This window comes from Sminthopsis crassicaudata, chromosome 3 (assembly GCF_048593235.1).
Source record: "Sminthopsis crassicaudata isolate SCR6 chromosome 3, ASM4859323v1, whole genome shotgun sequence".
NCBI classification, from domain to species: domain Eukaryota; kingdom Metazoa; phylum Chordata; class Mammalia; order Dasyuromorphia; family Dasyuridae; genus Sminthopsis; species Sminthopsis crassicaudata.
Window position 1 is genome coordinate 198896936 of NC_133619.1, and position 72089 is coordinate 198969024.

Sequence of the window (72089 nt, forward strand, 5' to 3'; positions counted from 1 at the left end):
GGAAAGGTGATGGTATCAGCAAACGAGTAAAGGGGAAATAAAAAGAGGGAAAATACATCCCAGGAAGAGGCAAAGAAAATTTACTACATCTGAGGGAATTTAGAGAAGGGAAGGAACATTGTGTGAATCTTACTCTCATCAGAGTAGGCTCAAAGAGTTAATAACTGACATATTTGTTTTTCAGAGAATTCTCTCTCACCTCATTAAAAGGGGGGAGAGGAAAAGGGAAAAGGAAAAGAGTAATAAGGGAAGGGTACAAGAGAGGGGAAGATATTTAAAAGGAGGGAGGAGGGACACTAAAAAGGCAGAGCTGCATGACACAAGTGAAGCCCCCAAGATGAATATTGGGGCAGGGGTTCAGGGGGGACAAGGGGAAAAAAAGCATAATATAGGGATAATATGATGGCAGGAAATAAAGAATTAGCAATTTTAAGTGTAAATGTGAATGGGATGAACTCTCCTATTAAGCGGAGGCAGATAGACTGGATCAAAAGTCAGAACCCTATAATATGTTGCTTACAGGAAACACATGTAAAGCAGGGAGATATTTACAGAGTAAAGGTAAAAGGCAGGAGTAGAATCTATTATGCTTCAAGAGAAGTCAAAAAAGCAGGGGTGGGCATTCTTATCTCAGGTCAAGCAAAAGCAGAAATTGATCTAATTAAGAGAGATAAGGAAGGAAACTATATCCTGCTAAAGAGTAGCATAGGCAATGAAGCCATATCAATACTAAACATATATGTGCCAGGTGGTGTAGCATCTAATTTCCTAAAGGAAAAGTTAAGAGAGTTGCAAGAAGAAATAGACAGCAAAAATATAGTAGTGGGAGATTTCAACCTTGCATTCTCAGAATTAGATAAATCAAACCACAAAACAAATAAGAAAGAAATTAAGGAGTTAAATAGAACATTAGAAAATTTAGGTATGATAGATCTTTGGAGAAACCTGAATGGTGATAAAAAGGAGTACACTTTCTTCTCAGCAGTACATGGAACCTATTCAAAAATTGGCCATATATTTGGGCATAAAGATCTCAATATTAAATGCAGGAAGGCAGAAATAGTAAATGCTTTCTTCTTGGATCATAATGCAATAAAAACTACATTCAACAAGAAGTTAGGGGTAAAGAGACCAAAAAGTAATTGGAAACTAAATAATCTCATCTTAAAGAATGATTGGGTGAAGTAGCAAATTATATAAACTATTAATAATTCCACCTAAGATAATAACAACGATGAGACATTCTACCAAATTTTGTGGGATGTAGCTAAAGCGGTAATAAGGGGAAATTTCATATCTTTAGAGGCTTACTTGAATAAAATAAAGAGAAGATGAATGAATTGGGCCTGCAACTTAAAAAGCTAGAAAAAGACCAAATTAAAAACCCCCAACCAAATGCTAAACTTGAAATTCTAAAATAAAAAGAAGAAATCAATAATATTGAAAGTAAAAAAAACACACACACACAAAAAACCGATTGAATTAAGAAATAAAAGTAAGAGTTGGTTTTATGATAAAACCAATAAAATAGATAAACCTTTTGTAAATCTGATCAGAAAAAGGAAAGAGGAAAATCAAATTGTTAGTCTTAAAAATGAAAAGGGGGATCTTTCCACAAATGAAGAGGAAATTAGAATAATAATACAGAGTTACTTTGCCCAACTTTATGCCAATAAATTTGATAACTTAAGTGAAATGGATGACAACCTCCAAAAATATAGGCTTCCTAGATTAACAGAGGAGGAAGTAAATTGCTTAAATAGTCCCATTTCAGAAAAAGAAATAGAACAAGTTATTAACCAACTCCCCCAAAAATATACGCAGGACCAGATGGATTTACATGTGACTTCTATCAAACATTTAAAGAACAATTAGCCCCAATGGGATATACACTATTTGAAAAAATAGGGAATGAAGGAATCCTACCAAAATCTTTTTATAGTACAGACATGGTACTGATACCTAAATCAGGTAGGGTGAAAACCGAGAAATAAAACTATAGACCAATCTCCTTAATAAATATTGATGCTAAAATCTTAAATAAGATATTAGCAAAAAGAATTCAGAAAATGATCCCCACGATAATATACTATGATCAAGTAGGATTTATACCAGGAATGCAAAACTGGTTTAATATTAGGAAAACTATTAGTATAATTGACCATATGGATAATCAATTTAACAAAAACCTTATGATCGATCATCTCAATAGATGCAGAAAAAGCATTTGATAAAATACAACATCCATTCCTACATTTGAGAGTACAGGATTATTCCTTAAAAAAGTCAGGAGCATATATTTAAAACCGTCAGTAAGCTTCATATGCAATGGGGATAAACTGGAACCTTTCCCAGTAAGATCAGGAGTGAAGCAATGTTGGCCACTATCACCATTACTATTCAATATTGTATTATATGAGCAAAAAAAATAAAGTCAGCTTTAAATAATTGGAAAGACATTAAGTACTCTTGGATAGGCCAAGCAAATATAATCAAGATGACAATACTCCCCAAACTAATCTATTTATTTAGTACTATAGCAATCAGACTCCCAAGAAACTATTTTAATGACCTAGAAAAAATAACAACAAAATTCATTTGGAAGAATAAAAGGTCAAGAATTGCAAGGGAACTAATGAAAAAAAAGTCAGATGAAGGTGGTCTAGGTATGCCTGATCTAAAGCTATATTATATCACAGCAGTCACCAAAACTATTGGTATTAGCTAAGAAATAGACTAGTTGATCAGTGGAACAGGTTAGGTTCACAGGACAAAATAGTGTACAACTATAGCAATCTAGTGTTTGACAAACCCAAAGATACCAACTTTTGAGATAAGAATTCATTATTTGAAAAAAACTGTTGGGAAAACTGGAAATTAGTATGGCAGAAATTAGATATGGACCCATACTTAACACCATATACCAAAATATGATGAAGATGGGTTCATGATTTAGGCATAAAGAATGAGATCATAAATAGATTAGAGGAACAGGGGATAGTCTACCTCTCATACTTGTGGAGGAGGAAGGAATTTATGACCAAAGGAGAGATCATTATGGATCACAAAATAGAAGATTTTGATTACATCAAATTAAAAAGCTTTTATACAAACAAAATTAATGCAAACAAGATTAGAAGGGAAGTAACAAATTGGGAAAATATTTTTACAGTTAAAGGTTCTGATAAAGGCCTCATTTCTAAAATATATAGAGAACTGACTCTAATTTATAAGAAATCAAACCATTCTCCAATTGATAAATAGTCAAAGGATATGAACAGACAATTCTCAGATGATGAAATTGAAAATATATCCACTCATATGAAAGTGTTCCAAATCACTACTGATCAGAGAAATGCAAATTAAGACAACTCTGAGATACCACTACACACCTGTCAGATTGGCTAAGATGACGGGACAAATAATGATGAATGTTGGAGGGGATGTGGGAAAACTGGGACACTGATACATTGCTGGTGGAGTTGTGAAAGAATCCAGCCATTCTGAAGAGCAATTTGGAACTATGCCCCAAAAGTTATCAGACTGTGCATACCCTTTGATCCAGCATTGCTGCTATTGGGCTTAAATCCCAAAGAAATACTGAGGAGGGGAAAGGGACCTGTATGTGCCAAAATGTTTGTGGCAGCTCTTTTGTAGTGGCTATTAACTGGAAGATGAATGGATGTCCATCAATTGGAGAATGGTTGGGTAAATTATAGTATATGAGTGTTATGGAATATTATTTCTCTGTAAGAAATGACCCAGCAGGATGAATACAGAGAGGTTTGGATTGACTTACATGAAATAATGCTGAGTGAAATGAGCAGAACCAGGAGATCACTATACACTTCAACAATGATATTGTATGAAATATATTCTGGGTAAAGTGGAGTCTTCATCATCAAGCAAATCTAGTTCACTTCCAGTTGATCAATGATGGACAGAGGCAACTACACCCAGAGGACAAATGCTGGGAATTTAATGGAAACTGTTTCCACTACTGTCTTTCTACCCAGGTTACTTATAACTTAAGAATCCAATTCTTACCGTGCAACAGGAAATTTTTGCACTCATATATTGTATCTGTATTGTATTTTACAGTGTGTATATTGTAACACATTTAATATGTATGGGATTGCCTTTCATCTGGGGGAGAAGGTGGAGGGAGGGAGGGTAAAATTTGGAAAAATGAATACAAGGGTTAGTGTTGTAAAAAAAAAATATTGCTCATGCATATGTACTGTCAAAAAGAATTATAATTATAAAATTAATTTTAAAAAAAGGATAGTCAATAGTAGAGAGGAGAAACAGAGACATTATGATGCTTCTCTAAAAAGAAAAGAAAGGGGGGGAGCCTTTCTTGATTTTTGACAAAGACGAACTGGCGCCAGCAGACAGGTTTTATAACTTACTGAAAGGGCAGTGTTCAGTCTGAGCAGCTCCACTATCTTTTTTTGTTGTTTGTTTGTTTCTTCTTGTATATGGAGGCTTTATTTATTTTTTATCAATGGCTTCTTAATGGGCTTGGATATTTTAGTCATTTTATTTGCATAATTCTAAAAAGCTTGCCAGAATAGTTATACCAATACACAGTTTCACCAGCATCCATCTTATTGGATCTTCTCCAATATTGACTACAGCTATCTCTGAAAATTAGTTGAGTATAAGGATCTTGATTTGTTATTCAGTTAGTCTAGACATTTTATTCATTTGAAAGTAATCTTTTTTGTGAATTCTCATTTTTTTGCATATTACTAAACTTAATAGTTTTTATTTCTTCTGGTTTTGATGTCATTTCACTTTGTTAATTTATTTTTAAATTTGATTTTTGAATACTTGCTTAATCAGATAGGCTTAAGATTCATAATTTTAGGGGTCTATTAAAATTATTACCTTTTAAAAATTTTAATAGTTAATGTCTTTGGATTTCAATTAATTGATTTTTCTAATTCTCTTTTTAATATATTTTTTAAATTTTATGTATAATTTTTTGACAGTATATATGCATGAGTAATTTTTTTTATAATATTATGCCTTCTATTCATTTTTCCAAATTATCCCCTCCCTCCCTCTACTCCCTCCCCTTGATAACAGGCAATCCCATACATTTTACTTGTGTTACAATATAACGTAGATACAATATATGTGTGTAAATACCATTTTCTTGTTGCACATTAAGTATTAGATTCCGAAGGTATAAGTAACCTGGGTAGATAGACAGTAGTGCTAACAATTTACATTCGAATCCCAGTGTTCCTTCTCTGGGTGTAGTTATTTCTGTTCATCATTGATCAACTGGAAGTGAGTTGGATCTTCTTTATGTTGAAGATATCCACTTCCATCAGAATACATCTTCATACAGCATTGAAGTGTACAGCGATCTTCTGGTTCTATTCATTTCACTCAGCATCAGTTGATGTAAGTCTCTCCAATCCTCTCTGTATTCCTCCTGCTGGTCATTTCTTATAGAGCAATAATATTCCATAACCTTCATATACCATAATTTACCCAACCATTCTCCAATTGATGGACATCTTCCATCATCTTCATCTTCATTCATCTTCCAGTTAATAGCCACTACAAAAGAGCTGCCACAAACATTTTGGCACATACAGGTCCCTTTCCCCTCCTCAGTATTTCTTTGGGATATAAGCCCAATAACAGCAATGCTGGATCAAAAGGTATGCACAGTCTGATAACTTTTTGGGCATAGTTCCAAATTGCTCTCCAGAATGGTTGGATTCTTTCACAACTCCACCAATAATGTATTAGTGTCCCAATTTTCCCACATCCCCTTCAACATTCATCATTCTTTGTTCCTGCCATCTTAGCCAATCTGACAGGTGTGTAGTGGTATCTCAGAGTTGTCTTAATTTGCATTTCTCTGATCAGTAGTGATTTGGAACACTCTTTCATATGAGTGGATATAGTTTCAATTTCATCATCTGAGAATTATCTGTTCATATCCTTTGACCATTTATCAATTGGAGAATGGTTCAGTTTCTTATAAATTAGGGTCAGTTCTCTATATATTTTGGAAATGAGACCTTTATCAGAACATTTAACTGTAAAAATATTTTCCCAATTTGTTACTTCCCTTTAATTTTGTTTGCATTAGTATTGTTTGTACAGAAACTTTTTTGTTTGATGTAATCAAAATCTTCTATTTTGTGATTGATGTTGATCTCTAGTTATCCTATGGTCATAAATTCCTTTCTCCTCCAGAGGTCTGAGAGGCAGACTAGTCTCTGTTCCTCTAATCTATTTATGATCTCATTCTTTATGCCTAAATCATGGACCCATTCTGATCTTATCTTGGTATATAATGTTAAGTGTGGATCCATATCTAATTTCTGCCATACTAATTTCCAGTTTTCCCAATAGTTTTTTCCAAATAATGAATTTTTATACCTAATGTTGGTATCTTTGGGTTTGTCAAAGACTAGATTGCTATAGCTGTACCCTTTTTTGTCCTTTGTATCTCATCTGTTCCACTGATCGACTGGTCTATTTCTTAGCCAATACCAATTGGTTTTGGTAACTGCTATGATATAATATAGCTTTAGATCAGGTACACCTAGACCACCTTCCTCTGACTTTTTTTCATTAGTTCCCTTGCAATTCTCGACCTTTTATTCTTCCATATGAATTTTGTTGTTATTTTTTCTAGGTCATTAAAATAGTTTCTTGGGAGTCTGATTGGTATAGCACTAAATAAGTAGATTACTTTGGGGAGAATTGTCATCTTTATTATATTCTCTCAGCCTCTCCAAGAGCACTGAATGTCTTTCCAATTATTTAAATCTGACTTTATTTTTGTGGCAAATGTTTTGTAATTTTGCTCATACAATTCCTGACTATTCTTTGGTAGATGGATTCCTAAATATTTTATACTCTCAACATTTTTTGGAATGGGATTTCTCTTTGTATCTCTTGCTGTTGTATTTTGTTGGTGATATATAAAAATGCTGAGTGTTTATGTGGATTTATTTTGTATCCTGCAACTTTGCTAAAATTCTGAATTATTTCTAATGCAGCTCCACTATCTTTAGATAATTGCCAGGTGATGTGGAGAGACCCAGAATGTGGTGAATGGAAGTGACCAGATAGGTTAACTGCTTAGGGGAGAGGGTTTGCTTGTATCTCCACAGTTGGAAAAGGAATCAGATAGATGCTCATGAGCCGTAATCACCTTGTCCATTGGAGAGAGACACAGCAGACCTTTGAAATGAATGAAAAGACCCAAGAAACATCGGGTTCTTCCACTGCTGACTGTGCCCACATGTCAGTTTTGGCATTTGACTCATGGATATCAAAAATTCTTGGATTTCAAAATCCTCAGGAATCATTGGATTCTCTGAGACATGATAAGACTGTTGTAGGACTTGAAAACCCTCAGGAATCATTAGATTTTCTGAGAAATGATAAAACTCTTGCAGGAATTCAAAATATGCAGGAATCATTGGATTCCCTAATGCATAAATATACTGTTGCAGTACTTCAAAACCTTGTAGTGATCACTGGATTCCCTGAAACATGGACAATAGATTGGTTTTGGATTATTTCTTGGTTGCTGAAGAAAGTGTATTATGTGACTGTTGTTTACATACCTTCCTTCTAGGACTTCTAGTCCTTTTACAAGACCATGTTCATTTATATTACTTGTTATATCACTACTTGCATATACAATTCATGTTTGTTACACCACATTGAGCCTGCACTCTCTGTGGGAAGAGTCATCACTAATAGCCTGTGCGTTATTGCTCTGTGTTTGTGTAATACCTCCCATGTGGATGGGTTTGTGCATACCTGTTTCTAAAAAGACCCTTAAGCCTAGAGACCTGCCAGCAATCCCCATTTCCCTTTGGTTCTTTTCATCTCCCTTCCTGACATGTCAGGGAGGGTGCAATCATCTCCTTTTTAGTGCTTTCAATTCTCTTCCTGAGAAGTCAGGGTGGGCATGGTCACCTCTTTTTTGCTATTCTCACCTCCCTGAATAGTCAGGGATGGTGTGACCATCCGAGTTCTAAAACAAAAGAAAGAGGGATATGTAAAGTCCTGGAAGTCTTGAGTTAATGCACTGAGATCAGACAACCAAGCACTTAAAGGCTAATTACGATTTGGACAATACTCTATAAGAATATGCTTGGAAAATGCCCCTTCCCACTATCCTGTGCTGGCCAATTGTTTGGTATATACAGAGAATTGTAAGAGGGACTAGGGGGTGGAGTAAGACTAGCCAGAATCACTTCTGGGCAGAGAAAAGGTGAGGTCACAGAGATCCTACGGAGCCATTCCCTTCACTTCTACTGCTCAAGACCAAGAATAAAGAGTAAGGAGTTTTGCTTATCTTCACTCCTATCTAGGAATCTAGGGTGCTAACTCGATCATTACACCTGGCTATTCTTATGATTATTTTGCTGAAAAGAAGGCTACCCAAAGACCTCCAGAAAACCAATGGGAGCATTACAGTTTCAGTGGAGGAATGAAAGAGGCAGGAGACCCACTAGAGAATGGTCAAGCCTTCTCTCTCAAACTGCAGGAGGCAGGAGAACCACCATGAGGCTGATCAAAGATGGAATCTCTGTTGCAGACTTTGTCCTCAGTTTAAATATTCTATTACAATTACATCAATTGTAGAACTATTACATCACCACTTACTAAGTAAATAGATAACTATCGTCTTATCAATTCCACTGAGTTAATATCTTGTGGTAGGAATCCTTGTTTCAAGTACATTTCTCTAGAGTCCTGGCCCATCATAGCACAGCAATTATGGAAATATATTTAGATGTACGTGTTTAATATATATTAGATTTCGGTGGGCGGAGCCAAGATGGCGGAGAAGATACATGCCACTGTGTAAGCTCCTTTCTTCCCTCACAACCAACTAGATTTAATCAGCCTCAGAAATAGCGTTGGACTGATAGAATCCACAAGGACTGGAAGCAGGACTTACCAGCTGAAGAGAATCTGGAGTTTCAGCAGGAAAGGTTAGCTCCCAGGGGAGGAAGAAGAGAAGCCAGCCAGACGGTGGGTGGTGGCACACTGTGCCAGTCACGCTGGGGAGGGCTCTGGGATCAGAGAATCCACTGACATAAAAGAATCTGGCACAGGCTGTTAGCTCTTCTCTGCTTATAAAATAGCAGTTCAGAAGAGAAATATAAGCCATTTTAAAATTTAAAACCAGATTGGATTTCCGGGGTCCCGGGGGTGACTCAGCAGATCTCGGCACTGGGGGCGTGGCCGACATAGGCAACCTAGGCTTTTACCTAGGGGTAGTTAAGAGATTGAAGAGTGGGCGGGGCGGTAACTCATAGTGCCTGGCTCGGCTGGCTGGAGGCTGTGGAACGGAAGTCCCAGAGAAGCGGAACCTTTGAAGTGTTTCTGGCAAACACTTCCAGTTTGAGTGCAGGAGCTTTTCACGTCACCTGCTGCAGACATCCACGCCCCACCGGGACACATAGGCTAGGTTTGAGTCGCCTTTACTGTTCAGTCTCAACCTCAGGGAGCCACTAAAACACAGCGCCCTCAGGGCACAGCAGTGCTGGTCACCTCTGAGGCACTTCCAGGGAGGGGGTGGGGAACTCTCTCCCAGAGCTCTCTCTTAGCTCAGGCGCAGGGGCCGCTGCATCCATCCTGTCTGGGAGGAAGCTGATAAAGAAATAAATAAATAATTTCCTACCCCAGGGACAGACCCCAAAAGATTTTTTTAAGTATTAGCAAGAAGCCCCAAAAAACCATAGATTCCTTCTACACAGAGAAAGAGCAGGTATCCCACCCTGAGGAAGTTAACAGCAGAGAGTCAGCAGATAACAACATAAAGGGGAATGATTCCTGCTCCCCATCACATAACTCAATCCATGAAGAGACTATTGAAGAAAAATGGGGAAAGGAAAGGGAAGCTATGATAGAGAATAATAACGTCCTGAAATTGGAGTTGGAAAAAATAAAGAATTCACAGGAGATGCACGGAAACAAAATTAGTGAATTAGAAAAGGTTAAAAAATCACAGGAAAATAGGATTTCTGAATTTGAGAAGATTAAAAAAGTCCCAAGAAAATAGGATTTCTGAATTGGAAAAAGAAAATAGTTCTCAAAAAAAAAATTAGGGAAATGGAAAAAAAATTCAATAGAGCAAAATAATTCATTTAAAAACGAAATTGGGCATTTACAAAAAGAACTAAAAATTGTGAAAGAAGAAAATAACTCCTTAAAAGTCGGGATGTAACAAATAGAAATGAATGATTCACAGAGAACCCAAGAATAAATCAAACAAAACAAAAACAAATGAGAAGTTGGAGAACAACGTCAAACACTTACTGGGAAAATCTATAGACCTGGAAAATAGATCTAGGAGAGAGAATCTGCGGATCATTGGACTTCCAGAAAACAATGACCAAAAAAAGAGCCTAGATTCGATTTTACAGGAAATTATCAAAGAGAACTGTCCAGAGATAATAGAAACAGAGGGGAAAGTAGATGTTGAAAGAATTCATCGAACTCCTTCTGAAATAGACCCTAAAAAAAGAACACCATGGAATATTGTGGCTAAGCTGCAGAATTACCACACAAAGGAGAAAATCCTGCAAGCAGCTAGAAAAAAACAATTTAAATACCAAGGTGCCACAATAAGGGTCACTCAAGATCTGGCTGGCTCCACATTAAAAGATAGAAGGGCCTGGAACCTGATATTCCATAAGGCAAAAGATCAAGGATTGCAACCAAGAATAAACTACCCAGCTAAGTTTAGCATCTTTTTCCATGGAAGAAGATGGTCATTCAATGAAATAGAGGAATTCCATATGTTTCTAAGAAAAAAATCAGACTTAAACAAAAAATTTGATCTACATCCACAAGACTGAAGAGAAACAGAAAAAGGTACACAGAACCCTTGAGAACTATATCTCTGTTTTGAGTATATAGAAAGTACGCATGGATAATTTGATTTTACTGATATAAAAGAAAAATAAAAGGAGGTGGTGTAGTAAAGGGAAGCGGGTAGTATCAGAAAAAGGGGAGGGAGTGATAAAAAGAGGGAAACTACATCCTAGGAAGAGGCATAGAAAATACACCATATCTGAGGGAATTTAGAGAGGGGGAGAATCATTGTGTAAATCTCACTCTCATCAGAAGAGGCTCAAAGAATAAATAATTGTCATATTTGTTTTTCAGAGAATTCTCTCTCACCTCATTAAAAGGGGGGAGAGGAAAAGGGAAAAGGAAAAGGAGAATAAGTGAAGGTACTTGGAGGGGTGGGGGAGGAATACAAAAAGAAGGGGGAGGGCTGCGCATTTCAAGGGGGGTCTACAAATTGAATATTGGGGAAGGGGTTCAGGGGGGCCAAGGGAAAAAGCATAATCTGGGGATAATATGATGGCAGGAAATACAGAATTTTAACTGTAAATGTGAATGGGATGAACGCTCCCATCAAACGGAGACAGATAGCAGACTGGATCAAAAATCAGAACCCTACAATATGTTTTTTACAGGAAACACACTTAAAGCAGGGAGATACATATAGAGTAAAGGTAAAAGGTTGGAGCAGAATCTATTGTGCTTCAGGTCAAGCCAAAAAAGCAGGGGTAGCTATCCTTATCTCAGATCAAGCAAAAGCAGAAGTTGATCTAATTAAAAGAGATAAGGAAGGAAACTATATCCTGCTGAAAGGTAGCATGAATAATGAAGCCATATCGATACAAAACATATATGGAACAAGTGGTATAGCATCTAACTTTCTAAAGGAAAAGTTAAGAAAATTGCAAGAAGAAATAGACAGTAAAACTATAATAGTGGGAGATCTCAACCTTGCACTCTCAGATTTAGACAAATCAAACCACAAAACAAACAAGAAAGAAATTAAAAAAGTAAATAGAACATTAGAAAAACTAGGTATGATAGACCTTTGGAGAAAACTGTATGGCAATAGAAAGGAATATACTTTCTTCTCAGCAGTTCATCGATCCTATACAAAAATTGAAAATATATTAGGACATAAAGATCTCAAAGTTAAATGTAGGAAGGAAGAAATAATAAATGCCTTCTTCTCAGATCACAATGCAATAAAAGCTACATTCAGTTAGAAGTTAGGGGTAAATAGACCAAAAAACTGAATAGTCTCATCTTAAAGAATGACTGTGTGAAACAGCAAATTATAGAAACAATTAATAATTTCACCCAAGATAATGACAATGATGAGACATCATACCAATATCTGTGGGATACAGCTAAAGCAGTAATAAGGGGAAATTTTATATCTTTAGAGGCTTATTTGAAGAAAATAGAGAAAGAGAAGATTAATGAATTGGGCCTGGAACTTAAAAAGCTAGAAAAAGACTAAATTAAAAACCCCAAACCAAAAATTAAACTTGAAATACAAATATTAAAAGGAGAAATCAGTAATATTGAAAGTAAAAAAAACTATTGAATTAATAAATAAAACCAAGAGTTGGTTTTATGAAAAAGCCAATAAAATAGATAAACCTTTGGTAAATCTGATCAGAAAAAAGAAAGAGGAAAATCAAATTGTTAGTCTTACAAATGAAAAGGGGGATCTTTACACTAATGAAGAGGAATTAGAGAAATAATGAGTTACTTTGCCCAACTTTATGCCAATAAATTTGATAACTTAAGTGAAATGGATGACTTCCTCCAAAAATATAGGCTTCCTAGATTAACAGAGGAGGAAATAAATTGCTTAAATAGTCCCATTTCAGAAAACGAAATAGAACAAGCTATTAATCAACTCCCCAGGAAAAAATCCCCTGGACCAGATGGATTTACATGTGAATTCTACCAAACATTTAAAGAATAATTAGCCCCAATGCTATATAAACTATTTGAAAAAAATAGGGAATGAAGGAGTCCTACCAAACTCCTTTTATGACACAGATATGGTACTGATACCTAAACCAGGTCGATCGAAAACTGAGAAAGAAAATTATAGACCAATCTCCTTAATGAATATTGATGCTAAAATTTTAAATAAGATATTAACAAAAAGACTTCAGAAAATCATCCCTAGGATAATACACTAGGATCAAGTAGGATTCATACCAGGAATGCAGGGCTGGTTTAATATTAGGAAAACTATTAGTATAATTGACCATATTAATAATCAAATTAATAAAAACCATATGATCATCTCAAAAGATGCAGAAAAATCATTTGACAAAATCTAACATCCATTCCTACTAAAAACTCTTGAGAGTATAGGAATAAATGGATTATTCCTTAGAATAATCAGGAGCATATCTTTAAGACCTTCAGTAAGCATAATATGCAATAGAAATAAACTGCAACCTTTCCCAGTAAGATCAGGAGTGAAACAAGTTTGCCCACTATCACCGTTACTATTCAATATAGTACTAGAAACGCTAGCCTCGGCAATAAGAGCCGAGAAAGAGATTCAAGGAATTAGAGTTGGAAATGAGGAAATCAAACTATCACTCTTTGCAGATGACATGATGGTATACTTAGAGAACTCCAAAGACTTTGTTAAAAAGCTATTAGAAATAATTCAGAATTTTGGCAAAGTCACAGGATACAAAATAAATCCACATAAATTCTCAGCATTCTTATATATCACCAACAAAATGCAACAGCAAGAGATACAAAGAGAAATTCCATTCCAAACAAATGTTGATAGTATAAAGTATTTGGGAATCCATCTACCAAAGAATAGTCAGGAAGTATATGAGAAAAATTACAAAACACTTGCCACAAAAATAAAGTCAGATTTAAATAATTGGAAAGACATTCAGTGCTCTTGGATAAGCCAAGCGAATATAATAAAGATAACAATACTCCCCAAACTAATCTATTTATTTTGTGCTATACCAATCAGACTCCCAAGAAACTATTTTAATGACCTAGAAAAAATAACAACAAAATTCATATGGAAGAATAAAAGGTCGAGAATTGCAAGGGAACTAATGAAAAAAAGTCAGAGGAAGGTGGTCTAAGTGTACCTGATCTAAAGCTATATTATATAGCAGCAGTCACAAAAACCATTTGGTACTGGCTAAGAAATAGAACGGTAGATCAGTGGAACAGATTAGATACAAAGGACAAAAAAGGGTACATCCATAGCAATCTAATCTTTGACAAACCCAAAGATACTAACATTAGGGACAAAAATTCACTATTCGGAAGAATCTGTTGGGAAAACTGGAAATTAGTATGGCAGAAATTAGATATGGACCCACACTTAACACCATATACCAAGATAAGATCAAAATGGGACCATGATCTAGGCATATAGAATGAGATCATAAATAGATTAGAGGAACAGAGAATAGTCTACCTCTCAGACCTGTGGAGGAGGAAGGAATTTATGACCAGAGGAGAATTAGAGATCATTATTGATCACAAAATAGAAGATTTTGATTACATCAAACTAAAAAGTTTCTGTACAAACAATAGTAATGCAAACAAGATTAGAAGGGAAGTAACAAATTGGGAAAATATTTTTAAAAGTAAAGCTTCTGACAAAGGTCTCATTTCCAAAATATATAGAGAACTGACCCTGATTTATAGGAAACCAAACCATTCTCCAATTGATAAGTGGTCAAAGGATATGAACAGACAATTCTCAGATGATGAAATTGAAGCTATTTCCACTCATATGAAAGAGTGTTCCAAATCACTACTGATCAGAGAAATGCAAATTAAGACAACTCTGAGATACCACTACACACCTGTCAGATTGGCTAAAATGACAAGAACAAATGATGATGAATGTTGGAGGGGATGTGGGAAAACTGGGACACTGATACATTGTTGGTGGAGTTGTGAAAGAATCCAGCCATTCTGGAGAGCAATTTGGAACTATGCCCAAAAAGTTGTCAAACTGTGCATACCCTTTGACCCAGCATTGCTGTTATTGGGATTATATCCCAAAGAAATACTAAAGAGTGGAAAGGGACCTGTATGTGCCAAAATGTTTGTGGCAGCTCTTTTTGTTGTAGCTAGAAACTGGAAGTTGGATGGATGTCCATCAATTGGAGAATGGTTGGGTAAATTGTGGTATATGAAAGTTATGGAATATTATTGCTCAGTAAGAAATGACCAGCAGGAAGAATACAGAGAGGCTTGGAGAGACTTAAATCAACTGTTGCTGAGTGAAATGAGCAGAACCAGAAGATCACTATACACTTCAACAACAATACTGTATGAGGATGTATTCTGATGGAAGTGGAAACCTTCAACATAAAGAAGATCCAACTCACTTCCAGTTGATCAATGATGAACAGAAATAACTACACCCAGAGAAGGAACACTGGGAAGCGAATGTAAATTATTAGCACTACTGTCTATCTACCCAGGTTACTTATACCTTTGGAAGCTAATAATTAATGTGCAACAAGAAAATGGTATTTACACACATATATTGTATCTAGGTTATATTGTAACACATGTAAAATGTATGGCATTACCTGCCATCGGGGGGAGGGAGTGGAGGGAGGGAGGGGATAATTTGGAAAAATGAATTAAAAAAATATATATTGGATTTCTTACTGTCTTAAAGAGGAGGGTAGAAGAGATAAAAATTTAGAATACAAGGTTTTACAAAATCTTTACACACATTTGGGAAAAGAAAATGCTATAAAATTTACAAAAAATAAAGTTTATGTTGAAGCACTTCATGTCCAATTCAGCATTCATAGTTTTATAGACTGAGTTCCCTAGAGAGTTCACTGCTACCTTGGGTTTGTTTAGTTGGTAGGATTACACTTTTAAAACTATAGACTTTATCTATAGACAATTTAAAAGGCCATTTATATTCCTTTTCCTCTTACTCTCCTAACTCATTACAATCTGGTTTCTGACTTCATGGAAACTACTTTCTCCAAAGTTACTAATGAACTTTTAATTGCCAAGTTTCATTACCTTTTCTCAATTTTCATTCTTCTTGGCCCCTCTGAATACTTTGAAACTGTTCATTACCCTTTTCTTCTTTCCTCTTTCTCTGTTTTTTTTTTTAAACAACATTTTAATCTAGTACTTCTTCTACCTATCTGATTTTTCTTTCTCTGTTTCCTTGTCTGGATCTTAACCTAAGTCATGCTTATTAAAAGTGGGTGTACCCAGGCTCTGTTCCAGGTCTTCATTTCTTTTCCCTCTATAATATTTAATTTGATGATCTCATGAGAGATCATGTTTTCAATTAAATATCTTTGCAGGTGACTCACAGTTCCATTTTTTTCATCTTAACCTCTCCCTCCCTTTACTTCCAGTCTTGTGTCTCCAACTGCCTATTGGAATTCTCAAACTGGATGGTAAACATCTTAAATTCATTTTTTTCTAAAACTGAACTTTTTATCATTCCCCCAAATCCTTCTTGATTCCTAACTGCCTTATGACTATTTACAGGTATCTTCCTATTCACCTATGCTCACAATTATCTTACATGTTACTCTCAACTCCTCACTCCTACTTCATATAGTCATTTTTTTTTTTACCTTCCTAACATCTATGATTTATGTCCCTTTCGCCCTTCTATATTTTTACATTGCCACCACTCTGTCACAAGCCCTCATTACTTCATGCCTGGACAAGCTTGATGCCTCCCTGCTTCAAATTTCTTCCTACTGTAAAACATCCTTCACTCATGTAGCAAATTTATCTGAACACAAAGTCTGTTCAAATCAATAAGGTCCAGTGGTTATTTCATGTAGCATCAAATAAGAAAGCTGCTGCTTAAATTTTGTCTATTCATTTACCTATTAACTATTTTTAAGATTTAACAAAAATTTGAAGTCTGAATTGTCTCTACCCTTCTACCTTCCCTCCACAATATGATATCAGTTATAGTCATTAAATCATGGAAAATGCATTTCTGTGTTAGCTATGTTGCAACAAAAGAAAAAAAAAATCTAAGAAAAATAAAGTGAAGAAAATATGCATTGATCTGCATTGACTCCCATTAGTTCTTTCTTTGGAGGTAGAGAACATTTTTCATCCTAAGCTCTTCAGAGTAGTCTTAAGTCATTCACAGCTAATTGTCCTACTATAATAACAACTGTGTACAATGTTCTCCTAGTTCTGCTTAATTCACTTTGTAGTAATTCTTCTAAGTCATTCCAGGTTTTTATGAAATCAATTTGCCCACAACTAGCTGAATAGTATTTCACCAAAATCATGACCCCACAACTTATTTAGTCATTCCCCAAGTAATGGGCATCCCTTCAATTTTTGATTCTTTGCAAACAAAAACAAAAACAAAAAGCTGTTGTATATATATAAATACTTGTACATGTAAATTCCTTTTTCTTTGATCTCTTTGGAATAAGACTTAGTAGTGGTATTGCTGGGTCAAAGGGTCCATATAATTTCATACCCTTTTTGGCATAGTTCCAAATTGCTCTTCAGAATGGTTAGATCAGTTCCCAACTCCACCAACAATGCTTTAGTATCTGCTGTTTAACTTTAAATTCACTTCACAACTTGATTTTTTTTTTTACCATTGCAGTTTTCTTATACTTTATTTCTCTCACACAGTCTAATCCAGTGACACTGATGTCCTTGTTGTTCCTCCTACTAGACACTAGACGCTCTGGGTGTCTCCCATATTGGGAACTATCTTTTCCTTTGTCTTGGATTCCGTGGATTTTTTCCAGTCTTAGGTAAAATCCAGGTTTATACAAGGCTTTTCCTAATACTTCTTACTTACTTCTTCTCTCTAATATTACACCTTCATTTCTCTTGTATGTAACTTATTTGAATTGTTTGCATGTTATCAACCCTTAGAGCTCCTTGAAAGTAGATAATTTATTTATTTATTTTTGGCTTTTCTTTGCACCTAAAGTGCTCACACAGGGTTTAGCAAATGATAAGTACTTAATAAATACTAACTGACTGACTGATACTCCCACACCAGTTGATTTCCCATTAACAGTCATTTATTGATGTTACTCAAAATAAAGGGCATATACTAAGATAATGTAATAAAAATTGTACTTACAAAACATCTTTCATTTTTCTTAACCTGGTTTGCTTTCTCTGTTGCTGTATGGGCTTTTTACTTAGGCTCCTAAGGTCTGCTCCTCTTTGAAGCTTGAACTTCCACCTCTGATAATTGAAAATTGCTATGATTTCATCAATTCAGGGCTGTGTGGGAAAAGTACAAGAATCAGTTAGTAAAACTACTCCACATATATTAAATGTAACACAATAGTAAAAATGCTACCCTTCATATATATATATATATATGTATATATATATATAAATTTATATATATATATACATATATATATATATATATATATGTATATATCCCTCCCTCTTTGATCTTTCCCATATTTTCTTTTGGATATTTTAATATTATTCAAAACACTTTTCTTTTTTATCACTTTTCTCCCACCATTTTTATGTCTACAACAACTTTAACCTATAGAAACAAAACACTTATTTTAAAAATAAACATTTTGGTTATATCTAAATTTACTATTCATTCTGCATATCTCATCTATTTCTTCTCTGTCAAAAGGTGGAAACCATGTTTCATTTTTATTCTTCTGGGGGAATGAATATTATGTTTCTTTTTCCCTTTTATCATTATCATACTTGATGTCATTGGATTTATGTTGCTCAGATTATTGTTTTGTCTAGTATTTTTGCTTATGTTTATTTTACTTTATACACATGTTCCCATCTGTGGTAATATTCTAATACATTGATTTATCAAACATTATTCAATGAATATGCAATAGTGGGACAGTCATTGTATTTCTAGTTCTTTTTTATAAAAAAATTGCTCTTGAAAATATTTTTGGTACCTGAATGCTTACCTTCTGTTTTTTATTACTTTAATATATTCTGTATCAGTTTTAGTCATTTTTTGTGTTTGGTTTTAAACTATATTCCACAATAGATGGACAAATACATGGCTCTACTAAGAATGCACTGGTAACAATTATTATGCCTGTACTCCTGCAGTTCTTGTAATAATTGCTACTTCCCTCTTTGGTAATCTTTGCCAATCTAATAAGTTTGAGGTAGAACTTAGAACTTGTCGTAATTTGAATTTCTCTTCTATTTCATGATTTGGATTTTAAAAAATATTTAATTGTTGATAGTTTGCAATTCTTTTGCATTCATGTATGAGAAAATGGTTCTTCATGTATGCATATGGATTGTCTCATATCTTAAAAAATAATTAAGATTTTTATTTTAATAATTTCCTTTGAATATTTAAATTTTTGTTACAAATGCTTTTCAATTTTATGAAATAAAATTATTCATTTTCTGTTTTATATTATATCTATGTTTTATATACATAAGTATTCTTTTATACATATTTGTGAAAGGAATTTCTTTCTCATCTAATTTGTAATATTACTTTTATATCTTGGTCATATATCTATTTGAAGTTTCTGATGACTTTTAGAGTAAGATGTTGCTCTAAATCTGATTTCTTTTAGATCATTTTACAAACCTTCCAGTAGTATTTTGTGGAATAGTTAACCATTTCAGCCAATAATTGGTGCCACTGGGTTTATCAAATACTTTGTTATTGTGTTCAATTGCTTCTGGTTCTTTAATACCTTCTATATCTATCACTTCCCATTAATCAATTTTCAATTTCTAACCTGTATTTATTATTACTGTTTTGTAGAATAATTTGAGATTTGGTAATGATGGAATACCTTTCTTTTTCCCTTTTATCATTATCATACTTGATGTCATTGGATTTATGTTGCTCAGATTATTGTTTTGTCTAGTATTCCTTTGTTGGTTTAATAGTTATGCTACTTCATATTCTATAACACTTTATGCAGGATCATAATTTGTCTTGTGTTAGCACTGTCCAATTATGAAAAATTAATCCTTTATGCTTATTTATATATTTATGCAATTATGATTATATTGATGAAATTTCAATTTTTTTTTAGCATTTATTTTTCCAAATCCAGATTCACTTAAATTTTCTTTCTCTGATTTATCTTTTTTGACTTGGATATTAGAATCATGGTTATGTCTTAGAAATAATTTATTCAAATGTCTTGTTCTTATATTTCAGAAGCGAATTTATGTAACATTAAAGTTAACAGTAATTTTGATGTTTGATGAAATTTGCTTGTAAATCTACCTGTTTCTACTATTTTTTTCTCCTTTTGGAGTTCTTTGATGACTTGCTCAATTAATTTTTCTAAGACTGGATTATTGCAATTTTCTGCTTGTTATTATTTTGCTCTGAGAATTTTATGTTTTTTTAAAAAATGTTTATCCATTTCAAATAAGATATGTCAACTTTTAAATAAGCAAAATAATTTCTAATAGAGTCGGGAGTCTAATATTCTGGATTCCTCTTCATATATCTTATATGCTCTTGTTTTGGTATTTATTTTGATAGCTTGATTTTTCTTTATTTTTAAAATCACATTCACTTACATTTTCTTCAGAAGGAGCTTCTACTTTTACTTTATTATTTGATTTTATTTTCAGTTATCTTTAAGTTTATATCAGAAATTGTTCTCATTTAAAATGGAAACGTATTTGAAACCACCTTATATTGATTACATTTTCATTAGATTGTAGCTTGTAAAAGAATGTGTTTAATATTTCTGGGTCTTTTGCATTTATTCATATATTTTAATCTTTTAGCATAGTCAATATTTGTAAATGTGTCATGCAATATGAAGAATGTGTATAATTTCTTTAATTCCCAAGGCAAAAAATGCTTTATCTATTTTCCTAAAATGCTATTGAGATATTTGACTTATTTTTTTGCCTGCCATTTTGTCATATTTGTCTAATTTATGTCAAAAAAAGCTTTCAAATTTTCCCATATATTTAACATCTTTTTTTTTTTTACATACTTAGCTGGCATAACTTTTTAGCATATGTATATCTCTCTCACACAATATTAACAACACAAATATTGGAATCACAAAGATCCATATGAAATTAAAATTAAGGGATAGGTAGAATAGAATTTATGTCTCTTTATTATTTAACTACATGTGGATATGTTTGCTTTTAATGTTGTTTGTTGTTGTTATCTTTGTTGTAAATGTGAATTAAAAAAAAACACTGGTGGCAATTATCATCTTAGACAAAGAAAGATAAAAATGATCATAATTAAAAAATAAGTTCATAGGCATTGTCAATAATGAAATACCTCAATTACTACTTAGTGAATTACTACATCACTGAATGGATGTGACTTCAGTCAAACTGAGCTTATAAAGACCATTGTCTCCCATTGCACCCAGAACTGTCTCCGATTAATCTGATCCATATCTGGCCACTGGACCCAGATGATTCTGGAGAGGAAAGTGAGGCAGGTGACCTTAAACAGCCCTCCCTTACTTAAAGAATCCAACTCACTTACATGTCATGGCATTATCTCCCTGATATCATAGTACTCTTTGATAATGAAGGATATATCCATACTGACCTCATGTCTGGCTGTTGTGATCATCAGTTTTATCATTGTGTGTATGTTCTGTAGTTTCATAAAGAGATGGAATATTGTTAACATATGTCATCACCTTATAATCACTGGGGGTCTGACTTTAGGGCCCCCCCACTTATCCTGAGTATGAGGGGATTCAGAGATGGTATACTGCTTCATCCCCCTCCAGATTCTTAAGGTCCCCATACACTTGTGCAGCTTCAAGTCACATGATGACCTCCCCCAGAAGCCCCAATGTATGATTGGAAATCCATAGCAAGGACATGTCTAGAACCTGGACAAAATTTGTTATGGCTTGTGGAGTCTCATGAATTATGTAAAATCCAAGTCAGATGCAATTTGGAAATAGGAGTTAACACAAAATTCACTTTTGAGCACTTAGCTGGTGAAGGTCGGTATGGATAGAATTCAGAACAGATTAATTATACCATGACAATATATGAGCAAATTGCTAAGGCTGCAATAAAAGCTTGGGGTGTCCTCCCTGGACATAAAGATCAGGGAGAGGCTTTCACTAAAATAGATCAAGGTCCCAATGAACATTTTGCAGATTTTGTGCAACGTTTGCAAACTGCTGTCAAAAGAACTATTGGAGAAAATGCAGCTACAGAAATAATGACCAAACATCTGGCTAAGGAAAATGCCAATGAGATTTGCAAAAGAATTATATGGGGATTAGACAAAGATGCTCCTTTAGAGGAGATCATAAGATGCTATGCTACAGTGGGAATAAAAGCTTTTTACACCCGGACTGTGATGAACGTGGAAAGACAGGGTCCTTCCTGGCAAGGGACTTCTAGAGAAATTCGTTGATGTTTTCAATGTGGAAAAATTGGACATCTAAGAGGTCAGTGTAGACATGGAGATACAGTGAGAAGACAGGGTGAGAGAAGACCTAAAACTCCATGTTCAAAATGTCACAAGGGTCTCCATTGGGCCTCCGAATGTAGATTGACCCAGGGAAATGAGAGGCAGGGCCCAGCTTCAGTCCCCCAGTGGGGCATGATGGCAGCCGAGGTTACATCCAGAGAATTCTAAGACATGATCAATCAGCCAAAAGGCAATCAGATGGAAGAAAGGGATTGAAATTAGGAAAAATAGTGTTGTGTGCAGTAGAGACTACTGAGATACTCCCTGGAGAAGTGAAATCTGTTCCTATTGAGCCTATGGATCCTTTGCCTCCAGGCACAGTAGGCTCACCTTCTGAGAGACTATAAAACAGTGTCCATCATACACTGATGTGGGAAACTGGAGAACATGTAGCTAATATCCCAGTCACTAACACAGGTAGACAATGTGTGATTTATCAACCAGGAGAAGTAGTAGCATCAGGCTTATTGTTACGTACCCCTAATAAGCAACCTGGTGATAGTCGCCCAGATTCTGACTCCAATGAACAAAATCCAGGAATATATTGGACAGCAGCTGTGACAGCTGACCGACCTATGCTTACTATTTATATAAATGGAATACCATTTGAAGGATTGGTAGACACAGGTGCAGATTGTACAGTTATTAGAAGTGCCAATGGGCCCAATCACTGGCCAAAGATTAAGGCAGACACCTACATGTCTGGGGTAGGAGGATCAATAGCAGCAGAAGTTAGTGCTAGGCCTTTGAGGGGGATATTTGAGGGTGAAACAGGAGTTTTTACTCCTTTTGTGGTTGAAAAAAATCCCCATCACTCTGTGGGGAAGAGGCATTTTACAGCAGATAGCATTACAAACAAGCATTTCGGCTTTTTAGGCAGGGCTGCTGTTGAAGGCCTACCTGCACTTTCACCAGTTCCTATTCAGTGGAAGACTGATTCACCAGTGTGGGTAGAACAGTGGCCCTTAAGAAGTGATAAAATTCAGGCCTTATTAGATATGGTTCTAGAACAACTTGACCAAGGACACTTGCAGCCTTCTCTAAGTCCTTGGAATTACCCAGTATTTGTGATGAAAAAGAAATCTGGAAAATGGAGGATGTTAACTGATCTAAGAAGAGTAAATGAACAGATGGAAACTATGGGAACTCTTCAGCCTGGACTTCCGTCTCCTACTCAGTTGCCAAGAGAATGGCCTCTATGGGTTGTAGACATTAAGGATTGTTTCTGTTCTATCCCTCTAGATAAGGAGGATATGAAAAGATTTGCTTTTTAAGTGCCTAGTGTTAATTTGGCTGAGCCTTATAAAAGATATGAATGGACAGTTTTGCCACAGGGAATGAAAAACAGCCCTACTATGTGCCAAATGTATGTTGCTGCTGCTCTTGCTCCAGTAAAAAAAGCCTTTACAAAAGTAATATTGTTACATTATATGGATGATATTTTTGGATGTGCATACCTGAGGAACAAATGTTAGAAGTATGTCTACAAAAGACCATGGAAACACTAAATATAGCTACAGAAAAAATTCAAAGACATGATCCTTTTCAATATTTAGGATATGAAGTATATCCTAAGACACTCACAGTACAAAAGCTTTCTTTAAGAACAGAGAAGTTGAACACCTTAAATGATTTCCAAAAATTAATAGGAGATATCCAATGGATGCGTCCAGTGTTAGGCCTAACTACCAATCAACTGCAACATCTATATGACATTTTAAGGGGAGACAGTGCTTTAAATTCACCACGCCAGCTTACAAAAGAAGCACAAGAGGCTCTGAGAGAAGTTGAACTGGATTTATCCAATGTGGTTGAAAAAGTCACTCAAAAACCCTTGGAAATATCAGTTTTTGCTAAAAAAGAGGCACCCACAGCAGTCCTTCATCAAGGAGACAGTGTGATTGAGTGGGTGAACCTCCCAGCACAACCAGAACAAAGCCTTACTCCTTACCCAGTGCTTGTGGCTAGAATTTTATTAAAGGCTATTAAGAGAGTAATACAATTATCTGGAATGAGTCCTGAAAAAATATACACATTCTATAATAATGCACAAATTAATGTATGGTGTGAGACCATCCCAAAATGGCAAATTTTATTGGCCACAGCTCCAAATTTTGCACATGGGTCTCCATTAAAGATAACCTGGCTACTACATAATTGGCGATGGATTTTTGAAGAAAAGGTTTCTAAGGTTCCTCTTAAAGGACCATTTAACCATAAAGAGAGTAGTCAGGACTCCTTTTCAGTCAACTCAACAGAATGAATTATTTGCTATCATGCTAGCTCTTACTTATTACCCAGGAGACATACATATAATTACTGATTCAGCCTGTTCAGTAGGTGTGGTACAAAGAATTGCAACAGCCCAAATAAAATTTGCAGCCTCTAGTATTTATCAGCTCTTTAAGGAATTTCAAGAGCAAGTAAGAAAACATCCAGACAAGATTTATATCTTGCATGTCCACTCAAATAGTGGACTTCCAGGTCCTATTTTTGATGGAAATTCAAAGGCAGATAGCCTTCTAACAATGTTAGCCAGTACTCCTTTATTTCAGGAAGCACAAGAATCTCATTCAAAATATCATCAGGCTGCTCGAGCTGTACACTTAAAATTTGGAATAACAAGAAAGGAAGCTAAGAGCTTAGTAAAAAGCTGTGCAGCTTGTCTTCCTTTTCATGCTCCTACACTCCCTACAGGGAAGAATCTTCATGGTTTGAGACCCAATGAAATCTGGCAAATGGATGTGATCCATTATAAATCTTTTGGTCAAGTGTCTTTCATCCACATGGTAGTAGATACCTTTTCAGGATTCACTTTTGCAGTGCCAACAGCAAAAGAGACAGCCTGAGTGGTCACTGAATTCCTTATCCAAGTATTTGCAATTATGGGTGTGCCACAAGAAATAAAAACAGATAATGGACATGCATATACTTCTAAACATTTTGCGCACTTCTGTGCTCAGTATAAGATTTTACACACTACTGGAATACCTTTTAATCTGCAAGGTCAGGCAATAGTAGAGAGAAGAAACAGAGACATTAAGACACTCCTCCAAAAACAAAAGAAAGGGTGAGCCACAGGTAGCCCTAGAGAATTTCTAAATTTAGTTCTCTATATGATTAATTTTCTAATTTTTGACAAAGATGCACTGGCTCCAGCAGACAGGTTATAAAACCAGAAGGGCAGTGTCCAGGGCAAGCAGCTCCACTGTCCTTAGATAATCTCCAGGTGATGTGGAGAGACCCAGAAAATGGTGAATGGAAGGGACCAGATAGGTTAACTGCCTGGGGGAGAGGGTTTGCTTGTATTTCTTCAGATGGAGAAGGAATTAGATGGGTGCCAACAAGTCATATTCGCCTTGTCCTTCGGAGAAAGACAGAAAAAGAGAAAGACCTCAAAACAAAGGAGAAAATCTAAGAAACATCTGACACTGAAAGAGCATAGCTAATAAAAAGACTATTAAAGAACTTTAAAATCAGTAGGAATCATTGGTTTCCTAACACAAGATGAGACTAGTGGACAATGCACTTATGGACATTTATAAATTTTCAATTTATGATTATTTGATCATTTTATTTGTTATTTCTAGCATGTATTATGTTACTATGTTACTATGTGTTTATATAATCTATGTAATTATGTGTAATGCCTCCCATATTGATGGATTTATGTTTCAAGGTCATAACCACCCTATGTTCTAAATCAAAAGAAAGGGGGAGATGTTAAGTTCTTACTAAGTGCTAATGAGATAATGAGATATTAGGTTCTTACTAAGTGCTAAGTCAGTACTTAACAATTCTCTAGTTCCGGCCTTTATTGGGAGTTTTACTTGTGAACTCCTGGGGAGGAGCTTACATGCTTAGGAGGAGCAAGTTCATTGGTTGAAGTAATTTTTCCCAGAAGCCCTTGCATTATCTCGCACCCATTCTCTGGGAGGATAAAAGAGGGCAGCACTCAAGAGATAAAGAGTCTCTTGTCTGGGCCAGACTTGAGGCGGCTCTCCTGAGGAAGAAGACTCTCTACTCTGGACCAGAGTTAGTGGCAACTGTCTGGAGACAAGGGCTCTCTACAGGAAGAAGAATCTGTCCCAGAGATTTGAGTTGACACAGCAAATCTCCTCCCAGAGAAGCAATTGGCAGTCTCTGGAGACAACAGAACATTGCACATAACCATTCTCATCCAATAGTCATACAGTGCCTCATCCACCAACAAGTGCTGTGTAGTAAATCACTGAAGTGGGACTCTGTTATGAAAATTGTGGTATCTTGTATTAACTTCATTAGAAATAATGCAATAAATCACAGACAATTTCAGGAATTTCTGTCTGAGCTAAACATCGAGTATGAAGATGTTCTATATCACATAAAAGTCCATTGGCTGAGTCAAGGGAGAGTTTTGAAACGTTTCTATGACTTACTTCCACAAATTACAACTTTTCTGCTTTCAAAAAACAAAGAAGTACCAGCACTCAATGATGCAGAATGGAAATGACACCTTGCCTTTCTGACAGATGTAACAGAGCTCCTCAGCAATTTCAATATGCAACTTCAAGGAAAGGGGAAGCTCATCTGTGATATGCAATCACATGTCAAAGCATTTGAAGTAAAATTAGGCCTCCTTATCAAACAAGTGAAGGAGGAAAACTTCTGCCATCTCCCCACAACTCAAAATCTGTTAGCAGAAAAACCGCTGATTGTATTCCCAAACAAAACATGTGTGGATTTAGTGGAATAATTGCAAAAGGAGTTCCAATTTAGATTTAGAAAGCTTCATCTCCATAAACAGGACATACAGGTTTTCTGTAACCCATTTTCTATTGACATTGAAAATGTGGATACAATTTACCAAATGTAACTGGCTGAACTGCAGAATTGTGACTCTCTGAAAGACACATTCAAGTCAAGCAGCCTTCATAATTTCTATGCATCTCTCCCCTCTGAGACATATCTTCATCTCAGGAACCGAGCACTCAAAATGGCAACCATCTTTGGCAGCACTTATGTCTGTGAACAGACTTTTTCTAGAATGAAACATTTGAAATCTCCAACCAGTTCAAGACTAACGGATGCACACTTACATCACTTGTTACGACTAGCAGTGACAAATATGGAACCAGACATTGACCATCTCATTAGCCAAAAGTAGGCCCATAGTTCCCATTGAAATACTGGTAAGTTTGTTGATTTAACTTTACTTCATTTTAAATATTGTATTTGTTCCTGTTTTGTTTCTTCACTTCAAAATAAGATATATGCAGTGTGCATAGGAATTTGTTCATAGTTTTTTTGTTTGTTTGTTTGTTTGTTTTTTTACTATAGTCTGGTCTTCCAACAGTCTGAGAGATAGTGGACTGGCCCCCTATTTAAAAAGTTTGTGGCATTAATTTGAAATAGGGAGTTTGACCCACATGTGGGATAAGTTCTTGTCTTTTGCTGAAATCCTTCACTTTCCCCTCTGCCTCTGTACATTATTACAAGTGCTTCCTTCATCCATATTTCTGTCCCTTTCTGTCTATGTAATCCCCAACTAGAAATTTGAGCCTTGTCCATATATGCCTGACACTTTGTCTTTTGTTATAGTGATTTGCTAGAAAATCAATTGGAATTAATGGCAAGAAATGAAAAATACTGGCACAGGATCATCCAGTATGCTATATCCACATCACAAGAGGGCACTGTATTCTATGAGCAAAGCAGAATTGTGTATCTCACAAAAAACATGAAATAAACACATTTAGATACATCTCTGTTCCAATGTTCCCATGAACTATTTGTGTACAAGGTGCTATAGAACCTTTTAAGCTCATGTTGATCCATCAACAACTGTCAGACATACTGTACTTTGACCCAACATTGTGACATGATTTTGGTTCTCATAAAGAATGAAGGACAGCAATTAACAAGGAAATTGTTTTTTCCTTTGTTATAACTTCAATAGTTTTGGGCCAAAATTCAAATTTATTCAATTTAATACTGCAGGCTCCTTGTCACCTTTTTATAAAATTTTGCACTGCATGAAGGCTCTTACTAGTGTTGTTCTTTGGTTTTATTGATTACTTCTTCATTTGCTACCTTTTAAAATATTTACTTGGGGATTTCTTAGAAGAACTATCTTCAATTATAATGTTTCATGTTTCCATCTTTACCAGAGGTTTCTTTATTTTTCTTCATTTAGCCACTTCCGTTGTCAGGCTGGGTTAGTACAGTTCTGTGAAGCATAATGTATTGCATCTAAAAATGGACACTTAACTTAGCAATCTAGCCTCCTTTTTAGTAACAATTTGAAGTTTTGCAGCTTAAAGTTTTAGGAGAAATTGTCTTATCTCAAAGACAATAGTTGACTTCAAGGTTGTCTTTGAAAGAAAATGGGCTAAAATCCAGTCTGATTTCAGCAATATTTCTGGAGAAAAGTTTGAGCTGTATTTGACCCTAAAGTATGTTTGGTGGGCTTGCAAAATGTTTAGTGAAGATTTGTGTCCATGCTAGATTTTTTAAACTTAGGAGAACTGTTTTTAAATAGTCTGAATTTGTGTGGATTATACACATTTTTTTATTTATGATCAATTTTTAAGCCTAGTACAAGCCTTATGGAAGTTGTGTGAAGGTAGTTCCCTACTTTACCAATAAATTGGAGTGGTTATAAATCAAAGAAACCCATTATTTTATTTATTAAAGCAAAGCCTAAAGAAGGGTGGAGGGATCAATAATTATGAAATGATGACAATGCTCTTAATTATTGTGAATGGAGATACTTCACTATCTATCATATTACATATCTGTTTGGAGAGAATGTTATTTATTATCTGTTTGTCTTTGTATTTTTCTTTTGAAGATAGATTAAACTTTTTGGAGTGATTTGGAGTTTGCTTTAGAAGTATTTTTCATTACATGATCTCAATACTATCAGCACAATAATACTTAGTTAGGCTGGTCTCAGAAAACAGACTTAGTGCAGAAATCACACTCAAAAGATTTTTCATCATATTAGAGTCTACCAGAGCTTAATCTTCATTATCACAATTTCAAGGAACCTAAGAATAACACAATGAGTCATCAAAGTAGGAATTTTATGAAAACTTAATACACTATATTTGGGGGTATCTTTAATCTATCTTTCTATTCCCTTTACTCTCATTCTTTTCCTGTTCCCATACACCTTAAACTGATCCCAATATGGATCTAAAGTTTGTTTTTCACTATTTAAATATTTCTTGTATAATTTTATAAATCAGCAAATAAATGTAGCATATATGCTAGAGGGAAAAACTGCTTTAGTCAGTAATACAATTTTTTGTTGTTTTTAATGTTATTTTTTTTCTGCTGTTGTGGCAGCAACTACTATTTTTGACTTCTTGAGCCATTATTGATTTTCTTCTATGGGCAAATGGAGTTCAATAGGGGAAAACTAATATTCTTTACATCAATAATAAAAAGTATGTTGATAATGATTATTTAACTGAATATAAAATGTATAACATACTGCTTGTTTATTCAACTCTTTCCATCTACGTGAGTCATTTAATGAGATTAGATGATACAGGATAGAAATAACAGCAATAGGAAGTGAAGGTGAAGTAAATAAACAAATTACCTGATTCTTTCTTTACATTTTTCACAAAATTAACAAAATAACTGCTTTACCAAAAATGTGATTTTCAGCAGGAGAAAGAATCATCTGTAATAGAGCAAAAACAGCAATGAATGTCCATTTAAAATTTTGCATTTGAATCTTTTTTGTTTTTCCTGTGACTTATCCATTACATGGTTGTTTCAAAAATCAAATATGGTGGTTTTAGTAAAGCAAAAAGTACTATACAAATTCTAGCTATTATATATGTATTAGAGAATAATTGAAGCAGCCAAGTGAAGTGAAGGTTTTTTTTTTTATAAGTGTATAATTTGCTGGGTTGATCCCTTGAATCACTTTTTAATAATAACAATGTATATCAGTATGTAAAAGTTCTACTAATTCTTCCATTTCTGCTTCTAATTCATATACCATAATTTGTTTAGCCATTGCCACTAAATGGATCCTGTTTTAGTTCAAATTCTTTGCTACTATAATAAGGGCTTCCTTTCAGCCCAAACCTTAATGCCATAACTCAGGAAAGTAACCTTTATAGATATTCATTGTTAGTAACTGAATCTTCAAATGCTGCCTAAGTGTGGCTTAGAGACATACTCACCTCTTTCCTTGATTTACAACCATTATCTTCAAAGAGTGATGGAATTCATTGAATTCAAATGTAAACTTCTTGATTATAGAGACAATCTTATTTTGAATTTATGCTTCTATCATTTACCATAGTGATTTGCACATAATAAATGCTTTTTCGCCTATTCATTCATTCACTGGGTCAGGTGATCTACACAGGATTCCAAATTATTTTCTGGAATTGTTGGACCAATTCATTTTTTATTAATAATGTACTAGTCCATCTGTCTTGTCATAGTTTTTTGAGTATTCAGTATATTCCATTTTTGTCATCTTTGCCATCTTGGTGAATCTGAGTGAAACCACAATGATTTTAAAATTTATCCCTCTTAGTGATAATTATTTAGAGTTTTCTTTTTATGAATATTGATAATTTGCAGCCCTGTTACTGAATATCACCTGCTTATATTCTTTGGTCACTTCTCTACTGAGGAATTTTTCATTTATTTGTATCAATTCATATATATATATATATATATATATATATATATATATTTATCAGAGTCATCTTCTACAAAGATACATATATGTAGATATGAATGTTTACACACACACACACAATTAAATTAAACCAATTAAAAAGAACCTTCTTTTCATTGGCTAGTAGCATTGATTTTATCTTGCAAAAATTTTCCATTCTGTCAGTCTGCAAGTATTAATTAGGCACTTACTATGTGCTAAGTACTGTTCTGTTTTAGGAGGTTGAAAGAATCTATCCATTTTTGTCATCATCTTTATCCCTTGTGAAATTTAGACTTTTCACTCTAGTTGTACAAAGATATCTCTTTCTGTTCTCTAACTTACCCTATAATGTGACATTTTAAATTTAAATGTGACTTCCATTTAGAGCTTGTTTTTACATGTATAATATAAAATGTTATTCCAAACTCAGTTTAGGACAAATTGCTTTTTAGTTTACCCAGGAATCTTAATCCTATAGATAGTCCTCATATCAGTAGTTAGTGTTCTTGGATTATTAAACCCTAAATGATATTTTTGAATGCTCCTGTTTCTTATTCACATAGTGAGTTCAAACAATAAACTTTTCATTTGGATAATTTTTTCTATCACTGTAACATTATTTGTAATTTCAGATTTGCTGATTTTTGCTTCTTATCCCTATATTGTCCGCCTGCCCTCCTCCATGATTCTTCCATAGATTGACCTTTTTTTTTAAATTAATTTTATAATTATAACATTTTTTTTAACAGTACATATCCCTTGTACTCCCTTCTGTTCCGAGTTTTTCCCCTCCTTCCATTCATCCCCTCCCCTAGATGTCAGGCATTCCCATACATATTAAATATCTTATAGTATATCCTACAATATATATGTGCAGAACTAAATTTTGTTGTTGTTGTTGTTGCAAAGGAAGAATTGTATTTGGAAGGTAAAAATAATCTGGGAAGAAAAACAAACAAAAAAATGCTCACAGTTTACACTCATTTCCCAGTGTTCCTTTTCTGGGTGTAGCTGATTCTGTCCATTATTGATCAATTGGAACTGGATTAGCTCTTCTCTATATTGAAGATATCCACTTCCATCAGAATACATCCTCGTACAGTATCATTGTTGAAGTATATAATGATCTCCTAGTTCTGCTCGTTTCACTTAGCATCAGTTGATGTAAGTCTCTCCAAGCCTCTCTGTATTCCTCTTGTTGGTCATTTCTTACAGAACAATAATATTCCATAACATTCATATACCATAATTTACTCAACCATTCTCCAATTGATGGACATCCATTCATTTTCCAGTTTCTAACCACTACAGAAAGGGCTGCCACAAACATTTTGGAACATACAGGTCCCTTTCTCTTTAGTATTTCCTTAGGATATAAGCCCAGTAGTAGCACTGCTAGGTCAAAGGGTATACACATTTTGATAACATTTTGGGCATAATTCCAGATTGCTCTTCAGAATGGTTGGATTCTTTCACAACTCCACCAACAATGCATCAGTGTCCCAGTTTTCCCACATCCCCTCCAACATTCATCATTATTTGTTCCTGTCATCTTAGCCAATCTGACAGGCGTGTAAGTGGTTAGATTGACCTTTTGATACTCTAGCTGTCATTATTCTGTCTGATAACATACTTGGCTGATAGGTTGGCATTATGTTAATATGAAAATTTATTTAGGTAATATAATTTATTATTACATTAGCATAAGCCACTCATCTGACCTTTTTAGACTTATTTCATATTATTCCTCTTCACAAATTCTGTTTCAGTTAAACAACTAATAATTCTCAGAAATTAATAGCCTTTCTCTCCTTTCTAGCAATATCTCACACCTAAAATGCCCTTGTTCAGGCTTGACTTCCTATATGGCACTTTTCCTTATTTCTTTGATTGGTATTGTTTGTTTTCTCTTAAAAATGATCTCTGCATCCATTACTTCTCTGCATCCATAAAGTATTCTTACAGTGGAATATAAATTGCTTAAGAGCCAGGATATTTTGTTTGTTTTTAATTCATAGGGTTTAATACAATGTGCCTATGAACACAGTAGGCAATATGTTTTATAGTACATTTTAAAAATACTATGCTCTTTTAAAAAGACTTTTAATAGTATTCTGTAATACCAATATAGCAGCTAAATAGAAAAGTGGATACAGCTTATGATTTGTAGTCAAGAAGACTTGAATTAAAATCTTGCCTCAGACTTTTTGACTACAATAGCCACTAAATTCTTAGCCTCAGTTTCCTCATACACAAAAATAGAGATATTTATAGCATCTGTCTCTTGAGATTTTGAGAATTACAGTACTTAACAATATATAAACCTCTTTGCAACTCCAAGAACCACATAAATCCTAGTTTTATATTATTATTATTATTCCAGGATATTGACTGGAATCTTAAGTAACACAACAATCTATGAAGAACTAAAAGTGATGATAAACCTTGGACAAAGGAAAGGTTTATAGTGGACATCATCAGTCTGCAACATGTTACAAGCAAGAAATTGTGAAGAAATGGTATAAATAATATCATTCAAGGAAAGTACAATCTAAAATGAAGATAAAGAAGAAATGGCTAGCCCTCTTAACTTAATGTAAGTAATGATTCATTTGAACATGTTGAGTGGATTCCCATGTTGAATTTTTTGGGAGAATGTGGACAAGAATTACATAGAATAGGAAGACAGAAGAGATACAATCTTCATTACTGTAATATATATATATATATATATATATTATAATATATATAATATACACAGTCACTGATGAGATTGATGAGATTACCTACCCAACTGAGTTATTGTACTATAAGCAGTCTGAAGTATCCAAATAACATGTGTTAACAATTTTAAAAATAAGTAAAATAAAGGGAAATAATTCTCCTAAGGTCTGAGATGTTATCTACTCATTTCAGTCATATTTAACTCTTTGTGATTCCATAGATACTGTATTAAATACCCTTTTCTTCAACAACTCATTTTACAAATAATGAAAGTGAGGCAAACAGAGTTAAGTGACTTCAGACTCTGAATACAATTGGAATTCTCTTTCATGCAGGCTAAGGAAAGAGTTCAGATTCATGCAAGTGAATAAAAGCATGAACATTCTGAAGTAGCAACATAATATAAAGGAGACAGCATTTTGAGGGATCACAAAACATAAATACTTTTGTCACGCCATAAATGACCTAGGGCATGTTATTTAACTAATTCTACTAGGACTTGGTTTACTCATATGCAATGTCAAGGGATTGGACAAAATGGTATCTATAATTCTTTCCAGATCTAAATCTATGAAGCCATAAATAACACTTTGTACTAGCTCGAGATTGTTACTACAATATAAAATTGTAACAATTATAACTTAAAAAAATAAATATCAAAAAGAGAACAGGAAACATCATAGCACTTTTTGCAGTAAGGGAGAATTTTAACCAAAATGGATGCTTGTAGATGAGTGAATGTAATGCAGAGAAACATGGAAAGGTTTATGAATTGCTACAAATTAGGGGGAACAGAATCAAGGAATTAATATGTGCAATTACTATTACAATTTAAGTGAAAATAAAATGGCAACAAAAAAAATCAAACCTGAATGGTATAATATTTATAATGTCACCATCTATAATGTGAGATTTGGTCAGTGGCAGTTAATTTTTTTTAACAACTTTTGTTTCCCTTAACTTTTATTATTTGTAATCAAGCATGACTTTCTGGAAGGAGAAGGGAGAAGGATATATTGAAAAATGGAGGTTACATAAAAACAAAAAGATATCAATTGACCTTTTTTTTTTAAATCACAAACTTAGGACTAGAAGATATCTTAGAGGTCATTCAGTCTAATGCTCTCATTTTGCATGTAAATCATATAATTTTTGAGTAACTTTATGATATTTAAGGCCTTTAGAACTTGGCTACTTCTTCACAGTTCTAGCGAGGGGTTAAAGTTATCTCTAATGACATCAGCTCAAGTCCACAGCAGTACAATTCTCCCTAAGATTATTAATTGTGGTTGACTTCTTAGGTCAGTCTTAACCAGTTTAAAAAACAAATAAATATTATTTGTTAAGGTGAAATAGTTTGTACAAAGCATCTTCTTCCACATGATTCAGTAGCCTAATGTTATATTATAGACAGAATTCAACGATAAGGGCTAGCAATCAGAGAGTGAATGTAACAAAACACTGACACACAGCTCATGATTGATGGAAGTTATCTTTTCTCCCATGTGCAGAGTCCACAAGTTCTCCTTAAGTATTGCAGAGCTATGTCTTTTTGTTCTAAGTCTCCAATCTTATAATCAATACAAAAAATCATGCAAACATGGTTATGTGACCACAACATCAGCAAATTGAATTCATAGTTAACTTAGTGATCAAGTTTAGTTTTAAATGTACAAAATAAGGGGAAACAAGGAAAAGACAATATTTTTCTTCTGCCCTTGTATAGCCATAACTAAAGTTAAAACAAAGCACAATGTGGGACCCGAAATTAGTGAAGTTAATTGCAATTGTCAGCACTGAGTGCTTCATGTTAATCAGCAATTGGCATCATGTTAACTTGGCCTTTATGTGTCTAGCAATTCTTCCATACTGATGAAGATATCTCTTCTTACAAATTTGGTATCACTTGGTTCAGAAATTATTTGAAATAAAAGAATGGAAAAGATTGAGATCTGAATCAAGAAATTCATTATTGTCAGAAAGCACCATTATAGATATTAATTAGACTTTATTAGTGGATTAACCACATCTCTCTATTAAAAAAAAAGATAGTAGAAGGTTTAAAGAGAGAAAAGTGATTTGAATTCTCTTGAGTTTCAATGGTCTCACAGAACTGAGCACCAAAAGTTTCATTCTATGGAATGATAGAGATGGATAATCAAATTCAGTCTTTTAGGACCACAGAATAATACTTGGAAGATAATTTAGAAGCCATTTGGCCCAACCCCATCATTTTATAGAGGAGGAAATGCAAAGCCTAAAGAAATTATTTGTTTTCTTTGCCCATGACAACAGAACCAGGATTTGAATCTAGTTATCAATTGACTCTGGGAAAATTAGGAGGCACAACAGATATAGTATTGGGCCTGAAGTCAGGAAGACCCATCTTTTTGACCTCATATTCTGTTTCATATACTTACTATGTGCCCCTAGGCAAGTCAATTAATTCTATTTGCCTCAGTTTCTTCATATTTAAAATAAGGTAGAGAACATGAAATACCACTTCAGTATCTTTGCCAAGTGAGTCCCAGAGAGTTGGAGATGACCAAAATGATTGAACAACAACAACCATAAAAAAAGGTGACTCCTAATCCAAAACTTTTTTCATTATTTCAAGTCAGCTAAATGGCTCAATAAATAGAGGGAGAAGAGAAAATTTGAATATGAATCCTGCCTGATTACTAACTATGTGATCCTAGGAAGGTCACTTAATCTCTCTATGTCCCAGGTTCCCATTTTGTAAATGGAGATAATATTACCCATTTCACAAGGCTGTTGTGAGGATCAAATTAGTTAGAAATTAACAAAGCCCTTCGTAAACCTTAACTCTATATAAAGGCTGGCTATTATTAACTGGTCTGTATAGTAAGGATGAAGAAAGAAGAGAAAGATAAAAAAAGTATTGAAGAGAAAAAAATTTAAATATATCTTTTTATTAAATATAAAAAAAAGATTTGTTCTTCTCTTTATTTTCCACTATACTTCTCTTAGAAAAGCAGTGTGATAATAAAATGATGAGGTTTAGGAGGTTAGCAGAGCTGTTCTGGCAGAAGTCATTTGACATCTCTGAGGTAGGGATTATGGACTAAAAGTAACTGCTGCTTTCTGGAATAAATATTGGCCTCCCTTTCATTGGCCCTGCACCAAGGAGAAAAAATGGTTCTGAAAACTTGCTCTTTCCTTTTCACTAAAGATAGAGATAGATTTTCCCACTGAACACATTCTCTTTATGGACTCATATTTATACTAAAATCCTTAAGGATTAACAGTTTATTAACAGTTATTCCTTGGCAACTGTGGAAGAATGTTTAAAGATCTTTGACTGCTTTTTTTTTTCTAGTGATGGGGAAAGTAAAATAAAGGAGAAACTCATGCAAAATAATTCTCCTAGATCATGAAAAAACTTAATATTTTAGCACCTTTGTACATATGGTAAAATCATTCTAGTAAATTAAGTGTTGGAAAACAATGAGAGGTGTCTTGATGGGAGAGAAGGCATAGGATGAATGTAACAATAAAGTCCATTTGGAATTTAATGTAAAATTCGATTCCAGGAAAATGAAGCCATATTAGAAATGTAAATTTACTTTTTCATGATCACCACCATTATCTTTTCATACCTCTTCATTACTGAAGTCCAGAAAAGTTCCAAAAAGGAACTTGAAACATGAAAAACATGAAGTATATAAAACTTATCTATGCTCCCATATATATCCTTCTTATAAATCATAAACACATTTCATCATTCTTTGTGAGAAAAGGTATTCCAAAATATATAGATGAATTTAAATTATTTTTATTTTTTCTTAAGGTCTTCAAAAAGTAACAGAAGCTTAGGACGGGGATAGCAATTGCAACTAATAACCTATGACTGTGCTTTTCCTCTAACTCAAGGGTCCTCAAACTACAGCCTGTGGGCCAGATGCGGGACACTGAGGATATTTATGCAGCCCGCTGGATTATGGCAAAATCAGACTGGAAGTAACATTCAACCTAAACTCACATTAGCAATGCACAATTCAGGCAGCAAAGATAGTGTGAGGCAACACAGAGACAGTGTGAGGCAATACCGAGGTGTGGTGACTTCTCAGGCCGGGGTGTATGGTGTGAGGAAGGGAGAGAGATGCAAAAGACTGAGAACTGATGGTCCGTGGCCTTGTAAAGTAATTGAAACCATCACAACAGACAGGTGTGAGGGATGTATGGTGCATGCTGCGCATGTCATGGCCACTGTGGGGGGAATATATGGGCTATGTCTGGTGTGCGGGTATAGTAACAGTTAGTACTACAAGTCCCAGCTTGACTCTATGATTGTCATTATGCTGTAATGACAATGTAATGGCTTCATCTCTAGTGCATGTTGCGGTACTAACTGCTATTGTCGCCCAGAGTGAGGCTCCTTGTACCAGGCCGTGGCCCTGTATCCATAATGACCTCATGTCTGGCTGTTGTGGTCATCACTTTTATCATTTTGTGTATATTCTGTAGTTTCATAAAGAGATGGAATATTGCTAATATATGTCATCACTTTATAATCACTGGGGATCTGACCTTAGTGCCCCCCCACTTATCCTGAGTATGAGAGGGTGCAGAACTGGTGTACTGCTTCATCCCCCTCCAGATTCTTAAGGTCCCCATACACTTATGCAGCTTCAAGTCACAAGATGACCTCCCCCGGAAGCCCCAATGTACAATTTGTCACTGAAGCTCATTCTGCACATACCATATATCACGCAGTTATATACATATATGCACAGTCTTGCTGCGATTATGATAAATTACGAGTACAGCACATATGATCACGCAGTGCCGGATCATGAGAATTATATATATGTTGGCATTTATTAATAGCAATTTGGAATCCCTTAGAAATAATGATGTCAAGAAAAAGAAAAATTGACTTGGAGTGTAGGATATTCAAAGAACAGTGGACTTATGATTACTGTTTCATGCAGTACAAGGAAAGAGCTGTATGTCTGATATGCCAGAATATAGTGTCTGTGTTCAAAGAATATAATTTGCTTCGACACTATGAAACTCAACATAAAGATAAATATGATTGTTTGGTTGGAGAAGTGAGAAAAGATAAAATATTAAAACTGAAAAATACATTAATAACTCAGCAAAATATTTTTGTGAAGCAGAAGCAGCTAAACATTTCGTCACTGAGAGCAAGTTTTCAAGTTGCCAAGCTAATGGCACACACTGGCAAACTATTTGTGGGGGGAGAATTTGTTAAAGAATGCCTTCTTTTTTGTTGCCAAAGAGATGTGTCCAGAGAAGGCTGATTTATTTAGTATAGTGAGTCTTTCAGGACCTACAATTACACGGAGGATTGAAGAAATGGGAGACAATCTGCATCAGGATTTGCAAAACTCCACAAAAAAAAAATTATATTTTTCCTTGGCATTCGATGAAAGCAATGATGTTCGTGATTCTGCACAACTTCTAATTTTTATTTGTGGGATGAATGATTATTTTGAAGTCATAGAAGAGCTTGCTGCACTGCAAAGCATCAAAGGAACAACTACAGAAGATGATATCTATGAAAAGGTTTGCCAAACTATGAATGGTTTGGAGCTAAACTGGGCTAAATTAGCCAGCGTGACAACTGATGGTGCCCCTAGCATGGTGGAGTCTAAGAAAAAAGTAATTGCTCTCATTAACCAAGAGATGGACAAACATGACCATTCTCATCCAATAGTCATACAGTGCCTCATCCACCAACAAGTGCTGTGTAGTAAATCACTGAAGTGGGACTCTGTTATGAAAATTGTGCTATCTTGTGTTAACTTAATTAGAACTAATGCAATAAATCACAGACAATTTCAGGAATTTCTGTCAGCTAAATGTTGAGTATGAAGATGTTCTATATCACACAAAAGTCCATTGGCTGAGTCAAGGGAGAGTTTTGAAACGTTTCTATGACTTACTTCCACAAATTACAACTTTTCTGCTTTCAAAAAACAAAGAAGTGCCAGCACTCAATGATGCAGAATGGAAATGACACCTTGCCTTTCTGACAGATGTAACAGAGCTCCTCAATAGTTTCAATATGCAACTTCAAAGAAAGGGGAAGCTCATTTGTGATATGCAATCACATGTCAAAGCATTTGAAGTAAAATTAGGCCTCTTCAGGAAACAAGTGAAGGAGGAAAACTTCTGCCATCTCCCCACAACTCAAAATGTGTTAGCAGAAAAAATGATTGCATTCCAAACAAAACATGTGTGGATTTAGTGGAATAATTGCAAAAGGAGTTCCAATTTAGATTTAGAGAGCTTCATCTCCATAAACAGGACATACAGGTTTTCTGTAACCCATTTTCTATTGACATTGAAAATGTGGATACAATTTACCAAATGAAACTAGCTGAACTGCAGATTTGTGACTCTCTGAAAGACGCATTCAAGTCAAGCAGCCTTCGTAATTTCTATGCATCTCTCCCCCCTGAGACATATCCTCATCTCAGGAACCATGCACTCAAAATGGCAACCATCTTATGTCTGTGAACAGACTTTTTCTAGAATGAAACATTTGAAATCTCTAACCAGTTTAAGACTAACAGATGCACACTTGCATCACTTGTTAACGACTAGCAGTGACAAATATGGAACCAGACATTGACCATCTCATTAGCCAAAAGCAGGCCCATAGTTCCCATTGAAATACTGGTAAGTTTGTTGATTTAACTTTACTTCATTTTAAATATTGTATTTGTTCCTGTTTTGTTTCTTCACTTCAAAATAAGATATATGCAGCATGCATAGGACTTTGTTCATAGTTTTTGTTTTTACTATAGTCCAATCCTCCAATAGTCTAAGGGACAGTGAACTGGTCCCTTATTTAAAAAGTTTGAGGACCACTGCTCTAACTACTTCATGACTGTTGAAGATCTCAGACAGGGTCTTTCTGAAGATTGTCTTCGCAGTGACTAGAAAATTATCCTTATTGTAATGTTCTCTGTTGAGGTTTTCTTGGGGTCTCTGGGAGCAGCCTTCATTTCAGTTCAGTAATCACCACAAGTACAGCCAGATGTTAAAGTCCAAATCCTTTATAATCTCTTTCAGAGTCCTTGCTTCTTTCCTGGGACCTAGTTAGCTTTCTTAGAAGCTTATCTCTCTCCTTGGTTCCGAGAGCTTGAGCTCCTGCTGCCAGTCTTTTGCCTCTGCCAGCTTTTGAATCTCCCCGAATCCAAAAGTTTTGCTTCAGCCTTCAGCCACCACGAAAGTGGATGATGGAATGAATCTGTCTTAGCCTCCATGAACTTCTTAGTGTGCTTGTCTCTTCTGGCCCTGAGAGCTTCTAGCTTATATGCTATACACTGAATATAACTCAATCATTATATCACTAGGAAACCATTATTTGTTATAGGATTAAATCAATGCTACACTAGATTTAACCATTGTCTCCTCACTTCCACTTAGTACCTTGTTTTCAAGCTCTGGCTCATAACACTTATGATTAATTCCTCATATCTTCTTCATAGTAATGATAGTATTTTATATTGAGATAATGTTTTACAAATGCTTTTATTAAGATTGCAATTAGGTTATCTCATGTTGTCTTCAAAATTAACTATGTAATGGCATGGCAGGGTGGACAAAGAATAGGCCTCAGAATCAGGAAGACATTCATACATGTTTTAAATCTACTCTGGAGCCCTGGAGAAAATCCTTTGAAACTTAATTTGTTCATGATCTACATTCCCTAAAAAGGAATAAAGCATACTTAGATAAATAGATAGATAGATAGATAGATAGATAGATAGATAGATAGATAGATAGAAAATATATATATACATATATATATATATATATATATATATATATATATATATATATATATATATATATATATATAATAAAACAACTACTCATTTCTCTCCCTGACTCCAGGAATTTTTATTAATGCCCCCTATACTTGGAATTCTCTTTCTCCATTTCCTTCCTTTTCTTCAAATTTGTCTGTTCTTCTTAATTACATTTTGGTTATTTGTTCCATTATGCTCACACCCATAATGTCCCTCTCCACTATGTAATGTTAGTATTACTTATTTGAGGTTAAATGAGGTTGATGTTTTATATATTGATACTACATAGCAGCCCCTGTAAAATTTTCATATTGAAAAGCTAGATTTCATGGAAAGTTTAAGGGATAAAATTTGGGGGGGGGGCTTATTTCTCAAAAATGATGTTCTAAACCATTTTCTTTTTCCTTTCCAATTCTTCATCCAGATTATTTTCCTGTATTTTCTGTCCCAGATTTATAAACTATTAGACAAATTTTACAGAATGTCCATCTAAATGTATTTTAAAATCATTCCCTTAGTCTTTCTTAAATGGTCCAAAATCTTTTGAGTGGCTGTAACATCCTGAAGTTTAAGGTGGTAAACATTACTTCATCCACAAATAAAGCCAAATGGAAGAATTGGAAATATTAAGGGGAGATCTTTCCTGGACCTAGCAACCTTTAAAGTTAGGTGGCTCAGGGAATAAACATTGGTCCTCGAGAAAGCAAAAACTGAGTTTGAAAATGGCCTATGAAACTATTAGATTTGTAACCCTGGGTTACTTGACTCTGTCTGCCTCAATTTTCAATTGTAAAATGAGGATAATACTAGCATCTACTTTTCAGGGTTCTTGTGGAATTACAATTAACACATATTTGTAAAGAAATTTTCAAATTTTAACATGCTACATAAATACAAGCTATTATTTTTTATCATGTAAAATATCTCTCGTGAGCAAATTTCATTCTGTTTTATATCTTGATTTTTTTAATCAAAGTATGTTTTTTCTTGTTATATATTCTAATTCTGAATGATATTGATGTATTTATAATATATTTGTTTTGTTCTACTGCTTTTATAATCAACAAACAATAATGTTAGTGGGATATTATATTTTCTACATCTTTTGGTTACCACTTTATTTTAAAATTAATGAGCACCAAATAAAATCGACATTTATATATATATGTAGAAAAAGAGAATTATTTAGGAAATTGAATTTCTCTTATATGAAGTTTACTGTTTAAATTGTATGATGAGAAAGATGTGCTCCATTGTTAAATATGTACATATTCAGCATATATATATGTATACATATGTGTATATATACATATATATATATATATATGCCTATACTTTGAGATGGGAAAAGCAGGTGAATTGGACAAAGTTTTCTTCTTCTTTAGTACCATTTCTAAGGGAGGAAGAGGTATGTAAAGTTAAGCCTAGGTGCAGTGCTTCTTGATAGAGAAAACAATTTAAGAAGTTGTCATTTTCCCAAATAGTTTCCATTTTTCTTCTACTTATGATAGCTTCACATCTCCCAATCTCCTTGGGTCTCTTTCTTTGGTATCATCTCATAAAATTTAATAAAGTCAACTCAAGAAGTCTTTTTGCTAAACTTCATTGTTATAATGGGTGTCGATGTTATTTCTCTTGTCCCATTTCCATTTTTTAAATTTCTTAATTACTTTTAAAAATAATTCAGATTTAAATTGTTACATGCCATTAAATTCAAAACAAATCTTAGTGTATTATATTGCACAATTTTGACTAAGAAATAACATTTTTTTCTGTTCTAAAACATAATCTATCTTATTCATTGTGGTATTATCTGGTTTGCTCCATGTCTTTTTAGTTCTTTTTCCTAAATTGTATTTGCCCATATGTATCTCCCCATCTTCATTTTATCTTACTATAGCAAATAAGTCAATAAGTATTAGAACATTTGTTCACTTGATGTGGAAGCTCTTATAAAAGTTTTTTTTCTCTCCCTATAATTTTCCTATTAGTTCATCCTCAGCCATTACCTTTACATAAAGCATCATCTATTTACAGAGTGATCTTTTGCCAAATATGTATCATTAGTATTGTAGTATGTGATGACCAAAATCCTGGAAAATAATTTCTTGAAACTTTTTGATGAGAATAATGCTCATTTCACCAACTCCTGTATTTGTTGCTTTAAGGATTACCTATGAAAAATTCTTCCTTTTAACTTATAATTCCCTCTTTTTGTTTCATTAATAGCAAGAATGTCAACATTGTTTTGATTCAGATTCTCTATCATCCAGCAATATGATCATCCATTGTTCATTAGTCAAGGAGTTCACAGTTAAGAGCATTAAAGTTTAATGACTGTCTAAATTGATGTCATATTAAAGATTCTAAAGTTTTCTCTTTTTCCACAACTCTACCATAATCACTATTGAAGTCACATAAGAAAGAGGTGAATGATTTTTTCTTTGTTTCCTAAGTTTCTTTGGAGAAAAACATATTAGTAGGTTACCAGGTTATTGGTGATGCACTTCTTTGTTATTAATTATGTAATAGACCCTTATGTCTCTAGTGCCATATTTGAAACATGGTAGAAATTGCCAGACCTTGTGATCATCTGGTATAAATGTTAAGAATTCAAAGTTGTCTCCATATTATGTTAAGATATCAGGATAGGAAATATATTGTGGCATACAAGAGAGTATACCACTTCTATTAAGAAAAAGCTGAGGAGGGCAGAGCCAAGGAGGAGGGCAGAGCCAAGATGGTGGAGAAGATACACACAAATTTGTAAGGTCCCTTCTTCCCTCAATACCAATTAGTTAAATCAGCCTCAAAAATAACGCTGGACTGATAGAAACCACAAGGATTAAAAGCATGACTTACCAGCTGAAGAGAATCTGGAGTCTCTACAAAAATGATCAGTTACAAGGGGAGGAAGAAAAAAGGCCAGCACAGACGGTTAGGTGCTAGCACACTGTGCCGATTGGGCTGGGGAGAACTCTGGGATCAGAGAAGCCACTGAGATAGAGGAATCTGATACAGGCTGTTAGCTCTTCTCTGCTTATAAAACAGCAGTTCAGAAGAGAAATCAAGCCACTTTAAAATATAAAGCTAGATCCTAGAACCACCCCAATCCGAAAATAACTTAACAGATCTCAGCACTGCTGTGAAGCCGCCTTCTGCTGTGTGGAGCTTCACCCTGGGGTAGTTAAGAGCTTCAACAGCAGGGACACAGCCAAAGCAACATCTAATACACAAAGGGCCAGGCTTGGCCTGAGGCTGGGCAACTAAACCTTTGGAAGTCCCAGAGAAGCAGAACCTGAGGATCATTGGACTTCCCAAAAAAGTATGACCAAAAAAAGAGCCTAGATTCTATTTTACAGGAAATCATCAAAGAGAACTGTCCAGAGATAATAGAAACAGAAGGGAAAATAGACATTGAAAGAATTCATCAAACACCTTCTGAAAAAGACCCTAAAAAAAGAACTTCACGGCACATTGTGGCTAAGCTACAGAACTACCAAAATAAGGAAAAAAATGCTGCAAGCAGCTAAGAAAAAACAATTCAAATATCAAGGTGCCACAATAAGGGTCACAAAAGATCTGGAAGCCTCCACATAAAAGGATTACAGGGCCTGGAACCTGATATTCCAAAAGCCAAAAGATCAAGAATTGCAACCAAGCATAAACTACCCCCAGCTAAGTTTAGCATTTTCTTCCATGGAAGAAGATGGCCATTTAATGAAACAGAGGAATTCCATTTCTTTCTAAGAAAAAAAAAAACAGACTTAAACAAAAAATTTGATCTACATCCACAAGACTGAAGAGAAATAGAAAAAGGTAAACAGAACTCTTGAGAACTGTATCTCTGTTGTGGATATATAGAAAGTCCGCATGGATAATTTGATTTTACTGATATAAAAAAGGGGGGAGTAGTAGAAGGAGGTGGTAGTATCAAAAAAAAGGGGAAGGAGTGATAAAAAGAGGGAGACTACATCCAAGGAAGAGGCATAGAAAATATACCACATCTGAGGGAATTTAGATAGGGGGAGAAACAACTGAATAGATGGATTTACATGTGAATTCTACCAAACATTTAAAGAACACCTAGCTCCAATGTTGTATAAACATTGAAAAAATAGGGTATGAAGGAGTCCTACCAAACTCCTTTTATGACACAGACATGGTATTGATAACTAAACCAGGTAGATCGAAAACTGAGAAAGAAAACTATAAACCAATTTCCTTAATGAATATTGATGCTAAAATCTTAAATAAGACATTAGCAAAAAGACTTCAGAAAATCATCCCCAGGATAATACATTATGATCAAGTAGGATTTATACCAGGAATGCAGGGCTGGTTTAATATTTGGAAAACTATTAGTATAATTGACCATATTAATAATCAAATTAATAAAAACCATATGATCATCTCAATAGATACAGAAAAAGCATTTGATAAAATCCAACATCTATTCCTACTAAAAACTCTTGAGAGTATAGGAATAAATGGACTATTCCTTAGAATAATCAGGAACATATATTTACGTCCATCAGTAAGCATAATATGCAATGGAGATAAACTGGAACCTTTCCCAGTAAGATCAGGAGTGAAACAAGGTTGCCCACTATTCAATACTGTATTAGAAATGTTAGCCTGGGCAATAAGAGTTGAGAAAGAGATTAAAGGAATAAGAGTAAGTAATGAGGAAATCAAACTGTCACTCTTTGTAGATGATATGATGGTATACTTAGAAAATCCCAGAGATTCTAATAAAAAGTTATTAGAAATAATTCACAACTTTAGCAAAGTTGCTGGATACAAAATAAATACACATAAATCCTCAGCATTTTTATACTTCACCAACAAAATGCAACAGCAAGAGATATAAAGAGAAATTCCATTCCAAACAAATGTTGACAGTATAAAATATTTGCGAATCCATCTACCAAAGAAAAGTCAGGAATTATATGAGCAAAATTATGAAACACTTGCCACAAAAATAAAGATAGATTTAAATAATTGGAAAGACATTAAATGCTAATGGATAGGCCGAGTGAATATAATAAAGAAGACAATACTCCCCAAACTAATCTATTTATTTAGTGCTATACCAATCAGACTCCCAAGAAACTATTTTAGTGACCTAGAAAAAATAACAACAAAGTTCATATGGAAGAATAAAAGGTTGAAAATTTCAAGGGAATTAATGGAAAAAAAAGTCAGATGAAGGTGGTCTAGGTATACCTGATCTAAAACTATATTATATAGCAGCAGTCACCAAAACCATTTGGTATTGGCTAAGAAATAGACCGGTAGATCAGTGGAACAGATTAGATACAAAGGACAAAAAAGGGTGCATCTATAGCAATCTAATCTTTGACAAACCCAAAGATACCAACATTAGGGATAAAAATTCTTTATTTGGAAAAAACTGTTGGGAAAACTGGAAATTAATATGGCAGAAATTAGATATAGATTCACACTTAACACCATATACCAAGATAAGATCAAAATAGGTCCATGATTTAGGCATAAAGAATGAGACCATAAAAAGATTAGAGGAACAGAGGATAGTCTAATTCTCAGACCTGTGGAGGAGGAAGGAATTTATGACTAGAGAAGAACTAGAGATCATTGCAGATCACAAAATAGAAGATTTTCATTATATCAAACTAAAAATTTCTGTACAAACAATACTAATGCAAACAAGATTAGAAGGGAAGTAACAAAGTGGGAAAATATTTTTATAGTTAAAGGTTCTGATAAAGGTCTCATTTCCAAAATATATAGAGAATTGATCCTAATTTATAAGAAATCAAACCATTCTCCAATTGATAAATGGTCAAAGGATATGAACAGACAATTTTCAGATGATGAAATTGAAACTATTTCCACTCATATGAAAGAGTATTCCAAATCTCTACTGATCAGAGAAATGAAAATTAAGACAGCTCTGAGATATCAATACATACCTGTCAGATTGGCTAAGATGACAGGAACAAATAATGGTGAATGTTGGAGGTGATGTGGGAAAACTGGGACACTAATACATTGTTGGTGGAGTTGTGAAGGAATCCGGCCATTCTGGAGAGCAATTTGGAACTATGCCCCAAAAGTTATCAAAATGTGCATACCCTTTGATACAGCAGTGCTACTAAGGGGCTTATATCCCAAGGAAATACTAGGGAGGGGAACGGGACCTGTGTGTGCCAAAATGTTTGTAGCAGCTCTTTTCATAGTGGCTAGAAACTGGAAGATGAATGGATGTCCATCAATTGGAGAATGGTTGGTTAAATTATGGTATATGAATGTTATGGAATATTATTGCTCTGTAAGAAATGACCAGCATGATGAATTCAGAAAGGCTTCGAGAGACTTGCATGAATTGATGCTGAGTGAAATGAGCAGAACCAGAAGATCACTATACACTTCAACAACAATACTGAATGAAGATGTATTCTGATGGAAGTGGATATCTTCAATATAAAGAAGATCCAACTCACTTCCAGCTAATCAATGATGGACAGAAACAACTACACCCAGAGAAGGAACACTGGGAATTGAATGTAAAATATTAGCACTACTGTCTATCTACCCAGGTTACTTATACCTTCGGAATCCAATAGTTAATGTGCAACAAGAAAATTGGATTTACACACATATATTATACCTAGGTTATACTATAACACATATAAAATGTATGCGATTGCCTGTCATCTAGGGGAGGGAGTAGCGGGAGGGAGGGGAAAATCTGGAAAAATGAATACAATGGATAATGTTATAAAAATTACTCATGCATATATACTGTCAAAAATGTATAAATATAAAATTAATAAAATAAAAAAAAAACAAGAAAAAGCCAAGTTGAGTTAATGGAAGTATGTCTCATGAATAATTCTTGGAGGAGTGAAAAAGGAGTTTTCCACTCAGAAGGTACAAGTAATTGCTTTCTGGAATATTTGTTTAGCTCTCTTTTTCCTTCCCTCTATGTCTTTCTGACTTTCTCTGTCTTTCTCTTTCTGTCTCTGTCTCTCTCTCTCCCTCTTTCTTTCTCTCTCTGTCTCACTCACCCCCTCTCTCTCTCACATACACACACACACTCTCTCTCCCTCCTTCTTTCTATCTCTTTTTCTCTTTTCTCTCTGTCTTTTATTCTCTTTCTCTTTCACACACACACACACACATATATGTGTGTATATATATGTATATACACATACATATATATATATACACATATGCATGTATATATTACATATCCACACACACACACACACACATAAAACAGAGAGAGAGAGAGAGAGAGAGAGAGAGAGAGAGAGAGAGAGAGAGAGAGAGAGAGAGAGAGAGAGAGAAAAGAAGCAGAATAGTAGATAGATACAAGATTCTATCTTCTTTTTATCAGGAAGACCTGTTGTGTCCAGACTAGCTCTCTGGAGGATCTCTGTACCAGCTGGAGTTTTTGTTCTTAGAATAGGAGTGATGATGCAGAGACCCATGTGGATGGTCAAACATGTAGTCTATTTATTTCAAATTCTCTCATCTTATGTACCCTAAAACTCTTATATAATCAAAGCAACACTGTGCATGTGCTAGCTGTATAGTGCACATGTAGGACCACATAAACCTTGCTATTTTATGTAGATGTCTCTGCCACTTGGTATCACTCTGCTTCAACTACAACACAGGTTGTCACCACCCCTGACATCTCAGGAATGCTGAGACCTTTAGGGAAAGAACCAGCCATTGTCAGTAGATTCCGTCTGGGCTGAAAAGTCTTATACCTTACCCCAAGTCCCCTCACTATGGCCCTCTACAAAGATCCAATGCGATCTCAGATTATTAGCAGTGTGATCATTTTACCATGTAGATTTTCTTCTTTTATAAAAATGAGCCAGAGAAGAAAATGGGAATGGCAAACCTCTGTAGCATTTTTGCAATAAAATTCTGATTGGGTTCACAAAGAGTCAAATAGAATTGAACTGCATAAAAAGTCTTATTAATATTTGAATTTGACTTTACCTAAATTTTCAAGTAAAAACAGTATTTTAATTTTAATTTATCTTTAACTTATAACAATGAGAAATGCAGTAAACTTAGTATGGAAAAAATATACACTAGGTTTGTGTGTGTGTATACCTATATGTGTACGTGTGTGTGTGTGTGTGTGTGTGTGTGTGTAAATTGTGTCTACAAAAATTGATTAGAACATTTTGGGGACATATTTTGTTTGATTCTACATATTTATTATAAGTAGTTGTTTTTTTTTCTTTTTGTTTCACTTTGTTGTGTTTTTTTTTTTTTCCTGGCTGTTGTGTGCATGTGGGAGAAGACTAAGGAAGAGAATCAATTTATTAATTGAAAGAAATTATATAAAAATACTAAAATAATTGAAATATGATGCCAAAAAATTATAATAAACAAAATGGGTTCCAAAAAAGAGATATGAAAAGTCCCCTATTGTAGACGTGGAAATACATAGGTAAGGCACAATTAATTCAATGTCCTGCATCATTATATCATTTTTTCATGTAATGGGTAATTTTGCTTATTTTTTACCTTTTTTTATACTTCTTTTAAAAGATGACTCTTTGCAAGGGTTTGGGGGTGGAAGAAATCTATTATGAAATATAGGTGAAAGAAAATATTAAAACTAGAGAAAATAAAATTATTTAAATAAAAAATAAGCTTTAAAATTACCATGACCTTGTTGTTGCATCATGTTTCTTAGGAAAAACATTTCAGAATATTTACCTTTTAGTTTTTTAGATTCACATAGTAGTCAATTTATATTAATTTAGCCTGCCTCAAAACAGGCTATTTATGAGCAGATTACAGTTATACAAAATTATGTCACTTGCAACAATTGGGAAATATTTTCACAGATGAGAAATGTATTCTGTTCATTTAAGAATGAGATAAAGGAATCATAAAGAAACAGAATCCTTTGATCATGTTCCTAATCCATGTTTTTGTAAAAACCTAAAGCAGTAAGACAATTTTTACTTACTTGCCATGGAGAGTATTTAAAAGGGGAGCAGACCTTCTACCATCCACTCAGATACAAAGGATCTGGTAGAACAGCTTGAATTGATACAGGGCTTCTGTACTCAACTAATAGAGTACTTGGACAGACCTTTTGTCTGTTCCCAGACTAGAAGACAAGATGATTACAAGTTTATACTCATGTCATATAACTAGAATATAGTTTTATTCTTTTATCCTCCTAAAATATTTCTGAAGAATAAAAGCTGTGATTTATTCTTCAATGAAGTGTCACATTCTGTGGAGTCAAAAATATATTTCTTCTATGTTCTGTCATTTGAACAAATGTAACAAAATTCTATTCTTAAAAGAGGAAAACCTTCTCTGATGTCACTCAATGTAATTATATTGCAGCTTCCTAAATTTATTTAGTGCTTGCCATAATTGCAACCATGAAGTGGTTATATTCAATAAAAGATTTTGTCATGTACATATAAAAAAGTGAAATAAATGATTTATGAGAATACAATATTCTAACCTTAATGTAACCTTGTCTTTTATGAGTAACTTTTCCTTAAACAAAAATTAAATATGCCACACTTAATACAACAATTTACAAAACAAGAATGACATATGAAAATATTGGAATTAAAAGTTGACAACAGGCAAGAATAAGTTTAAAGTTATGCAACAGGGCACTTTGGGGGTAAAGAATGGCTTAGAAACCACATTTATTTAATTGAGATGGATTTTTTATAAAGGTTTTGATATACTCACATGAGAAATATAATTTTATTCTCTGAGGCACATTATATACTCTTAGTAAAATCAGAGAAAATTATCAAATGCTATGTTAAAGTTCACCTACAGATTGACAGGCAAGCTTTACTAAGTCAAAGACAAGTTCCTGTCAAAGCTGGAAAAATAAAATGAAGTTAACTTTTAAAGTGTTTTTATTGAGTTTTTTAAAAATGAATTTAAAAACTATAACTAACTGAATAAAAGTTATGGCTCACTGAATTTAGTCAAAGTTTTACAATTACTTTTATTAATTATTCCATAGCTTTTAGACAATGAAAATATAACCTGAAGATTTTTTTTGTAACTTTAAAAATACATTTTTTAATTAAAGACTAAATCTTAGGCTAAAATTTATACTGAGGTCTATGGATTGAGTTCTTTTAGAAAGTCTTTCTTCCTTATTTAAGGTTTTGGCAAATTGAAGATGGGCAAAATCTAAATGATATAAAAAAAAAAAAAAAACTATCCAACCAATTTCACCTTCACTAAAAAGAGAAAATTTAAATACTGAGGCATATTTTACAGACCAAAATGTTTTTAGGGAAAAGCTATATTTTTCTAACAAATGTTAGAAACAAACATCTGGAATTGCATTCCTTTCTCATCTCTATTTCATTATATCTCTAGCTTTCTTCAAAGCACAGCTCCAATGACAAATGTTGATGAGTCTTTCCTTGTGTTCTAATCCCTAACATTTTCTATTTCTTGAAATCACTTTACAAATATTATCATAATTGATTTTCAGAATCAATTTTGCTTATTGCTAGATATCATTATTATTATTATTATTATTATGTTTTACTGTTGAGAAGGTTATATGGTTAGCCTGTGATTACCCAGCTAATAAATGTCTAAAGTCACTTTTGAACTCAGAGGTTCTGACTCCAGGATCACCACTGTATCACCTAAATGCCTCAGAAATAAAGTTAACAATTATTTATTTAACATTTATACCACTCTTCAAGGGTTCCTTAGTATCCTGAGACCACTGGGATGTTTCAAATTTCTTTTACTAGCTCAAACCCCCATTGATCGATTTTGTTCCCTTAGTTTTAAGTACTTAAGCATACCAGTTTTATTTTATCACTGTATAGTCAGATTATCTTTTGCCAGGGAATATTTGCTTCAAAGGAATAGATATAATATGTAGACATCACCCTGAGAGCACTTCAGTCTTGGGGGAGAAAAAGGGCATTAGGTTCATAATTTACATATTAGTTCCACCAAATTCTAACTCCAAAGAGAGGCTTATCTGGTCCTCCAGAACTTTACTAAGCTTTTGACTTCTCAGGACTCCATGATCACTATGACTCTAAGTTTAGGAACTCTATCTTTTTATCTAGCATTGAAAAATTACATTTTTAAGAAGCCCATTTCTTGGGACCATAGAATGTAAGGAATAAGGAAGGGTATCCTCAAACACTTCCTCAATTATTACATGATACTACTCATTCAATAAAGGGAATAGAATCCCTGGATTCTGCTGAATCTTAGCATAGTAGTTTTAAAATATGAAGCCAATTTGGCCATTCAGACAGTTTAAAAAGACTGTTCCCACTTATGTGGTATAGGTTATCTTCTCTCAAAGGCAAGTCTCAGCTATCACCATGTAACAGGGCTTCTTTTTACAAGGATGATAGGAAGATTAGTGAAGAAATAGGCAGAGGATCATCAGCAACTTTTTATTAAGTAGATGTTGACAGCTCTTAGTAATTCATATCTACTGAAGAAAATAGGAACATTCAGTAAGACTTCCTTCCTTAGAGATCAGAAGGAAGAAAAATATCAATACCTTATTATGTCTTTGAAATATTTTTTTATTGTTAGAGTTTTCTGTTAGTAGGCCATTTCCTGGTACTTTGGAAACTTCTAGTGTGGCTCTATCTAACACAGTATCTAATTGATATTTAGGTAGAATTTACTGGGAGACTATCTTATTATAAGGACCCAAGAGGGATTGACTTTTTTCTCTATTTTTTCTTGATTCCATGTCTAATTTATCTCAGATCTAATAATTCTGACAGCATACCCAAAGCAACAAGGACACTTTGGAATATACAAATAATTTGTGAAAGATCTCAGCCTCTTAACTCAGTTCCGGAGTATTGGTGTCATTTATGTGATCTGTTAGAAGTGACATTCGTAAATAGTGATCTATTGTGATCATTAAAATTTAATTTTCTTTAGGGATAGAACACAGGATATTATGTCAGGTTTATTAACTGTGATCTTTTACACTTCCATAATTTTCCAGTTTAATTTTGGCTTATGGAGTACATAATTTATGTATCTCTGGTTATAATGTACTTTTACTTTTATGGATGCTATTTGAAATGCCTACATTGAAGGCTATCACTTCCTTAACTGCTGTGGCAAAGAACATTCTAGTCAGGAAGCACAGAAGGAGGCAACATGAGGTAATGAGTATCTTTTTAACTGAGGTGAGGGGAAAGAAAGAGTGAGAAATAGAGAACAGAATAATAACATGAACATTTGGTGTTTTTCCTTTGTAATGTATTAAATTGAAGTATGTTTACAATTTGCTTTTTAAAATGAAAAGCAATATTTTTAATGATTTCTTTCAAAGTTTTTCTAATGATTCTGTTCATTTTCAAATAGTTATTGTCTAAAACAAATAATATTTCTAGCACATTTCTGAAACATGTGTGTGTTTAAATTTTCCATCAGTCCAAAATAAAACTGAATGACTAGATTGTGAAGATGAAGGAATATTAAGTGGATCACCAGCAACTTTTCCCCAGAATGATGAATATGGGAGGCTGAGCATCTGTGTGATCACTTGGTATATTTCTAACAAGATATCTGTTTGTATTTGGTAGGAAGCTTTTACTCTGATTCAGTTGTCAAAGGTGATTCTGATTAAAAAGAGCTATAGAAAATTATAGACTTTCTTATGATATTTTCTTTACCTGATCAATAAACTTTCTCAAATCCTTATAATAAACAGTGCCATTCTTTTAACTAATGCAAAGATGCAAAACCTTTAGCATCTGAGCCAAGTATTACACTTGTTTTAATTTAATCTAATTGGGCAACTATCATAAGATGATATTTTAATTTATAACTGTAGTTGAAAAATGCCAGATTGTTTAAAAATCTCTAAGTCACTATCCAAAAAGACAGCCAAATTGTTTTGTAGTTTGAATGCATAACAGGACCAAAGTTAGGAAAACTGAGTCAAATCCAGCCTCAGATGCTTACTCTATGTGACCTTAAGAAGCCATTTAATCTCTGTTCCCTCAATTTCCTCATTGGTAAAATAAAGATAATAATAGCACCTACCCCAAAGATTGTTGTGAGGATCAAATTAGGTAATATTTGCTAATATTTAGCTGGCACATAATAGATGCCATATAAATACTAATTATTATTATCATCATTATTATTTTTATTTTTATATATATAGGTAGTTTTTCTCTGAAAAGAAATGTTGTTTTTCTCTGTATTTGGATCCTACTTTGTGTGTATCTCTCCATTTTTATGTGTATATGCATTTATTCCTTTCTTCCAGACTTGTATACATTTCCCTTGCATATATCTTTCTCTGTGTCTGTTTCTTTATGTGCCATGCTCATCTCAATAAATAGTCACTAATTATTGCCTTATGTGGGGTAATAATCATTGCATTAGGGGGAAATCCAAAGAATTACAAAAATGTATTTCAGTTTTCAGATGAGTTATAGTCAACTAGCAAAATAGAACATGTAAATGAAATGTTAACAAGTCAAGACAATATATATTAAAGTTAAAAACCAGTAATAAGGACAATTGTTCCTATTAAAGTTCAGAGGAAAGAATAATTACCAAGAATTGAATATGATAAGAAATGATTCATGGAAAAAATCTTACTTTTGAATGATCTTGAGAAAAGTATAGAGTTTAGATAAGAGGAGAAGGAGGATGCTCAACAAAAGAGAAATAATGTGAATGTTGTGCTTTAAACAAAAGGATAGAAGTATATGATATATATGAACATAATATGTTTTAGAAGTAACAGTATAGTGAAGATATGGGTTCCATGAATAATATAATACATAATTGTAGAAAGGTGGGCACCCAAGTGTGTAAGGTTTTGAAACACCAGAATAAGAAATTTGAATTTTAGATTGTGAAAAATCATAAATATTAATAACAATAAATAATAAATTCTAATTGACTTATATTCCATTATTTTTTTTTATTTTCTATATTTCTATATATTTGAGTCTTTGGGATATTTTTATAGTTTTCTGTTGGGTTCTTCCTGGATCTAAATATGATTGTTTCTTTCTTCTTCATGTCCCTTTCTCTATTTTTCCCATTTGTCTTTGTGACTATATCAAAGAGCTACAGTATTCATAATATGCATGCAGGCATGCAAGCTTTTATATATCTACCATACACTCTTTGCTTTGGTGGATTTTCCATTGTAATTATTCTGTTTATTTTAGAATTCTCTTTCTGTCAGGAAGTCCCCAGCTAGAGGGCAACAAATTCCAGGCAAACAATTCAATTTTATGTTTCTTTCTCTCTCTTCTCCTTTTCTTTTCAGGGAAACTTCTCTTTAATCACTTCCTCTCAACTGCAATCTCAGTAAACATACTTAGATAAGACTAGCAAACTTGTATAGTTAAAACTGTTTATAAAGACAGAGCAAACTTTTAAAAATGGAAATAACATTTTCTCCATGACAAAAGGAAAAAAATCTCCAGTCTCTCAAGAAGGAAATTAAGAGGAAAAAAGACATGTTGTATAATTGCCTTAGGATCTCAATCAGGAAAGGTTCCTAAAACATGACAATCCTCATGTGTGTTCTTAAGTCTGATTATTGCCTGGACTCTTCTAATTTCACCTGTATGAGCATCTATAGAGTCTACAATGTCTACCTTAAGTTTGAGGTGAAGTCCTCAATTGAAGCATTTCTGTGCTTTAAAAAAAACAAAAACAAAAACAAAAAAAAAACATTTCCTTTCCCTAGGACTGGTTGAGTTTTCTGCATGGGATCTTAACTCTGAAACTGGTAAACTCCTATATGAGTAAACTAGGTCATTCTGCCAAGCTAATGTTTTTAGATTTACTGCTTATTTCCAACAACTCTTTCAAGCCCCTTTATTCTGGGTCCTCATGTGGAGTAGAACAATACATTTTCCAAATTTTCATTTCTATTGTCTAAGACAGAACTCAGCAATCATTCACCTAATAATTACAAACACTCTATTCTATAGTTTTCCACAGTTATTCCATCTTTCCTTCAGAACTAAGCAATGTGTGCCTCGGGTATAAGTACATTGTCTTTTTGGCTGCTTAACTGTTATTTTATTCTTTTCAAGTACAAACCAAACTTGAAGTCCTTTAAAAGGGACAAATAAATTTACTCAAAATTTTCTATTTTCTACAAGGTACACAATTATAAATGCAGTCTTATATTTCATTGTCTGTTATTTATCCTTTATCCTTTATATTCTGAAAGTGTTCTAAGTCTGAAAGGGGCAAACACATTTTATTAAAAAAATTAGTCTTCTGATTTTGATTGCAAATGTGAGTGAATGAAATGTTTTGTAGTATTCTTTTAAAAGTTTCTTTTAAAACATTATGACTCTTAATTTTTTATTTCCACATATTTTGACAATCCTGAAGAGAAAAAAAAATACCCCAGACCCAAGTTAAGATATTACAGATGTCTAGTAAGAACCTTTCAAAAGACAATTTCATGGGAAATATTAAGATTTAGTGATTGTTATTCATTAACACCTTATCAGGAATCAAATTATTTATTATTCTTTATTTTTTTACGTTAAATATATTACAGTATATTCCAGATACAATATATGGGTGTAGAACCGAATTTTTTGTTGCACAAGAAGAATTGGATTCAGAAGGTAAAATTAACAGTTTACACTCATTTCCCAGTGTTCCTTTTCTGGATGTAGCTGATTCTGTCCATCAGTAATCAATTGGAATTGGATTAGCTCTTCTCTAATGTTGAAGATATCCACTTCCATCAGCATACATCCTCATACAGTATCATTGTTGAAGTGTATAATGATCTTCTGGTTCTGCTCGTTTCACTCAGCATCAGTTGATGTAAGTCTCTCCAAGCCTCTCTGTATTTCTCCTGTTGGTCATTTCTTATAGAACAATAATATTCCATAACATTCATATACCATAGTTTACCCACCATTCTCCAATTGATGGACATCCATTCATCTTCCAGCTTCTAGCCACTATGAAAAGGGCTGCCACAAACATTTTGGCACATACAGGTCCGTTTCCCTTCTTTAGTAGTTCCTTGGGGTATAAGCCCAGTAGTAGTATGGCTGGGTCAAAGGGTAGGCACATTTTGATAACATTTTGGGCATAATTCCAGATTGCTCTGCAGAATGGTTGGATTCTTTCACAACTCCACCAACAATGCATCAGTGTCCCAGTTTTCCCAGAGCCCCTCCAACACTCATCGTTATTTGTTCCTGTCATCTTAGCCAATCTGACAGGTGTGTAATGATACCTCAGAGTTGTCTTAATTTGCATTTCTCTGATCAATAGTGATTTGGAACACTTTCATATGAGTGGAAATAGTTTTAATTTCATCATCTGAAAATTGTCTGTTCATATCCTTTGACCAATTTGATCAATTGGAGAATGGCTTGATTTCTTATAAATTAAAGTCAATTCTCTGTATATTTTGGAGATGAGGCCTTTATCAGAACCTTTAACTGTAAAAATGTTTTCCCAATTTGTTACTTCCCTTCTAATCTTGTTTGCATTAGTTTTGTTTGTGCAGAAACTTTTTAATTTGGTGTAATCAGAATGTTCTATTTTGTGATGAATAATGGTCTCTAGTTCTCCCTTGGACCCAAACTCCTTCCTCCTCCACAAGTCTGAGAGGTAAACCATCCCATGTTCCTCCAATTTATTTATGATTTCGTTCTTTATGCCTAAATCTTGGACCCATTTTGATCTAATCTTAGTATGTGGTGTTAAATGTGGGTCCATCCCTAGTTTCTGCCATACTAATTTCCAGTTTTCCCAGCAGTTTTTGTCAAATAATGAATTCTTATCCCAAAATTTGGGATCTTTGGGTTTGTCAAAGATTAGATTGCTATGCTTATTCACTATCTTGCTCTGTGAACCTAACCTATGCCACTGATCAACTAGTCTATTTCTTAGCCAATACCAAATGGTTTTGGTGACTGTTGCTATATAATATAGCTTTAGATCAGGTACACTTAGACCACCTTCCTCTGACTTTTTTTTCATTAGTTCCCTTGCAATTCTTGACCTTTTATTCTTCCATATGAATTTTGTTGTTATTTTTTCTAGGTCATTAAAATAGTTTCTTGGGAGTCTGATTGGTATAGCACTAAATAAATAGATTAGTTTGGGGAGTATTGTCATCTTTATTTTATTCACTCGGCCTATCCAAGAACACTGAATGTCTTTCCAATTATTTAAATCTGACTTTATTTTTGTGGCAAGTGTTTTGTAATTTTGCTCATATAATTCCTGATTCTCCTTTGGTAGATATATTTCCAAATATTTTATACTATCGACTGTTATTTTGAATAGAATTTCTCTTTGTATCTCTTGCTGTTGGATTGTGTTGGTAATGTATAAAAATGCTGAGGATTTATGTGGATTTATTTTGTATCCTGCGACTTTGCTAAAATTCTGAATCATTTCTAATAGCTTTTTAGCAGAGTCTTTGGGGTTCTCTAAGTATACCATCATGTCATCTGCGAAAAGTGATAATTTCATTTCTTCATTTCCTACTCTAATTCCTTGAATCTCTTTCTCGGCTCTTATTGCCGAGGCTAGAGTTTCTAGTACTATATTGAATAGTAATGGTGATAGTGGGCAACCTTGTTTCACTTCTGATCTTACAGGAAAAGGTTCTAGTTTATCACCATTACATATGATGTTTACTGAAGGTTATAATATATGCTCCTTATTATTTTAAGGAATAGTCCATTTATTCCTATACTCTCAAGCGTTTTTAGTAGGAATGGATGTTGGATTTTATCAAATGCCTTTTCTGCATCTATTGAGATGATCATATGGTTTTTATTAATTTGATTATTAATATGGTCAATTATACTGATAGTTTTCCTAATATTAAACCAGCCCTGCATTCCTGGTATAAATCCCACTTGGTCATAGTGTATTATCCTGGGGATGATTTTCTGAAGTCTATTTGCTAATATCTTATTTAAGATTTTAGCATCAATATTCATTAAGGAAATTGGTCTATAGTTTTCTTTCTCAGTTTTCGATCTACCTGGCTTAGGTATCAGTACCATGTCTGTGTCATAGAAGGAATTTGGTAGGACTCCTTCAATCCCTATTTTTTTCAAATAGTTTACATAGCATTGGAGTTAGTTGTTCTTTAAATGTTTGGTAGAATTCACCTGTAAATCCATCTGGTCCTGGGGACTTTTTCTTAGGAAGTTGGTTAATAGCTTGTTCTATTTCTTTTTCTGAGATGGGACTATTTAGACTACTTACTTCTTCCTCTGTTAATCTGGGCAAGCTATATTTTTGAAGGTATTCTTCCATTTCATTTAAGTTATCGAATTTATTGGCATAAAGTTGAGCAAAGTAGCTCCTAACTATTGTTCTAATTTCCTCTTCATTGGTGGTGAGTTCACCCTTTTCATTTTCAAGACTAACAATTTGCTTTTTCTCTTTCCTTTTTTTAATCAGGTTTACTAAGGGTTTGTCTATTTTGTTGGTTTTTTCATAGAACCAACTCTTTGTTTTATTAATTAATTCAATAGTTTTTTTACTCTCAATTTTATTAATCTCACCTTTTATTTTTAGAATTTCAAGTTTTGTGTTTGTGTGGGGGTTTTTAATTTGTTCCTTTTCTAGCAATTTTAGTTGTAAGCCCAATTCCTTGGCCCTCTCTTTCTCTATTTTATGCAAGTAGGCCTGTAGAGATATAAAACTTCCCCTTATTACTGCTTTGGCTGTATCCCACACATTTTGGTATGATGTCTCATGATTGTCATTTTCTTGGGTGAAGTTATTAATTATGTCTATGATTTGCTGTTTTACCCAATCATTCTTTAGTGTAAGATTATTTAGTTTCCAATTATTTTTTGGTCTATTTTCCCCTGGCTTTTTATTAAATGTAATTTTGATTGCATTATGGTCTGAAAAGGATACATTTACTATTTCTGCCTTACTGCATTTGATTTTGAGGTTTTTATGCCCTAGTATATGATCAATTTTTGTATAGGTTCCATGAACTGCTGAGAAGAAAGTATATTCCTTTCTGTCTCCATTTAGTTTTCGCCAAAGATCTATCATATCAAACTTTTCTAGTATTCTATTTACCTCTTTGACTTCTTTCTTATTTATTTTGTGGTTTGATTTATCTAATTCTGAGAGTGCAAGGTTGAGATCTCCGGCTATTATAGTTTTGCTATCTATTTCCTCTTGCAGCTCTCTTAATTTCTCTTTTAAGAATTTAGATGCTGCACCACTTGGTGCATATATGTTTAATATTGATACTGCTTCATTATTGATGCTGCCCTTTAGAAGGATATAATGGCCTTCCTTATCTCTTTTAATTAGATCAATTTTTGTTTTTGCTTGATCTGAGATGAGGATGCTACTGCTGCTTTTTTGGCTTTGCCTGAAGCATAGTAGATTCTGCTCCACCCTTTTACTTTTAGTTTGAATGTCTCACCCTTTTTCAGGTGTGTTTCAGGTGTGATTCTGACTTTTAATCCAGTCTGCTAACTGCTTCCTCTTTATGAGGCAGTTTGCCCCATTCACATTTATGGTTAGGACTAATTCTATATTGCTTGCCATCCGATTAACCCCTGCTTATGCTTTTCCCCTTTCCTTCCCTTTTACCCCCCTACCCAGTATTAAATTGGTGAACACCATTTGCTTTTTACAGCCCTCCCTTTTTAGGATCCCTCCCCCACCTTAAAGATTACCCCCTTATTTTACCCCTTTTCCTCGAAATTTCTGTATTCCCTTCCCCTTAGCTTACTCCTTCCCTTTCACTTTTCAATGAAGTGGAAGAAGTTTCACCATAAATCGAATATGTCTATTGATACACGCTATGTTCATCTCCCTCCTTTCTTTCTCTCAGATATAATAGGTTACCTTTGCCTCTTCATGAGATGTAGTACCACCACTTTACACTTTTTTATGATATAATTTCCTTTCCACCTCTAGTTTCTAAGACAAATTGTACATATGTTCTTTACATATTTTTTTGACAGAAGTATAGTTCTCAAGATTTCTTTTTACCTTTTTAGAAATCTCTTGAGTTCTGTATTTGAAGATCAAACCTTTTATGTAGGTCTGGTTTTTTCATCAAAAATAGATGGAATTCATTTATTTCATTAAATGTCCATCTTCTTCCCCGGAAAACGATGTTCATTCTTGCTGGGTAAGTTATTCTTGGCTGCATACCAAGTTCCTTAGCCTTTCGGAATATCATGTTCCAGGCCCTGCGTTCTTTTAATGTGGATGCTGCTAGATCCTGGGTTATCCTTATTGTGGCTCCTCCATATCTGAATTGCTTTTTTCTAGCAGCTTCCAATATCTTTTCCTTTGTCTGATGGTTCTTGAACTTGGCCACTATATTTCTTTGCGTTTTGATTTTAGGGTCCCTTTCAGTAGGTGATTGATGAATTTTTTTTAATGTCTATTTTACCCTCTGTTTCCAAAACGTCTGGGCAGTTCTCTTTGATAATTTCCTCGAAAATGGTGTCCAAGCTCTTTTTTTCCTCACATTTTTCAGGGAGTCCGATTATTCTCAAATTGTCTCTCCTGGATCTGTTTTCCAGGTCTGTTGTCTTTCTGGTAAGGTACTTGACATTCTTTTCAATTGTTTCATTTCTCTGGTTTTGCTTGACTACCTCTTGGTTTCTCCTTGAGTCATTCATTTCTACTTGTTCCAGTCTAGTTTTCAATGATGTATTTTCTTCACTCACTTTTTTTTATATCTCTTTGTAATTGTCCAATTGAGTTTTTATCTTCTATGGAATTTTTTTCCATTTTATCCATTTTATTTTTTAGAGAGCTGTTGTCTTTTTCCAGCTCACTAATCCTGTTTTCCTTGGAGTTGTTTACCTTTTCCAGCTCACTAATCTTGTTTCTCAATGATTTGATTTCTTTATCCACTCTTGTCTTTGAATGCATGGGATGACTTCTCCAGGCTCTTGCCAAGCTTCCCTTTCCTTTTCCCATTTCTCTTCTAGCTCTCTTGTGAGAGCCTTTTTGATTTCCTCTATGATGTTCTTTTGTATTGAGGAGCAGCTTATATCCCTCCCAGGGGATACATCTGGGGACAGTCTGTTCCTAGTCTCCTCAGCATTTGAAGTCTGCTCCCTCTCCACACAGAAGCTGTCAATGGTTAGAATCCTTTTGAATTTTTTGTTCATTTTGTCAGAGTAGGAATCAAAGAAAACAAACTGACAAGAGAAACAATTGGTCTGTTTTGCAGGGGATGGTGCTGGATGGTATTAATGGGCTTCCTCTACAAACTGGGGGTAGGGCAGCAGAGAGCCACTAACAGAACAGCAATGACTGTACTGATTCTGCGCTCTGAGGCTCCGAGAGTGCACAGAGTCAGTCCAGGTTGGGGTTGGGGGTGGCTGGGCTCCGAGAGACACTAGCTTTCTAGGGTTTTAATCTTCACCTCCGGTGTTTACACCCTCTCCGCTGCTTCTGGCTTGCTGCCAAGACGGAGCATCCACACTGGGGCAAAAGCCCTTTAGCATAAACGGCAGAGATCACACCCCTCCCCCTCAGGTCTGAGCTGTGTGAGCTGCCTGTCTCTCTCTGGCTTGCCTGCCCTCAGTCTGGGCCCAGTCTGATTGACCCTCCCCCAAGCAAACACAGACCTTTTCTGGCGACTTTCAAGGATGTCTTCTCTTGGTGATTATTTGTGGATTTCTTTCTGGGTCAAGCATTAAGTCTGAGGCTTGTCATGAAGTAAGTTTTGAGAGAAAACGAGGAGCTCAAGCAGCTGTCTGCCTCCACGCCGCCATCTTGGCCGGAAGTCCCAGGAATCAAATTATTTATCCAGGTTTGAGAGTTTAGCAAAAGAATGAATCCTAAGAAAGTTAACTTTGGATAAGAAAAATTTTAAAAATGTTGGGGAAGTTGGGCTCATTCTTGGAAGAATCTGGCCTAGCAGAATCTCTTGTTTGATCAATAGTATCCATCTCTGAAAAGCAAATGGGGAAAATTGAAATCCCAGCAGGATTTCACACACATGATTCAAATTAGGTGGAACCTTACAAATATTTATATGCTTTACTTTATTTTAATGGATTAAAGGAAATTCCTCTTGACTCAGAGCAGTGTAAAAATACAAGTCCATGATGAACTGTGCTTGCCATGTAGTGGAGCAATAAACTTCTATCCATCACAACATAGTTATCTACAGCCATTGCTTCTTTTAGTTAGGTAATGAAGAAGAGAAGATGGTAGAAAGACTCTGGAAGCAGAGATGAAATTAAGCCATAATGTATCCAGGAGAGGCAGAGACAGAAGGAGATTAAGGTGTCCCTTTCACATTATTTTAAGTAACTTAATTACTTCCTTCAATACTTCCCCCCTTCAGCCCCAACTAATTGGGTTGGCTGGTTGAACATCAGTACGAATAGAAACAAGTCCTAAAAATTAACCCCATATGGAATAAGCATCTGATAATGGTTCTGCCAGCCATACCCTGTATGAAATATAGGAAGGCTACCATTTCCTTTTTTTCACAAACTAAACATTTGTGGTACTAATTAAAGCAAAAGGAGCTCAACTTCCAAGTTCAAGTGGCAGCTATGACTCTGTCTGCTGTGTTCAATAGCTATATGGCATTTCATTGCCTTTTAATTTCAGTCCATTTTAAACATCTATGAGAATTTCTTAAATATCACTGGAATACATTTTGTAAATGTGTATTTCAGATCATCAAAATTTAGAGGACAAAAAATTTAACACACAACTCAAGGGCATATTCCTTTTAAATGTGAAGAGACTATCTAATCCAACTTCTTTTTCTACATGAGGAAAATGAAGTCCAAAAAAAAAAAAAAAGCACACAGGTATATAAGAGGGAAAATATGAAAGCAGATTCTCTGAGTCCAGAGGAAGTGTTCTTTCTGTCATATGATACCACCATTCAAATTTTTCAGCAATGTAGGAACAACCAAAGTCAATATACTAAATTAACTAGGTTATCAGTTAACTCCTTAATCATGTCATAATAGTTTGTATTATTTTCACATTACAAATAGCAAAGTTGATGTGTAAGATATGTTTCTATTGCTCCTTGTTTTGGGTTTTATTTCAAATTGCTTGCCTCTAGTATCAAAAGGGATAGTTCTGTTGCTGCAAAGCCCCAATGCTTCAATATTATGTTATGGCATTTTAAAAAGTCTTCATCTATGATTTGACTGGGAACTCTCCATGAAGAAACTTTTTTCTTATAATACTTAATAGCAGCATTTTGCAACTTCTAGTCTTACAGAGATGGCTGATTGAGAAGTTTCATGAGTTGCCTGTGGGGCACACCAAAAATGTCAGAGAAAGGATTTGAACCTGGGTTTTCTTGATGTCAAGGATGGTTCTTTATACATTACAATAAACTGCTTTTACATTCATGAATTCAAATTCATCAGATACTGGAAATATGGAGACAATGTAAACTTCTGAACTCCTATTATTAAAGAAAACTTAAACAATGGACGTAGCAGTATCATATATAATTCAGAGTAATTTATCTCTATTTTTGATATTGTGTAAATATTCTTTTACTTGAATACTTTGCTCTTTCTTTGACATATACAGGTAATTTTTTTGAAAGTTCTTTTCATAGAATCTGGTTGAAAAGAACAGCATTGATGCTCCTTTATTCTATTGAGCTATTGAGTGTTTTCCTGAGTAGTACATACATTTTGCACAGGAAAAGTTAAATTTATTAAAAGCAGCTTTTTCAGACGGACAGAGCTGGCTGATCCAGAAGCCTATCAAGTGGGTTCTCTGCCAATTTGGACTTGACTTGAGTCAAGAGTTCTAACAGTCCCAAATGTTGTGCTTATTTTATGAGAAAGATGAATATCATCATGGGATTCAAAAGAAGACCATCCAATTCATTTTCATTTGTCTGAAATCTTCATATCTAGGTCCCATTGACAGAAAATCTTGTAAATAAACAGATGGTCACATATCCTAGAGCAACTAAACATTGGCAAGGCTTGATGAAGGGTTGGTTGGCTAAAGAAAAAAAAAAGTTCATTTGCACTTATCATACCCATATGGTTCTAGAAGGTTTGGGCTTGCTTTATATATATATTGTAGAAACTATCTCTAAAGAAAAAGAGGAGAGAAGAAGACCAGTGAAACTGTTTATAGATTGAAATATTTTTTGACACGTCAAGAAAGATAAAAAGCATTGAAACATATTAGAAAGATCAATGGGCTAAAGGGACAGGGGTCTTCTCAAATTGGATCATTACTGACTCCTTAAGTACATACTCTGCTTCAGATTCCTTACATGACCAAGAGCGAGATAATTAACATTTTGGCCTTCAGCTGCCTTTAAAATGATAAGGTTGTACTATGTTTCTAAGTATTCTTTCAACTCAAAAATTTTCTCATCTCATATGCAGTTTTTGGTTTTGTTTTTCTCAATATTTTCCATATAAATAAAAAGAGCATTCTTCATCATATTTACCTAATACTATATAATCAAACCATATAGATGTATAAGTATATGTGTGCACAGAACTATCCCCTGAACTAAGCTATTTTCTATTTGCATACATGACAAACATAGATACCAATTTCAATAAATGTTTTAGTATATTAAAAGAATATTAACAGAGCCTCAATGTGTCTAATGCATAATAACATAATAATTTAGGTATATGAGAGAATCTATTCAATAAGAGAACACTGCTTAATCATTAATTGGAGGGGCTGGCATCTTGATGTGGCATTATTACCAGTAAAATAGGCTGTAATGAGATTTGGAGATCCATGGAGTTTATTCATAAAATATATAATATTTATTCAATATAGAATGAATAAGTCTTAAGTCATCCTAATAATTATTTAGTTAATCAATTGTAAGAACACTTATTATTAACTTTATTTATGGATTAGTTCTCTACCATGTTCCTCTTACAAGCAAGAGCAATGTGCATAATCTTATAAAATAGGTTTTTAAAGAAATGTACATTATTTGGATGTTCTTTTATTTATGTCACTGATTATAAAGGCATGCTAATTTCCAGGAGGGAGATTTAGGAACTTCACAACTATATGATCAATTATTTAATTTAAATATATGAATTATTCAATTATAAGTATAATCACAGGAGCTACTTAGAATACTTTACATGCACAAATAGAAAGAAACCAACATTAAAAAACAACCCAATAATTTTTCCCATTCAACTCTCATTACTTTAACATCTTAATTATTTATGTCATAGGATTAATGTGATGCCATTACTTTTGTACTTAGCTCGGGACATATAGGGAAGACTGATTAAAATGAGAAATGAGACAGGGAGAGGCCAAGACAGAGAGACAGAGGGAGAGAGAGACAGATAGACAGACAGAGAGAGACAAAGACTTTTTATAATGTTCCTGTTTTAACAAAATAAGGCTAGTTAAGAAGAAGAATATTAATAATAATATAATATAATAATATTAATATATTAATATATATATTAACTGAAGCACCCAGTCATTCTAAAGTTAAAGCTCTTTCAAACTCTATTGAAACTTCTATTTGGAAATATTTTATAAGTTCAGATTTTACCTCTGATACTTTTTAATTGGGAAAGTCTCCTTCTCTAAATGCTTCAAACAACTCCATATGACTACTAATTGAATCATAGATGGTCTGTTAAGATCTACATTGATGAGGAGAGTTCCTAGAGGGGGAATCCACTATTGATGGAAGTATAGATCAATTGTCCAAAAGGAATACATATTTCCAGTATATATTTTTCAAGTTGTGTCCTTACCTCACCATTTGATATTCTGAACACCACAGGACCTCGTGCCATTAAGTTAGACAAAGATGGAGGTTCTAACTACTGCTCTACTGCTTCTCTCATGTTTCTGACATTCTGATTGAAATATAGTCTCCCAGGGCTGAAATAGAGCTAAGTAAAGGTCATTCTTTTAATTTCCCTATAACTATTTGCATCTCTATCTTCTCAGTCACCCAGGTTCACAACCTTAGTGTCATCCTCTATGTTTCACTCTCACCACCCCACCCCTCATAACCAATCTATTGCCAAGGTCTATTGAGTTTACTTTGGTAAACATCTCTGAGATCTTCTCTTTTTTTCCTCATACAGGCTCTAATTCCCTTATGCCTGGACTACTGCAATAACCTGCTAGTTGGCCTACCTGTCACAAGTCTTTCCCCATTCCAATCCATCTACCATTCAACTGTCAAAGTGAATATCCTGAAATAAATGTCTGGCCATCTCAGCAACTTCTACCCGACTCTACTCCTGACTCCCACTACTCAGTAAACTCCAATCACTTCCAAGATTCAATATAAAATTCTCTGTTTGACATTTGAAGCTTTCATGACCTGCCCTCTGCATAACTTTCTGACCTTCGTACACATTATGCCATCCCAGTCTCCCCATAATGCATTGACTCTGTCTGTGATACTGGCCTTCTTGCCTATAAGATACCCCATCATCCAATTCTGGGAATATTCATTTGCTGTCCCCCATTCCTGGAATATACTCCTTTTTCATTACCACTTTCTGGTTTTCCTGGCTTCTTTAAGAAGAAGCCTTTAATAAGAAGCCAATTCTCTTAATTCTAGTGCCTTATTTCTATTGAGTGTTTAAAATTTATCCTGTGTATTATTTATATATAATTGCTTGCATTTAATCTCCTTTTTTAGAGAATGGATTTCTAATAAGCAGGAATATCTTACTTTTCTGATTATACCTTTCTGAGGAATGCTGAGGAACTGAGACTTTTGGTAGTGCATAATCATGATTTCCTAAGTTATCCAAGGAAAGATTAAACTTTTGTTGTAATTTCCTGAAATACATCTTAGATTTGTCCTGTTATTTCTCCTCCCTATTGATGCTTTCAGATTACTACTCAGGCCACCAAATCACTCTGTGTTTATAGACAAGGCTGAGAGTACTGGATAGAAGAATATAAATTGATTAATATAGACATACATGATTTTGGATCTGTGCTTAAATCTTAAAGAAGGCATAGCATAAATCTAAATGATTTCATATTCAGTGCAGTAACTGGCCACATATATTTTAGATCAGGTCTCTATTTCAAGATCCCAATCTTTAAACTCATATAGGTTAGGTAATCAAGTAGCTAACAATCAGAAAATTGCTTGCCACTGGAACAAATATGTATTGTAGCAATGACTCTCAAAGTGATTTGGAAACCTTAGGAATCAACAAGAGCATTTCAGAGAATACTTAGGACCTTTTCAAATGATTATAAATTATATTTTAGTAATACAAAAGCATTTTAATTTCTGATATGTTAAATATTGATAGTTATGCCTAGAATATAGTAGGCACTTAATAAATGAATACAATTCTTCTGTTAGGCTTTTAAGTCTTTTATAACCTGACCTCAAACTATCTTTTAAGATTTGATCTATGTTATCTCCCCCCTGCCTCCTTATATGCTATAGTTGAGAGCAATGGCCTTTCTGTGGCTCATTACCACAATCCATTTCAAATTAGTTTACATTGACTATCCCTTTACCTCCAAGTGATTACCTCTGCAACTCTCTGCTTCTTAGAATCCTTCTCTTCTTACAACTCAACCACTACCTTGATTGAGGAAATCATGAAACTTTTTTCTGGTCCCCTATTTACTAATATACTTCCTCTAAAACTAACTTATATTTATCTTCCATCTTCCATGCATTTATTCTCTTTATATTCATTTTACATATAATTACATGGTGGGACATTGGACATCATTAAAAATTATCTTTTTAATGCACCAGGAACCCTGTGATTTTTTTTATTCCTGAAAAAGAGAAAAAGGGTGTCTCCCTTCATCCTCAGAGAATAGAATAGAAATCTCTCTACATATCCCTCAAGAGGCTAGAGAAGTTGAACTCTTCTGCAGCACATTTGAGAGAGAAACTCCTGAGAGAACAATTTGCCATTGCTGCTCTTGCTAGCTTCATTGCTACAATTAAGCCATATAGACTAAACAGAAAAGACTTTACTACTAACAATGATGTATTGAGACCCTGGATATACTAGAATCAGTAGGAGACAGGATATGCAAAAGTGTTTATTCTTGGTCTTTTGCAGTTGAAGTCAGGGGATTAGATCTAGCAATCTCCAACACCTCCTTCCTCTCTCTCCACCTCCTACTACTACTCCACCTACTGATATCACTTCCCCTTCTTTGTTCACACCCACAGATCAAGCCAGCAAAGAGTTGAATAGGTTCATCCTCCAAACATGTTAATAGAGAATTGTCCAATTGGTAATTAGCCTCAAATGCTGGGTTTTCTAAGTGTATTTGCTCAGTTCCAGCCCTTTACATCTCTGGCTTTCTTTTGTTTTAGAACACAGGTGATCACACCATCCTTGACTTCTCAGGGAGGTAAGAACCCCAAAAAGGAGATGATCACACCCTCCCTGACTTCTTAGTAATGGAGGTGAAACACCAAAAAGGAGGTGATCTCACCCTCCCTCCCGACTTCTCAGGAAGGGAGATGAAAAACACCAAAGGGAAGTGGGGATTGCTAGCGGGTTTCTGGGCTGAAGGATCTTATTAGACACAAGTATGCACAAATCCATCAGCATGGGAGGTATTACACAAGCACAGAGCAATAAAGCACAGACTATTAGTGATGATTCTCCCCATAGCCAAGGCAAGCTCAATGTGGTGTAACAAACAGGAATTGTACATGCAAGTAGTGATATAACAAACAATATAAATCAACACAGTCTTGTAAAAGATTTCCAGAAGTCCTAAAAAAAGGGTATGTAAACATCAGTCACACATACGCCTTCTTCAGCAACCAAGAGATAGTCCAAGACCAATCTATTGTCCATTGCTTCACGTGTCAAGGAATCCAATGATCCCCACAAGTTGTTGAAATCCTGCAACAGTGTTTTTATATGTTAGGGAATCCAATGATTCCTACAGGTTTTGAAGTCCTGCAACAGTCTGATGTCTCAGAAAATCCAATGATTCCTGAGGGCTGTCAAGTCCTACAATAGTCTTGTCACGTCTCATAGAATCCAATGATTCCTGAGGGTTTTCAAGTCCAACTATTTTTGATGTCCATGAGTCAAATGCCATAACTGCTAGACTCTTTCAGTGGTGGGCACAGGCAGTGATGGAACCACCTGATGTTTCTTGGGTCTTCTCCTTCATTTCAAGGGTCTGCTCCAATGGACAAGGCAAATACGGCTTTTTGGTACCCATCAGATTCCTTCTCCATCTGTAGAGATACAAGCAAATCCTCTCCCCCAAGCAGTTAACCTATCTAGTCCCTTCCATTCACCACTTTCTGGGTCTCTCCACATGACCTGGCAATTATCTAAAGACAGTGGAGCTGCTCACACTGGACACTGTTCTTCTGGTGGATATAAAACTTGTCTTCTGGAGCCAGTGCATCTTTGTCAAAAATTTAAAAATTAATGTAATAGAGAACTAAATTTAGAAGTTCTCTAGGGTTACCCATGGCTCCCCCTTTCTTTTGTTTTTGGAGGAGTATCTTAATATCTGTTTCTTCTCTCTACTATTGCCTGACCTTGAGGATCAAAAGGTATGCCAGTGGTATGTACAAAAGTGCACAAAAGTGTGCAAAATGCTTAGAAGTATATGCAGGTCCATTGTCTGTTTTTATTGCTTGTGGCACACCCATAATAGGAAATGCTTGTGAAAGGAATTCAGTGAGCACTTGGGCTGTCTCTTTTTCTGCTGGCATTGCAAAAGTGAATCCTGAAAAGGTGTCTACTACAACGTGGATAAAAGACAGACGACCAAAAGATTTATAATGGGTCACATCCATTTGCCAAATTTTATTAGGTCTCAAACCACGAGGATTCTTTTCTAGAGGGAGTGTAAGAGCATGGAAAGGAAAGCAAGATGTACAGGCTTTTAACTGTGCTCCTAGCTTCTTCTCTTGTTATTCCAAATTGTAAACGTAAAGCTTGGACAGCATGATGATATTTAGAATGAGATTCTTGGGCTTCTTGAAATAAAGGAGTACTGGCCAACATGGTTAGAAGAATATCTGCTTTTGAATTACCATCAAAATTCAGTGGACATGCAAGATATAAATCTTAACTGGATACGTTCTCATTTGCTCGTTTTCCTGAATCAGTCTACACTCTGATGCCCAAAGGAATCCTCTGTTGCTTTTTGGACATGGGGTATTGGGTCTTGTTCTCCCACTCTGTTTTCTCACTTTGTCTCTATGCCAACATCCTTGTGTAGTCCTAGTATAATCCTTCTACAAACCTCATTGGCATTTTCTTTAGCAAGTTTCCTTACCAAAGTGTCTGTTACTGTATTTTCACCATTAGTCCATATGACAGCTGTCTGCAAACATCCCACAAAATCAGCAAAGGGTTCATTTGATCCTTGTACAATTTTTGTGAAGGTCTCACCCTTGTTGTTTTTATTGGGGAAAGAAGCCCATGCTTTGAAAGCAGCAGCAGCAATTTTCCCAAATGCTTCAATGGAGTAATTAATCTGTACTGAAGCTTTCTGCATAAGAACCTGTTAGTAGGTCACAGGGGATTGAAGTATTAACTCCACTTTGACTATTTTGTTGGGCTTGTATCCTACA